Source organism: Oryza glaberrima, chromosome 6, assembly GCF_000147395.1.
Source record: "Oryza glaberrima chromosome 6, OglaRS2, whole genome shotgun sequence".
NCBI lineage: Eukaryota > Viridiplantae > Streptophyta > Magnoliopsida > Poales > Poaceae > Oryza > Oryza glaberrima.
The window spans coordinates 20,177,491-20,248,390 of NC_068331.1; the positions used below are offsets into that span (position 1 = coordinate 20,177,491).

At 45.3% G+C, this 70,900-nt stretch overlaps 5 protein-coding genes, 1 non-coding gene and 2 pseudogenes across 7 annotated transcripts in view; 4 read left to right on the forward strand and 4 right to left on the reverse strand.

Moving 5' to 3' along the window:
* Positions 1-10,095: 10,095 nt before the first annotated feature.
* Positions 10,096-15,447, reverse strand: LOC127776685 (ras-related protein RIC2). The gene is made up of 2 exons (XM_052303191.1): positions 15,036-15,447; positions 10,096-10,841 (listed from the first exon to the last, which is right to left on the reverse strand). Exons 1-2 carry the CDS (start codon positions 15,257-15,259, stop codon positions 10,412-10,414), a joined length of 654 nt encoding a protein of 217 aa, XP_052159151.1. The 5' UTR covers positions 15,260-15,447; the 3' UTR covers positions 10,096-10,411.
* A 3,942-nt stretch (positions 15,448-19,389) lies between these two features.
* LOC127777447 (uncharacterized) lies at positions 19,390-21,054 on the forward strand. Of its 2 annotated transcripts, XM_052304040.1 has the most exons (3): positions 19,390-19,809; positions 19,940-20,248; positions 20,507-21,054. In XM_052304040.1, the coding sequence occupies exons 2-3, from the start codon at positions 19,946-19,948 to the stop codon at positions 20,528-20,530; spliced, it is 327 nt and encodes a 108-aa protein (XP_052160000.1). In that variant the 5' UTR covers positions 19,390-19,809; positions 19,940-19,945; the 3' UTR covers positions 20,531-21,054. The 2 variants fall into 2 exon arrangements, with proteins under 2 accessions (XP_052160000.1, XP_052160001.1); XM_052304041.1 differs by lacking the exon at positions 19,390-19,809 and having other exon boundaries at positions 19,816-20,248.
* A 608-nt stretch (positions 21,055-21,662) lies between these two features.
* On the reverse strand, positions 21,663-21,734 carry TRNAQ-CUG (transfer RNA glutamine (anticodon CUG)). Its single transcript has one exon. It is a non-coding gene; the product is annotated as a tRNA-Gln (tRNA).
* Positions 21,735-29,723: 7,989 nt separating this feature from the next.
* Positions 29,724-32,735, forward strand: LOC127777296 (G-type lectin S-receptor-like serine/threonine-protein kinase SD2-5; annotated as a pseudogene).
* A 672-nt stretch (positions 32,736-33,407) lies between these two features.
* On the reverse strand, positions 33,408-39,166 carry LOC127777386 (uncharacterized). Its single transcript, XM_052303964.1, has 3 exons — positions 38,130-39,166; positions 37,522-37,594; positions 33,408-33,613 (listed from the first exon to the last, which is right to left on the reverse strand). The coding sequence occupies exons 1-3, from the start codon at positions 38,646-38,648 to the stop codon at positions 33,546-33,548; spliced, it is 660 nt and encodes a 219-aa protein (XP_052159924.1). The 5' UTR covers positions 38,649-39,166; the 3' UTR covers positions 33,408-33,545.
* Positions 39,167-53,680: 14,514 nt separating this feature from the next.
* Positions 53,681-54,785, forward strand: LOC127776984 (G-type lectin S-receptor-like serine/threonine-protein kinase SD2-5; annotated as a pseudogene).
* An 8,978-nt stretch (positions 54,786-63,763) lies between these two features.
* On the forward strand, positions 63,764-66,882 carry LOC127776280 (protein BZR1 homolog 3). The gene is made up of 2 exons (XM_052302641.1): positions 63,764-64,197; positions 65,619-66,882. The coding sequence occupies exons 1-2, from the start codon at positions 63,946-63,948 to the stop codon at positions 66,432-66,434; spliced, it is 1,068 nt and encodes a 355-aa protein (XP_052158601.1). The 5' UTR covers positions 63,764-63,945; the 3' UTR covers positions 66,435-66,882.
* Positions 66,883-68,780: 1,898 nt separating this feature from the next.
* LOC127776279 (uncharacterized) overlaps positions 68,781-70,900 on the reverse strand; it is a 6,685-nt gene continuing 4,565 nt past the window's right edge. The window contains exon 5 of the mRNA XM_052302639.1: positions 68,781-69,216. Within this exon, the coding sequence (XP_052158599.1) occupies positions 69,017-69,216 (200 nt within the window). The 3' untranslated portion in view covers positions 68,781-69,016. The remainder of the gene's footprint in view (positions 69,217-70,900) is intronic.

Sequence of the window (70,900 nt, forward strand, 5' to 3'; positions counted from 1 at the left end):
TCTTTGGCATATGAGTCTTAGGCATATGAGTGAAATTGGTTTGGCAGAATTGAGCAAGCGAGGATTGCTAGATGGACAAAGCATCGGGAAGCTCAAGTTTTGTGAGCATTGCATCTTTGGCAAGCATAAGAGGGTGAAGTTCAACACATCTACACATACTACTGAAGGTATTCTTGATTATGTGCATTCTGATTTATGGGGGCCTACTCGTAAGACATCTTTTGGAGGTGCTCGTTACATGATGACTATCGTTGATGATTAGTCGCGAAAAGTTTGGCCTTATTTCTTGAAGCACAAATATCAATCTTTTGATGTGTTTAGAGAGTGGAAAACTATGGTTGAAAGACAAACTGAAAGGAAGGTGAAAATCCTTCGTACTGACAATGGGATGGAGTTCTGTTCTAAGATATTTAAATCATATTGCAAGTCTGAAGGCATTGTGCGTCACTACACCGTTCCTTACACACCTCAACAAAACGGCGTAGCTGAGCGTATGAACGGGACAATTATATCAAAGGCCCGTTGTATGTTGTCTAATGCAGGTTTGCCTAAACAGTTTTTGGCGGAAGCCATTTCCACTGCTTGTTATCTTATCAATCGATCACCCAATTATGCCATTGATAAGAAGACTCCAATTGAGGTATGGTCTGTTTCTCCAGCAAATTATTCAGACTTAAAAGTATTTGATTGTACTGCTTATGCTCATGTTGATAATGGTAAATTGGAGCCTAGAGCTATTAAGTGCATTTTTCTTGGTTATCCGTCTGGTGTGAAAGGCTATAAGTTATGGTGTCCTGAAACAAAAAAGGTTGTGATTAGTAGAAATGTTGTCTTCCATGAATCAGTTATGTTACACGACAAACCTTCTACTAATGTTCCTGTTGAGAGTCAGGAGAAAGCAAGTGTGCAGGTGGAACACTTGATCAGTTCAGGGCAGGCACCAGAAAACGAAGTTGTTGTTATTGACCAAGATGCACCTGTTATTGAAGATACAAATTCTTCTACTGTTCAGCAGTCTCCAAAACGTTCTATTGCAAAAGATAAGCCTAAAAGAAATACTAAACCTCCTCAAAGATATATTGAAGAAGCGAACATAGTTGCTTATGCTTTGAGTGTGGCAGAAGAAATTGAAGGTAATGCCAAACCTTCTACATATTCTGAGGTTATTGTTTCTGATGATTGCAATAGATGGATAACTGCTATGCATGATGAGATGGAGTCACTTGAAAAGAATCATACTTGGGAATTGGTGAAGTTGCCAAAGGAGAAGAAACCTATTCGTTGCAAGTGGATCTTCAAAAGAAAGGAAGGTATGTCTCCAAATGATGAGGCAAGGTACAAAGCAAGGTTAGTTGCTAAAGGTTATAACCAGATTCCAGGTATTGATTTCAATGATGTCTTTTCCCCTGTTGTGAAGTATAGTTCAATTCATACTTTACTCAGTATTGTTGCAATGCATGATTATGAGCTAGAGCAAATAGATGTTAAGACTGCATTTTTACATGGGGAGTTAGAAGAGGACATTTATATGGAGCAACCTGAAGGTTTTGTTGTTCCTAGAAAAGAGAACCTAGTATGTAGGTTAAAGAAATCTCTTTATGGGTTGAAGCAGTCACCTAGACAGTGGTATAAGAGATTTGACTCTTTCATGCTTTCTCAGAAGTTTAGAAGATCCAATTATGATAGCTGTGTTTATCTCAAAGTTGTTTATGGTTCAGCTATATATTTGTTTTTTTATGTCGATGATATGTTGATTGCTGCAAAAGACAAATCAGAAATAGCAAAGTTGAAGGCACAATTGAGTAGTGAGTTTGAGATGAAGGATTTGGGTGCAGCGAAGAAAATTCTCGGTATGGAAATTACTAGAGAAAGACATTCTGACAAGTTATATCTTAGTCAGAAAGGTTATATTGAAAAAGTTCTTCGTCGTTTCAATATGCATGATGCAAAACCAGTGAGTACTCCTTTAACTGCAAATTTCAGATTATCTTCAGATTTATGTCCACGGTCAGATTATGATATTGAGTACATGTCTAGAATTCCTTATTCAAGTGCATTTGGTTCACTTATGTATGCCATGGTATGTTCTCGTCCTGACTTATCACATGCATTGAGTGTTGTCAGTAGATACATGGCTAATCCTGGCAAAGAGCATTGGAAAGCTGTTCAATGGATTTTCAGATACCTACGTAGTACATCTAGTGCTTGTTTGCAGTTTGGGAGATCTAGAGATGGACTTGTTGGTTATGTGGATTCAGATTTTTCTGGATATTTGGATAGGAGAAGATCGCTCACAGGTTATGTTTTCACTATTAGAGGATGTGCTATTAGTTGGAAGGCAAGTTTGCAAGCAACTGTTGCCTTATCTACTACTGAAGCAGAGTATATGGCTATTTCTGAAGCTTGTAAAGAAGCTATTTGGCTTAGAGGTTTGTACACTGAGCTTTGTGGAGTTACGTCTTGCATTAATATATTTTGTGATAGTCAAAGTGCAATATGCCTTACAAAGGATCAGATGTTCCATGAGAGAACAAAGCACATTGATGTGAGATATCACTTTATTCGAGGTGTGATTGCTGAAGGTAATGTCAAGGTATGCAAGATAAGTACTCATGATAACCCAGCTGATATGATAACAAAGCCAGTTTCTGCTACTAAGTTTGAGCTTTGCTCAAACTTGGTGGGTGTTACAGTATAGTCCTAGAGACTATTTGGCGCGCGGTGATTTTACCTACATGAGGTATTCTTTGGTGATTGATGTTTTTCATGCTACAAGAGGAAATTCGTCTTAAGGTGAAGATTGTTAAATATGTGATCCGAATTTTGGGCCCACAATATATTCGAAATAGTTTCCTAGTAGGAGTTCCTATTAGGTGTCTTTCTTTTATCCCCTATATATACTCTTGTAAGGCGTACGGGAAGGGTGACGTTCTCATTGTGATTCCCCTGCGTTTGTAATCAACTCCTCTATAGTGATCATTGCCGGTCGGCTCCCGTGGTTTTTTCCGCAAGGGTTTTCCACAAAATTCGTGTCTCCATTGTGCATCTATTTTCATAACAACATGGGCGAAATTAGCATGCAAAGAGTTTATCGTTTGAGTTAATAACATGCACATAGCTAACCTGATTTTGTACTTGATGGTGTGGAGCCCCCAACAATCTTATCCATTTTTGAAAATAAATGAGATGATAGATCAAAAATTATGAATTTGTGAAATAACCAACATAAACATGCAGTGCACATGTTTCATTGATGACGAGTATAGCGTCTTATTATGCATTTGTTTGATAGTTCAAAATAGAGATAAAATAGTGAACAAAAATGAATATTAAAATACTCCCCGGCGTACCTTTGAGCTGGATTTTTGGGGGAGATTGTCTCATATGAAGGCAGATCACGAGCTGTCAGCGAGCAGCAAGAAATAATCAGGAAATTCAGTCCACGGCAATTAAGAGCTTGAAATGACACACATTTTCCTCTCTGTATATATGTGAATAAAAATGTAAATCAAATTTGACATCTTAAAGGAAAAATACTATCACTGCAGAAATGAAACATTTTCGAAGGCAGGAATTATCACTGCGCAAATTAGAACTTTGTACTGGTGGTCATTTCATACTGCCTCTACTTGACATTATCATGATGGTCATATGAATATACCATATTAATCCACCCAAGATTCCTAGCCAAGGTGGCTCCCATGATATATAGAGAACCAAGAAAAAGTGGATAAATGTGTTTTCAGATTTGGGAGATCCAAGCACCAATCAGTTTTGATTCAAATCATTTCTCTATCACTACTCTCCATGCATGCAAAACATGTTCTTTCAATGCCAATTACGTACTATAGTGAAACATCAAAATCACCTCAGAAAGATCTGCATATTTTCCTATGTACAGCAGGATAATAATCGACAAGCAAAATATGTGTATATTTTGCTGATTTTAATGGAACACACATCATCCTGATCAGATATATTTACTGCATGAATAAATGGAAGAACCTAAGAAGATGTGTATTCAAGAGAGAGAGAGAGAGAGAGAGAGAGAGGGGGGGGTTGGAGAGGGGCAGGAGGGGATCTGTACATATAGAGGGGCAGTAGTGACCGGCGGAGGTGGCGGCGGCCTAGACGGTGGAGATCCAGATCGGTGTACGGGCGGCGTGGAGCCGGCAAAATGGCGTTGATGGGGAGGACCACGCGGGAGAGGGAGAAGGCAACGGCGTTCCCCTGCTCCCGCGGAAGCGGCGTCGTGGAGGCGGTGATGGAGGGACCATGCGGGAGGGAGAAGACCGCGGCGTCTCCGCAATCCGTCGCGCGGAGGCCTCCTTCTCCCGATGCGGCGACGCCGGTGTGGAGGTGGTGGAGTCGGGGAAAGTGGGGGGTAGCGACGACGGCATGGAGGCTGTGACGGTTGGACGACGTGGGGGAAAAGCGGGGAGGGAGAGCGACGGCGGCGACGCCGGCTTGGAGGCGGTGGAGTCGGGGAAAATAGGGGGCGGCGACGGTGGTGTGGAGGCGGTGGCGGTTTGAGGGCATTGGGAGAAAGGGGATGGGGGAGGTGGGAGGGGGGGGGAGCGGGTGGCGGAGGATCGATCTGGATCGCTGGATGTGTCTGCCAGGGTTGAAGTCACCGCCACCACTACGAAATTTTAAAGTAGTAGAGATTTGGAACGAAGCGTTCGAGATGCACATACATTTCGAGCCTGATTGAGATGTTCAAAGTCGACAAAATTCGCTTGAAATTACCCTTTCAGATCTAGCTGTCTGGAGCAAAGCGTGCAGTACTATTATATATTTTCATTCATGCATGTTTTGACATGATCAATTGTCAATATATTTCTTTTTTCTACTCCAAAGCCTTTTTATTAGCTCTATACCTATTGGGGAGGTCGAAGAGATATAAACCATTTTTATTATATAAATTAAAATAGTATCAATATATTGACATGCTGAAGATGTCAGCACCATAGGGTCGATGGCAGTATGGATGACCATGCTGAGCACATCAAATTATAAATGGATGATGACTTTTAATCAATGGTTGATTGGAGACAAGTCTGCTCTTTATTAATTACCAACTGCCTGCAGATCGAGGGCAGATAATTAAAGTTGCATGGAATCGGTCGGTTCTTGAAAACGAATATGGTGGTCGATCGACGTTGAAAAAGAAGATGATAAAAGGATTAGAGATAAACTGAAAGTGTCGTGTACTTGTCGTTGTCGTAGCTAAAATTAGTTCTAAATGAAAGTGCACGTGCGAATAAAAAAGTGCACCACACGTCCTTCAGCGGAATGCTAGCTGCTTTCTCGATTTGTATCTGCGAGAAACATGAGCTGATTTGAACTTGTTCTAATTTCATTCCTTCTCGGATAGGTTTGACTTGATATACGTTCGTGGAAGCCCGGAATCAAGTCTGAACTTTGAAGTCGGACACTTTCTCAACCCTTTATAACTTTCGAAGATTTTTTTTTAAAAAAGGAGCTAGATTAGATGATCAAATCATTTAATTTCTTGCAAAGAATATGGTTCAGTTTAATTTCAAATGTTAGCGTGTGCAGCATGCGTATATATATAGTCTTATAGCAGCCGGACTGATGTGCTTTATGAACCACTGCCTCCATAAACGTGCTTTAAACAAATTCTCAAACGAATCCTCGATGATATTGAAACAAAGTAGGAGTAATTAAGACATAATCACGTGATGAGGACTAGAAAAAGATACGATCACGTGAGTCATGCATGTGGTTCGCAAGGCCAAGGGGACTTGCATCCTCTGATTTTACTTGTTAAAAATGAAGCAAAAAGAAAAGTCAGACTTGCGCTGCTGAAGCAAACCTTTGAATTTAGCATCAACTCCACTGCTTTCAGCATAATCCAGATGAATCAACTCAACATTCGTGGGAAATATTTTGTGACACAGCCCCACCCAAGTACACTCACCTGCACCAAATTCCCCGTGCCTTGGCCTGGTGGGCCATATATGTATCCTGGCCTCTTGGCGCTTTGCAGCCTTGCAGGGTTAGTTTCAGGGCTCGGTTTTAGGAAGAGGTATACTTTGGCTCCCTTAACTATGATTTGACTGTATGATTCATGGCCTCCACCCATGAAACAAGGTACTTCATCCGTTTCATAATGTAAGTTATTATAGCATTTTTCACATTCATATTAATGTCCATGAATCTAGATAGATATATATGTCTAGATTTATTGACATCAATATGAATGTGGGAAATGCTAGAATGACTTACATTGTGAAACGGAGGGAGTATATGACTGATCTCAAACCCTCGGGGTTGGCTAACTGGCGCGTGCGCATCGCTAGCGCGCACTCCCCTTAAGGCCTTAACTACCTCTATTAGTTAGTAACACTTAACACTAATGATAGTAATTATGAAAAATTCTGAAGATTTTTTTACTAACAGATTGAAAATTTTTCAAGTTAGATTTGAAAATTTTCGATTTAAGATTTAGATTTTAAAGTCAAATTTTGAAACTTTTAACTAAGATTTAAAAACTTTCAACTCGAGATTTGACAACTTTCAACTTAGATTCGAAAACTTTCAAGTCAAGATTTGAAAATTTTCAGTTTGAGATTTGAAAACTTTCAGATACAAATTTGAAAAATTTTAAGTTAAGATTTAAAAATTACTAGTAAAAATAGGAAACTAATCACTAGTAAACTAATTATGATTTTTTCTCCTACCCGTGCGGCAGCAAACTGCGAAAAAAGAAAAAAGAAGAAACGGCGATAGCAAACTACGCTAAAGAAAAAGAAAAAAGAGAAAAGAAACGCGCGCGCGCGTGCGTGGGCCGGAAGTGCGCACTGGCAACGTGCGCGCGAATTAGCGTTTCTGCAAACCCTCTCTTCAAATCTTAATACAATTTGGGTGGCCGCCTTGGACCGTCCCGGGGAAAGAAAAAAAGAACTGATCTCCATCGTTAGTTTGCACATTCCAATTGGAACGTACTCCGTACTATAGAACTGCACATAGAAAGCGTACATGCATGCAACACCACAGGACCAATGTTTGTGTGAACTAGAAATCACCAGAATTGCAAATGTGGATTGCTGGGCAAATCTCCTTTGGCAGAGAGAACAAGCTAGAGCAAGAGGTTGAAGTGAAGTGTGCAATCTGATCACCTCTGCCCAAGGAGACATGGCCCGGTAATCCACCACTCGCAAGCATCCATATGCATGCGCACTCCTACACTTTTACACCTGGACTCTGTTTCCTCGGCTTGTTGAATATGCGAAGTTGTAACCATTGGGTATTTATATCAATTGCAGAATGGCAAATTGGCTGGTGTTGAAGCTGCAGGTGTTCGCATATCCGGTTATGCTTTCTCCTCGGAGCCGCTTGCTTTGGGCACTTGGATCCCAAGCATATTTTCCAAGGCACCCCTGGCATCTTCCTCGTGTTTCATGTATATATGCTTTTCTTGCAGCACAGGTAGAAATTAAGCTATGTATGTATTATTAACATGTTGTAGTAGTTATTATCAGGTCCTATGTGCTGTTTGGGCCTCTTGAATTCTCTGGCGTATGGCTTGCATGGTTGTATAAAACAAGTGTTTCCTGCCTCAATATATTTTTGATAAGAAGAGAACGTGTACTACTCTGAGGACACAATGGATAGTAGAGTTTTCACCATTCCTACATATTTTTTTATTATATTCGCACGACTTTGCTCTCAAAAAAATTGAGAATCTAGTAGAGTTTTGTTCATTCAATTGCATTTCGACCTGGAGCTCTACCAAACAATCCTATGGTGTTACTTGTTATACCTAATCGGAGACTCTGAATTTGTGAGAAGGGACCTCTACACTATGCTCTATGCATAAGTGGGTTTTGATTTTTAGCTCGATGTTTTCTATCATGCTTTGTTATACTTAGTCAATTTCGATGCTATAGCGCATTACAACATTTTGTTGAAACTTTGTAATAATGTAGGTTGTGTGCACTTCATGGTGTATGGTTGGGATGTTCTCCCATTGCCTCAAAAAAAATATATGCCTCTAAGATTTTCTTTTTTGCACTTGTCATTTCCTTGCCAATATCTGTTTCTCCTCTACTTGTAGTTACTATACTTCAAAAGGGACCGCAATTCTAAAAAATAACAAATGTCAACAACTAGCCGGATTCTTTGCTGTATTAAGAAAAGATAAAGGTCTAGGAATAGAATGTAAATTGATCATGTGTCAATCAGGACCCAAGATCAGATAATGTTACGCGGCCTTTCGACACCTGCAGCAGCACAAATGTAAAAGCCCAGTGCTCTGAAGAAGCACCAGATACCTGTTGGATTCTCCAAATGAAGGGGGCAGCTTACAATAGCATCTCAAAGGGGGAAGATCCATGGGGATGTTCCTGGACAAAGCATAATATCAGGGAGCCTACAGCATCACATCGAAAATCCAAAACAATCTGGTTGTTTGTTCATTGAGTACATGTATGTGTGATAATGTGATCAGGAAGTCGCCTGAATTGATAAAAGAAGATGTCAAATAAGTACATATATATATTACCCATAAAGTATGAAATTTGCAAGTATTTCCAAATAATGCATGACCAGGCCTTGGAAACCTCAAATCTGAGCTAGTAAATATCATGGTTAATAGAGATTACTAACACCTTTACTGTAAGTCTGTAACTAACTAGAACTAATGTTTCGCAACAAAAAAAAAAGAATAGAACTTATGTTCATTACATCAGTATGTTTTCAGTAATGAGTTTGTCAAGGTCCACTAGAATGACACAGAAGGTATTGTAGAACAAAATCCTAAATCTAATAGAGGTCTAGAACTAAAAAACCAGCTTTCATCAGATAAGAGAATTTAAGATTTAATTCTGTAACCAGATTTTTGGTTGGTCTCTAATGCAAAGTGTATCACATTAACTGCAGACACAGATCTCTTTTAGTAGTCAAACTTTTCTTACTAGCAGCAGTGACAGGGAATAACAAAAGCAAAAGAAATTTTATACCTTTAGGATGAGATGGCAATAGCACTAGGCTCATTCTGTTTCTATGGTTAATCTAAAAAGGGAGAGGAAATATGGGAAAGGCAGGCCTAGAGAGGAATACCTCCTGAAAGCATTGTCCTGATTTGGAAGCATATCCAACAGCATATCCAGATTGTGCTTGCCAATCTCTGCACTATATATGTTCCATGGCTGCATACTGCTCAATGCAAGAACAAGATCTTACATGAAAGAGAAGCATGAAGAGCAATCTAGGACAGATCAATGGCCTTTCTGAAAAAGAAAGAAACCAGTTAATTGTGGCTATGGTGTTTTCAGGGTGAGAATCACAGTGCAGTTCTCCTCTGGCATGGATGCCAACGTAGCAGGCGTTAGACTACGTACATTGCTATTGTCATCCCTGCCAAAGGAGAATTGCCCTGCCATTCAGCATAAACCCTGCTTTTTATCTGTTACTGCTGCACATTTGTGTTTGCAGGTTGAAGTGGGAGAGAGAGGATGTGATGATTGAAGTTTTGAATAAGATGACCTTTGCATTTTGGATTTGGATCTTATCATATTTCAGAACAGTGGAAAAGTCAAATAAGAAGAGTGTTAAGCTTTTTATCATTCTGGCATCGATCTATTTTACCATAAACTATGGATTTTTTTTTGACAAAACCTATTATCTATGGAAATCATTGTTGCCCTGAAAGGTGTTGTCCAACCACAAAGTAGTGGCTGCAAGAGCACACGTCTTGTTGAATGAGTTTTGCCTCCAGTAGAGTCTCCTGTAGGGTTTGCCTTGAAGTCTTTGCTTTGGGTCAACTGCAATAGAATGAGGGAATGGTTTGCTTTGAAGTTTTTGCCGTGGGTCAACTGTAATAGAATGAGGAAATGGTTTGACTTCAAATGGGATAATGTTTCTCCCTGTCTAAGGGTTCTCGTATGCATGATGACCATGCTGGGGCCTGGGGATACCATTGAGAAAATGAGAAGCAACCAAGATGACAAAATTCCAGTTAGTTACCATGACCATTGTCCTGACGTCCTCTTGTATTTTGCGGGTACCTACTAATACTAAAAATGTAAGTTATTTATTTGCTTGCGTGCCAAATTGCATCCCACCATGTAGTACAAGTGTACACTCTGCTTATCATTTCCCCTTTTACCAAATCAACAGCGTGCAAGCGTAAAACATATTTCTACTTGATTCAACAGTTCAAGCATGGCTGCAATGGATTCACATGAAAACCAACACCATGCCCCAGTTGCCGCGGAGACCATACAACAATAGGAAGATCTAAACTGATCTGGCCAAACCTTTCAGTTATAGCAATAAACTCTCTACGTAACATAGAAATTGCTAATACTACTAACAATTTCTCAGTCGCTGGAACGGCGATAACACAAGCTCACACAGGTCCCAAAAAAAATACAGCAAGAGCTCAGCCCGAGCAGCAGCCGCCCTTCTTCACCGCCGAAACATCATCCTTTATATTGATCTTCTCACCCTTGCCAGGACCAGAACCTGCATCATCACCTGCTTCGACTGACCTCTTGCTCACGATGCGGTAGATCTGGGTCAAGACCTCTGCAAATGCATTCTCAACGTTGGTGGACTCGAGCGCAGAGGTCTCCATGAAATAGAGCGATTCTCTCTCCGCGAATGCCTTCCCTTCATCGGTTTGAACTGCTACAAGATGGCGCAGATCAGACTTGTTGCCAACTAGCATGACAACTATGTTTGGGTCTGTATGGTCCCTCAATTCCTTCAACCAGCGCTCAACATTCTCAAAGGTCGAGTGCCGGGTGACATCATAGACAAGCAATGCTCCAACAGCACCTCGGTAATATGCACTAGTAATAGCACGGTATCTGCACCAAGAACAGATGCTTCATAAGTGGAGGCAGAAGTAAACTGAAAAGGCAGCATTCTGACTTGCAAGATAAATCAGTCAGTGCTGAAACTACTAATAAAACAGTCAGAAAGTAGTATAGCAAGAAAAGGACAAGATATATCTGCAAATTTAAGGTATTATGCCCATCCTACAGGACCTGCACTTAGTTTATGTTTAACTCCCTCTTGTCCTTAGCATAGATAATTCAACGTTATTAACCAAATCTATTCTACTCAATGGTAGAGTTGCTTATCTACAGGTCTGAGTAACACAACCCAGGCACACCCTGGTGGATCTCAATCCTATATTCCTTTGGGTGAACTAAGTATTCCAGTATTGATGAGCACAATTGAGAGAAGTTCGTAATACCATTTTCAATAATAAAGAAAGGAAGAAGTCTACTTTTGCCCCTCTAATTTTTGCTCAAGTGCATTTTTTCATCCTAACATTGCTGTGGCCAGGGAGCTTTGCCATTCTGCCTCCATGACACTTCTCCAGTAAATACAACCACGTACCCCATGCTCACAGAGCTACTTGTCCGATTCCTACAAACAACCAGAGCAGATTCTCCATCCAGAAAGAGATCAAGAATGTTTTTTAGGAGACATTGCTTCAGTGTCAAAATACACCATCATCAATGAGATTCCTTCAGGAAGATCACCTCCATCCAGTTTTCTCATTCCATATTCTATCCGGTGATGAGGATTTTTTTTCATCGGATAATTATCACAGAGCTGTTAGCCCTTTACCAAAGCCGCCCCGACATCTCTCACTGTTGCTGCTGTTGATTTTTGCCTTAGACATCAGCATCACTGGATAGAACATGCAGCGAGGAACTAGATGGAGTGAGCATGGTGAAGGTATTAATTGGTGATTGCCATACTTTGGCAGCAGCAAAGCATTGTCTGACGCTAAGACCCACCTGATTTCCTTGACTACAAGAGTCTGCTCCTCTGGCTATTTGTAGGAATTGGACTAGGAGCTTCAAGAACACGGTGTGACGTGGTTGAATTTGCCAGAGGCACAACCGCACAACAATGAGGCAGATCGATGGAGAGCGGCAGCAATGATGGTGAAAAATGGACTAATGGAGTTCAAGCATAAGTACAATGACCAGAAGTGGACCATTTCTGAATTTAGTCCAAAAGATGTACTTTGGGACAAAAAGTGTGGACTTCTTCCACATCAAAACCATGATCAAACATAACTGCTTTCAAAATCCATACTGCACAAACATACGTGTGCCGTTTCTTTAGATATTGAACAAACTGTATATGTGCCATGAATGGCTGCTATCAGGAATGCAATCTCCGAACTTTTGCTAGCATTGTTAAAAGCTAAAACTGCAAGATTTGTTTCAAATAGTACTATAGCATAGCAGTCTTACTGCCAATTGGAACTGAAACTTTTGACTTAGTCAACTTCTGTGGTTCAAGTTCCTATTTGATACAAACAGATTGTGGTAGTGGATAGCAACAAATATAATTCTGCATAGAAAACATCAGTACTTATTTGGTATGTTAAGTGATACTCCCTCTGCCCCAGTTTAGAGGTTGTGAAATATTTTTTTGCTAATACCAAGGAATAGATGCGTGGAAGAATTTGTTTCTGTTAAACTGGTAATTAATCGTATGCATGAGTATTTAATCACATCGTTTGAAACAAAATTGACTGTCCTACTTCCTAGCCAGCCAACGAAATTGCATCATACCCCGTTCCCCGTGCAGCCGCACATGCAGATGAAGCGATTTATGCATGCATGCAACAATTAGTTGGGTTGATTGGCCAAAATTGAAGACATCTGTGTTATGGGACACCCGTCAAAAAAATAAGCGCCCTCTAAACTGGGACTGAGGGAGTACATAATATAATACTATGGGTGATTTCAAAATTGCCATTCACCAACGGTGGCAATGAGGATTTCCCGCCCTATGTCTCACTGACATCTGGTTCATGGTAAAATCATCAGATACAACTATTGGGGAGTGGCAAATCATCAGCTATCCCTAGCTCCCTACTACATTTGCAACTTCAGGTCATGGTATGCAATCCAATATTATTCAGCTGAATATACCAAAGTATGCAAGAGAACAATAGGAATATACCCTAAAAAATTACTGACTGATGGCTTCTAGAAGAAAAGGAACAGCAAAACAAAATTTAGCTTTAACTGAACATTGCTCATGTCTTGATCAAGCAAAATGTATTTTCTGCTGCTGCCTGTAATCAAATTACTGTTGCAAGTCCAATATTACAGCACTATAGCCCTAATAACAGATACCATCAAAATAAATGCAACAAAACCATGCTTCTAGACAATCACTACTTTGAGTCCAATGAAAATTTCAATTCCAATGTCCAATATAAAACCCACTACCCTCCAAAGAGAACTGCCATGTGCCATCGTGGCTATTTTCAGTTCTTCACTGCAGTAGCAGAAGATAGTGCTTTCAAGGCACAGAGAAGCATATGCACCCTTTGAGAAACACTGTCAAAACTTCAGATACACTATTCTCCACCTTTTCTGCTTTAATGGAATGATCTTTCATCATTTTGAGTTTCATCAGTCATACCTTGGTTATTTTCCTTGTTCAGGTTTGTGTGAGTTTTGCAGTTACTAGGGAGTAGGGACATGCCTGTGTGTTGCAACAGGAGAGATGGACCAATGATTGTCTGTAGAGGGCCAGTTTTTTCCTTTGGGGGGTGGGGGGTAAGGATTGTACGAGGACAACGACTACGCTTTTATAGAAGTAGAGATATTTGAGTTTTAGTTGACTGAATACATGCTGCACTGAGATAGCTATGGTGAGAATATGCAATAGTCCTAATCTATTTGTTATTAATGTGGAACAAATTGTAGTAACAAGTAACTAGAGATGGGTAATAATGAAGAATATATTATTAACTGATTGCCATGCTTTATAGAAGTGGAAGCATTTAAACGCATAACTCTATGTATATGAGAACTGAAAATAAAGTAATGGGGATAACTTGAGAAAAATCATGTAGGATCATGGACTGTAAGTTTAGGCAGGTTCTCTATCTAAAACTAAAAAAGGGTAAAACAAGCTACCAGCTCACAGCAAACAAGAGCTTCTGTTATTCAATACAACTGCACAAAAAGGTGGAATGGATGGATACGAGCGATTCCGACCATCGGCAAGAATCATTTCTAAAATTAGGCAACCATACTCAGCAAACATGTTTGCAACGTTTTCTCCAGTAGTATGGGAAATGATTGATGTGCAGGACATGGGTTTTTAAGCATAAAAACTGTGATGATATAAGGAGCTGTAATAAAAATGGCAACAGAAGCTCTATAATCAAATGGATGTATCAAGTAGATAAGTAAATATTTTTAGCTTTACAATAATCATTCCCAGATTCAATAATATTAAGCAGCTGAGCAGACATATGCATTGAGTACCTATTTTTAGCATTATAACCGCTAGTGCCCAACTCAAAATTAAAACCGGATGGACACGATTTCCTCCAAATATTTGAAAATAGTCATCTCACTTTCTGGTCACAAGAAGTTATTTTAGTTGGGCAAAGACATCCATGTGTCTAAATAAATTCGCGCATGGATCACAAGTCCTATTACCCTTCTCTCCACACAATAACTATTGATGGTCAAGAGAAACAATGCAAAAAAACCCTACTGTGGAGTTTGGACAGTTTTCCACGATTGCGTAGGACGATCTAAACACACAGCGGGTTCAAGATGCCATCACCAAAACTAACAATTAAACAAGGATAACCTCTTTATCCAAACACTAGTAGATGAACTAGAGAATTGGCGGAGCTAACCCAACTCGACTTGACGAGCTCATTTCACACGAACAGCACCAGAAATCAATCAATCAATTAATCAAGCATGATAAGTCTAGTAAAGCGAAAAAAACACTGAAAAACCATTTACCACAACCGAAACGAGTCAAACCCTTTCCATTTCGGGGATCGAGCAAAAGATCTACCTACATCAAAAAAAAAAATTCCTGCACACTTAGCAAACCGCGTCGACACACGCAACGCAATTCGGCAGCGGCGAGATCCAAACCGCTCGGGCGTCCCACGTGAATGTAAGAACATGGATCTACTCTCGCAGCGGCGGGCGGAGAGGAGGAGAGGGGTGGGGGGATGGGGATGGAAGGAGGGAGGAGGGACGTACCGTTCCTGGCCGGCGGTGTCCCAAATCTGGGCCTTGACGACCTTGCCGTCGACCTGGAGGGAGCGGGTGGCGAACTCGACGCCGATGGTGGACTTGGACTCGAGGCTGAACTCGTTGCGGGTGAAGCGGGAGAGGAGGTTGGACTTGCCGACGCCGGAGTCGCCGATGAGGACCACCTTGAAGAGGTAGTCGTAGTCGTCCTCCGCCCGGTACCCCGCCGCCATTGCTCCTCTCCTCTCCTCGGGGTGCAGGTGCAGGTGCAGCTCGGCGATCGATCTGGGTCGCGTGGAGAGGGTGAGGGGGAAAGGTGACTAAAGGCGGAGGAGAGGGGGAGCACGAGACGAGCACGGCAGCGGGGCGAGGGGGGCGGTGGCGTGCGCGTGGAGTGCGGCGGATGGGGGATTTTGGTCGGGGTGCGGATGTGGGCCGGGCCGGGTGGGGTGGAGCTACGTTTTTTCAGGGGCTCGTGTCTTTTTAGAGCAAGTTTAATAGTATAGCCAATTAATAGCTTTAATTTATCTATAGCCAATCTAATAGTACATTCCTATAATAGTTACATATTACACTATTAATATCTGGTCCCACCTGTTATACATATACTGTGTCTTGAGTCCATGCTACAGGTAGCTATAAATATGTATCATGCTGCTCTTCTCTCATCATTAATCTCTTTAGGGCTTGTTTGGTACAACTCCAACTCCTAAATTTAGCTCTAGGAGTTGGGTCTGGAGTGGAGTTGTGGAGCTGACTAAACCCAACTCCACAACTCTAGTTCATTTTGTGAGAGAGCTCCATCCAGCTCCACTCCCAGTTTTGGAGGAGATGAAACTGTTTGGCTGAGCTCCAGCTCCAGGATGGGTGGAGCTGGAGCTGTGCCAAATATGCCCTTAAAATATGTTTTGGTGATGGTAGAGTAGGTAGGTGACGACGTTTTGATTGCGAGTGATTTCGTGCCTTCGTGGCAGACCACGCTGTACACTAGTCCGGCCCTTTCGTTGACACTCCGAATGAGTTCTTTTTTTCTTTTTTTAGCAACTTTAAATAATTTTTTTTGGTTTCAGTTAGCACGTTTATCAAACTGTGGAAAAAATATTATATAGAAGTTTTTTTAAGAAAAAAACAAAGAAATTTGTTGTTAAAATTTTTAACGGTTAATATTTAATTAATCGTGCACTAATGTTCTGTGCGGTTTTGTGTGTGGCCGGTAAGTTTTAGCGAGATGCTTAAACAAATGCACCCTTGTTGTTGAGTCCTATGGTCCACATAAATCAACAAAAATATTTGTTTGATAACATACATTAAAAATGTAGAAATTCGAGACTCAAGCAATAGAAACCATGATATCTTATCTCATGCTGGTTTTTTCACAAAATTCATTACAATGTCTCATTTCATAAGGGTTTCTTTGGAACCCATAACCGTTTAAAAAAAACACCCGAACATAGCGTCATGCCCATTAATTTCCTATAGAAATTAGAACACATGAAAGTTCTATCGGACAATAGACAGGAAAAAACACAGTAACTTTGTGCTATGGAATGGAAATGTGAGTGCTAGATTTTCTCCAAAATTCCTATGAAATAACTCATTCCAAAGGAATTCTAGAGGGATTTGAGAGAGCTATTCATTTGCTCTAAAGGACCACATAGGGATTATTTCTATAGGAATCAATTCTTCAAAATTCCTCTTACTTTCCGTTTGTTACAAAGATAGCCTTTTAAATTTAAGGTTTCCTTTAGAATGTAGGATTTTATAAATGAAAAAAAAACTTAGGATTCGAGTGTCATATCATCTCAAATCCTATGGATGAAAAAACACAATAAAAGTGCATGAATAACTATTTGAATGGAGCACATGAAAAACACAAGAAAAAAAAAAGAGAGATGGACGCAAAGGAATTTTCCAAGAGGTAGAACCTCATGTTAAAAATCCTCCACTATAATTTGAGGCAATCCTAAGGAATTTTAAAGGAATTTGGTGAAGCCTTTCCTTTGTTTCAAAGAGAATATAGGATCTCTTGCCATATAAATCGAATCATCTAAAATTCCTTTTGTTTCAAAGGATCCCTAAAGCCACATGCCACTCTTGTAAGGCTTCTCTAGATTGCGGGAATAAAAATACATAGGGATAGAACAAAAGAACAAACACAAGATTGATGTGCCGTGGCTTAATGAATATCACAAGAACTTAAAAACACAGGAATCACACATAATCTTGTTTCGATGTCTCATGGAAAAATACAGGAAATTTAATATTTGTAATTTGATTTATTAGATAGAGAAGGAAAAGGGATAGAGAGGAAGTGCATCGGAGTTCTCAAAGGGAAATGTAGGCTTAGCTCCGTGTCCCCCGATTTTTAAAACGATGAGGAAAAGCTTCAAGCTTAAAGTTTTCTTTTTGGTTGTTTGCCCTTTTTATATCTCGATATAAGATCTGGAGTATATGCACTCGTGTAAGTTTTGACTGTGGGTACACTTATGGGTATAGAGACCAGATTCTATCCATCATTTTAAAAAAATAACCTACTGATGCACAAGCGTCATTAGGGAAATCCTAACATAGAAAGTAGAAACTATCACGTACTACCTTTGTCCTAAATAAATTAATTTCCACCCATCCCACGCATACCAATACATAACGTAAAAAAATAGAATACCCTACTTTATCAAATCTCAATGTAACTTTTTCTCACTTTATCTACCCCTTAATATAATTATTTCTAACTTTCACAAACTTCAATGCAATAATTACTTTGAAATAAACTTATTTTGGGACAAATAGAAACAGCTAAAAATAAACTTAATATGAGACGAATGAAGTAGTTATCATACTTGCCATGTTATATAAACACCGTGTGTAGAAACAATATATTCAACGGGTGTTTTTTTTCAAAATAAATTCCCATTCAATCACCTCTATTCTCTCTTTTTTTATCCACCTAACCCCTTATTTCCGTTCTTCGTTTATGTGTAGAGCTAATTTCTTGTATTAGAAATGATTTATTTATCTTTTTTTCTCTTCTCATTAACTTTCTTTGCCACCTTAACTTTTGTTTATGTGACAACGTACTTAACGCTTTGAAAACTAAGGTGGAGGGTTGGGAGTGCCCTTACTTATCGGTGCTCCTTTTCTTGTCTGTAACCTGGCTGTCCCAATTGATTATATGACCGTGTCTGACGAGATAATCTGATAAATTGTACATGTACTGTGCGACGATCAACTGAAAGCACTGCTGATTACGCATAGGAACATTCCCAACTGGAAATCAATCAATGCAATTCGGAAGACAGATCAATCGATTTAATACTGCCCTTGTTTAACTTTTTATCACCGGAATCAGTCGAAAGCAAAATTTAAATTTTAAAATTTAATTTTACAGCTAATTTTAAAATATTTTTTTCGTGGTTTCTCTTTTAAGTCATTAAGAACATATATAGAAGAGTTTTTCTTATAATCAGCTCTCACCCAACCAATGGGATTAGTACACATCTAACATAAAAATTCTCACGCATCGTCAGATCCCACATGAGTAGCCATCACATCAACACCTCTCTACTGTCAAACAAATCGCATTTAGATGAATGGAATTACATCGGGGTTTAAATCCTGGTGTCCACAAATATATTGTGTGCAGGGATTGCAAATTATACCTATTTGTTTTTATTCCTCAAATACACATGAGAGGTGCATATCTTTAAGAAGGCAGTTACAACTGCTGAAAAATAGAAAAAAAAAACAAAGCGACAAACAAGGGCCTTACAATTTGTTTGTAAAAAAACAAAAACAAAAAGGGATAATTTCTTGCTTGATTGTCCACCAGAACCGATTGGATCTTGGATCTAATGAGTCGCATCAAATCCAATCTTTAAGGACCAACCTGCTCAGATCAAGCTGAAAAAGGTTGTGAGATCATCTTCAAATGGGCAGCCAGGTCGCTGTCATGCAGCTAGGTTGCTCACAGTCACACACTAATGTCCCAGCTTAATTTGCTTGGTCGTTATGCCCACAATCTACACCGAAAAGCTCTTGCTTGATTGCTTTGATTCTCGGTGATTCCAAGGTCTAGTAGGATCAAGATCTGCTCTAAAGTTGTGCATAATTGCAGAGAATTATTGCGGAGAAATGGCGATCTAGTAGTACTACTACCTCAAAATATACGATGTTTAGGACAGATTAACTACTCTTACTAAACATCATGTATAAAAAATTGAGGGAGGAGCAATTAAGTACAGAGAGCAACATCGCCACTAAGGACTGAATCTTTCATAGAAGTGGTACTGCTTTTAGCATATTTGATTTAATTTGTTGTGATTAACGTGGCATGCATGACACTAAAGTCATCATCTTAGTGCTCATAATTAATGTAAGTAGTATATATATATTGTACCCGATCTATCCCCATCACGGATATCCTACTTAAAAATCTTAAATGCGTTCGTTGCTAGATGCATCTTAAGGTTTCTCTCCTGATCAAGGCTTTGAGAGAACTTTTATAGACATCTGCAGACATGATGGAGAGATGCCTCGTGCTAGGTTTGATTGGTTGGTTGGTTGGTAGAAACTAGAAAGTGAGTGAGAGGTGGAGAGATGAAATGTACTTGTTGCAAGAGGTGGAGAAGAAGACACCAATCATAAAAGAAAGGAGGAGCTGACCTAGTTGTGGCCCCCCTCTAACACTGATCAATGAACAATCAATCATGGACATAGATAGATCACGGTTACCTTTGCAAATAGCTTTTAGCCAAGATCAGATGGTGGCGTCCAATCTTGCTAGGTCAGCTAATCTCACCCCCTTCTCTGAATTTTCTCATCATTCTTGTATCTTTCTTGATGCAACCATCGATCCAACCATCCTCTGAATCTCTGATACTACTATATTTTTCTTTGGTCGATCTGCGAGATAGGCCGCAATGGCGTCGTCGTCTTCGCTGCCGGAGATCGTGAGCTTCTCGCCTGAGTCCGACGGATCGTCGTCGTCGTCGGCACCTCTGATCGGCGGCGACGGCGAGCTCGTCGTGCAGCTGGTGCCGCGAGACGTCTCTGATGGGATCCTGGGCAAGTTCGCGGACACCAGCGAGTTCGACTTCGACTACGACCAGAGCGGCCTCTGGTCGCCGCTGGTGCTGAGGCCGGAGGTCCTCCTGCTCGCGCAGACGCCGGCCGGGCGCCGCCGCCGCCACCACCACCACCGCTGCCGGTGGAAGCGGAAGAAGGTAAGTAGTAAAAACCAAAGAAACCCTGCATTCTATCCACCCTCCTTGCTGCCAGTGAACCGGACAAAAATTCAGATTCCGGTAACCAGCCGAAATGATTTCAAATTCAAATTTGTGGCATAAATTTTCATTAAATTCATATACTTTGGGCCAATAGCTGCCTCCTAATCGACGGTTTTTGGAACCACATGCTCATGGATAATCGGCAATGAAACAGAGATCAGTCCATGATGCATCTTGATCTCTTCTCTGATGCAGATGCTCTGCTACTGCTTCTGGTGACATGAAATTGGTATTTTGGCATCATTGGCTTGGCTTCTTCTCGAGTGCAGAATTGCGTGCTTAATGATGGAGTAGGTATCTATGCGATGCAACAGAAGAAAAAAAAGGGGGTCAATACTCCAACACAAGAGGGTGTCCAATCCACGCATGTACTGCCAAAACATTGTGAAATACTTTTTTTTTTTGGTACCTGATGCTCTGTAATTACCATTGATTTCTTTAACAGCTTTACTGTTTTTCCATGTGAAATTTATTGATGCATCGTGCGTGTACTGATCTAAAGAAGACAAATGTTGTAGAATTACTTCGCATCATGCGTACCACGTGTTAATTTTCAGCCTTTTAGTTAGAGGAAATTAAGAACATGAATGGACTGTATATATCTGCATGATATCTAGATGGACAAAGAAGCGGAAAATAAGCTTCTTTGTAGAATTGTAATCTCTCCGTTTCACAATATAAATCATTATAGCATTTTTCACATTTATATAACATCAATATGAATATGAAAAATAGTAGAATGACTTTTTTTTGAAACGGAGGAAGTAGTTGTGCTTTCAGCTTAATGCTCCGAGTTACAGCGCCTGTATGATCAGCGTGTGGCAAGATACCTTCTTGCCGATGGAGTTTTGAGCGTTGAGATTGGTCCTCCTGATTCTGCGGCTTAGGTTTTTTGGTTGTGAGTTCATTGTAGCTGTGGTTTGTTTCAGTTTATTTTAATAAAAAAATTCTTTGCACAACCAGTTATTTCACACACATTATCTTCTAAACAAAACCTAGTCAAAAGCAAAAAAAAAGAAAATAAAAAACTAGAGTACCAAGGTGTCTACGTAGATTTTTCATTGGTTTCCGCTTGGAAGTTTGAAATGGTGTATTTCGTAAGAAAAAAAAGTTTAGAAAGCTGCTCCAAAATATCAAATAAATTATTTTTGAAGTTTAAAATAATTAAAACTTATAATAATTTCTCGTTTCACGTGCACCTTCCAAAGCACTCTTTTATCTCACTAGGATTGAAGACTTGTTTCTGTCAGAGAAAACCCTGCAATAAAAATGATTTTGCGTATCTGAATGGAAACATGATTCTTCGATGTAACAGAGTCCATATGAATAAAAGAAAAATAAAAAAAAATTAAGGTCCCACCGAGATTTGAACTCGGGTTACTAGATTCAGAGTCTAATGTCCTAACCGCTAGACCATGGGACCTTTCATGCCGTGTTCTCTTAAAGACTTAATTTATACAAAACTGGAGTAGTACGCCAGTAGAGTAGCAAACATCGCCGAGAGAGAGGGGTCTCCTCTCCTCGTCCTCGGCAGCGAGATGCGCGACGCGCTGGCAGGCAGCGAGGGAGTCCGGATCCGGGGCGTCCGTCTCTAGCACCGAGGCAACCGTACATACGAGGATGCACATGGGCGGCGGTTTGGGCCGCCTGCTCCTGGGCAGGACGCACGCAGGGGCCCTGCCTGGGGCCTGGGGGTTGTCCGGTGATGATGGTTGTCTTCGACAGGTCTGCCCATCACCTGTTCGACGAAATGCGTAGGTGAGAATCCTGCGGCTTTCTCGGTTGGTTTCTTAATGTTTTTGGGGGAAAACTGATAGGGAGTCACTACTCCACAAATATATATCGGGTTCAGTTTTTTGCTTCAAAAGAAACAAATTTGTGCAACTGAGCCTGGGTGCGTCTGCAGCAGCTCGCTTTCCTCTCTTCTCCGCCTCCCCCTTCCTCGCTCGTGCCCCTGTCTGCTGCGCTGGTGGAGGACCGAGGCAGCGACCCAGTAATGCCCGAGACGACGATCCAGCGAAGTTACCGACCCCATCCACGATCGTGACCGTGATGCGTCCCGTCCTGGAACACTGAAACGATGGCTCCAGGTTACAGCTTCCTTGGGGTAGCTGTGGATGACGCTCATGGACTTTTTTACTTACTCCGTTCCAAAATATAACCATGTTTAGTCCTCGGGATTTGTTCCAAAATATAACAACTTCTTCACTAACATTCTGTTATCATCCCATCACAAGTTCACAACACTTCACCATTCACTTTTCCCACTTACCTCCACTACTCATCCAATCACAACCCTCCACCATTCACTTCTACCTACTTTCTTAATAAGCGTGTCCAACTCTAAAACTTCTTATATTCTGGGAAGGAGGGAGTACATGTTGGAAATACAGTCATATATCGGCATATTTTAATCCAAAATATTAAGACAATAATCATGCATGAACAATGTGGGGTGATCTAGTGATAAAATGTAACATAACCAGGAGCATGCTTTAGGTATAATAAGCATCATGAACATACCAAGAACGCAATAGAATTGCGACTAACAGAGGTATCAAAGATTGAATTAACAGTAAGAGAATGTTATACCCTGTAAATGTCCCTACGCTGGATTGTGAGGCAGAACTGCCTCCGTTGACGTTGTCGTTCGCAGTGGCTCCGGCTCACCGGCGCGTCTCCAGGTGCTGCGGCGGCAGCGGCGGCGGCGGCTCCAGGTGCGGCAGACATGGTGGATGACGAAGAACAGAAGACGAGGAGTAGTCGTGCGGAAGCACTCCCCAAAAACCTGATCACCCGCCTACCCGGTGCAGATCTCAGGCGAAAGTGTGGTTCCGGAGGCCCTGCTCGTTCCGATCTCTCGTGCGCCCAAGCGATCAGAAGCGGGGAAGCAGAACATATGCAGCACAGGCGCGCGCGCGGAGGAAGAACACCAGAGATGAAAACCAAGCGAGAGAGATCTGATCGGATTAGCGGTTTCCTTATAGCGCAGGAGTGATACCGCCCGTTGCCGCACTAACGACGCGATCAATTGGAATTGAATCGCCTGGCCGTTACGGAGGCAATCGCAGGATTGGTCCGTTGCGAAAAGGATAGGCGCAGGCGCAGGCGCAACGCACGCCACGCCACGCCCACGGCCTCGGCCCTGCCGGCCGGCCGGCCAGCTCGGCTCGGCTCAGCGCGCACGCGCTTGTGGCTTTCTGATTCCCACCTCAACCCGTCAACAGGGAGCCTCCAATAACTCCCTATTTAAGTTGAGATACTCCTCGTTTAATTCCTGAGGTGCTATTATTATCCTTAACATTTATTATGGGCCTTTGAGATTTAATAGAATAAATCGGGCCTAGCCCAATTATTCTAACAATCCCTACCAAATTTCAAGGCTCATAAGAAATGTTCTCAAGGTTGTGCCTGTTTGATATACCAATGTTTTGGTGGAGACTGTTAAGTTGAACTTCCACCTAGGAAATGAGCTACATCAGACCACAACTGAACAATGGACTATGCCTTGAATTGTCAGTCTTGTGTGATCAGGTTTCACTCAAACCCTTGACTGGTACTGGGCCGCCGTTCGCATCCCCTCTGTTTGGAGCATATAAGTTAAACTCCAGGCCTTTTCATGAGTATCTAGAGATCGCCCAAATCTCATAGAATATGACTAGCAGTCGAACTCATATAGGTGTGTTTCTTCTGAGATGTTCTGCAGGTCAACATCTCTGCTTAGAAAAGCCACTCGGATCATATTGAGGCATAAGCCATTCTACCATGCAGAAAAGAAGAGAAGTACATCATGAAAATGAGCCCTTTTCAAGGGTCTCTTCTCTCTGTCACACAATAGTTTGTTTCGCCATCCAAATTCACGGGATCTCCGATCACAATGGACAGGTTTCCACTATTGTGCAACCTTAGGTGGGTATCAAGCCCATTTCCCTCGATGCACTGTCTATCACATTACGTGGTAGCCCCTTGGTAAACTGATCTGCTAGATTTTTAGCCGTTTGGACATAGTCCAATGCTATCACTCCGGAGTTTTTCTGCTTTCTGACAGATTTCAGTCTTCTCTTAATATGCCTAGATGACTTCATGTTGTCCTTTGAACTGTTCACTTTAATAATCACTGTTTGATTATCACAGTTCATTAGGATAGCTGGCACTGGTTTTTCAACCACCGGCAAATCCATCAGGAGTTCACAAAGCCACTCGGCCTCAACTGTCGCAGTATCCAGTGCTGTAAGTTCTGCTTCCATTGTTGACCTCGTTAAGATGGTCTGCTTGCTAGACTTCCAGGAAACAGCGCCACCTCCAAGTGTGAACACATATCCACTTGTGGCTTTTATCTCATCAGCATCAGATATCCAGTTTGAGTCACTATACCCTTCTAGTACTTTTGGGTACCCGGTATAGTGAATTCCATAGCTCATAGTGCCCTTTAGATAGCGCATTACTCTTTCCAGAGCCTGCCAATAATCATCTCCCGGATTTGAGACAAACCGGCTCAGCTTGCTTACAGCAAATGAGATGTCAGGCCTCGTTGCACTAGCCAAGTATATCAATGAACCAATGATTTGAGAATATCTCAGTTGATCCCTTGCTATTCTTTGGTTTTTCCTTAATAGCACGCTGGGATCATAAGGAGTAGGAGCTGGCTTGCAGTCACTATATCCAAAGCGACTCAAAACCTTGTCCACATAGTGGGATTGCACAAGTGGAATCCCACCCTCATCTCCTCTTAGTAGCTTAATGTTAAGAATAACATCAGCCTCTCCCAAATCCTTCATTTCAAAACTCTTGGACAGAAAGTCCTTGACCTCCTCAATCACATTGAGGCTGGTCCCAAAGATCAATATGTCATCGACATATAAGCACAAGATCACTCCTTCTCCCCCACCATAGCGATAGTACACACATTTGTCAGCTTCGTTTACAACAAAGCCAACAGATGTAAGTGTGTTGTCAAACTTCTCATGCCATTGCTTAGGTGCTTGCTTAAGGCCATACAAGGATTTCAACAGTTTACACACCATTCCCTCCTGACCTTCTAGTACATACCCGTCTAGTTGATCCATATAGATCTCCTCCTCCAGCTCTTCGTTTAGGAAAGCTGTCTTAACGTCCATCTGATGGACGAGAAGACCATGAGAAGCTGCCAGAGCAAGTAGTACTCGAATCGTGGTCAAGCGAGCAACTGGTGAGTATGTGTCGAAAAAAATCCTCGCCTTCCTTTTGGGTATAACCCTTGGCCACAAGTCTTGCCTTGTACTTTTCAATTGTACCATCAAGCCTAAGCTTTTTCTTGAAAACCCATTTGCATCCTACAGGCTTGCACCTATATGGACGCTCAACGACTTCCCAAGTACCATTAGACATAATCGAGTCCATCTCACTGTGTACTGCTTCCTTCCAGTAGTCAGCGTAAGGAGATGAATATGCCTCTTCTATGGTTCTTGGGGTGTTATCCACGAGGTATACAATGTAGTCATCTCCAAAGGATTTTGCAACCCTTTGTCGCTTACTCTTACGAGTATCTACAATTTTGTCCTCCTCAGGATTTCCCTAAGGCGTTTGATCATTGTGTTCTATCGTGCAAAGTGCTCATGGGGTATGACAGTTTCTTAACTAGAAGTGCTAGGTGTATGTTTCATGAGAAATTCATTATCAAAGAATGTAGCATCTCTGGACTCAATAATTGTACCAACACACATGTCGGGTACTACAGAGTTTACTATTAAGAATCTATAACCCACACTGTGAATAGCATAACCAAGGAACACACAATCAATAGTATTTGGTCCAAGTTTTCGCTTTTTGGCTATAGGTACATTTACCTTGGCCAAACAGCCCCATGTTCGTAGGTATGAGAGATTTAATTTCTTCCTTTCCCATTCCTCGAATAGTGTCACTTCCTTATGCTTCATTGGAATTTTATTCAGGACATGACACGCAGTCAAAACTGCCTCACCCCACCATTCCTTGGAAAGCCCCGCAGTGTCTAACATGGCATTCACCATCTCAGTTAGAGTACGGTTCTTTCTTTCGGCCACCCCATTTGATTGGGGTGAATAGGGAGGCGTCCTCTCATGAATAATTCCAAACTCTTCGCAAAAGGATGTAAACTCATTGGAAAAATACTCCCCACCTCTATCAGACCTCAACCGTTTGATTTTCCTTTCAAGTTGGTTTTCTACCTCAGTTTTATAGGTCTTAAAGTAATGCAATGCTTCATCCTTTGTTTTCAATAGATACACATAACAAAATCTAGTGCAATCATCTATCAGTGTCATGAAATATTTCTTTCCCCCTTTAGTCAACACGCCGTTCATTTCGCACAAATCGGAATGAACAAGTTCTAGAGGTGCCAAATTCCTCGCCTCAGATGCCTTGTGAGGCTTGCGAGGTTGTTTCGATTGAACACAAGTATGGCACTTAGAATCTTTGACCAAAGTGAATTTTGGAACTAAACTCATGTTAGCTAAGCGCGTCATACAATCGAAATTCACATGACAGAGTCGCGAATGCCACACATTAGAATCATCATTCTCGCTAATATGGTTCACAACATTATGATTATTACACATGTCATCCAAAGAAAAGCGGAACAAGCCTCCGCTGTCATAACCTTTTCCAACAAAAGTTTCATATTTAGATACGACACATTTATTGGATTCAAACACAAGTCTAAAACCTTCTCTACACAATAGAGAGCCGCTAACAAGATTCTTCTTTATTGAAGGGACATGCTGCATGTTCTTCAGCTGCACGGTCTTTCCCGAAGTAAACTTCAGATCGACCGTACCAACACCATGAACAAGGAGGAACCTCTCCCGACCTGATAAGAAGAAAACAGAGAAACGTCAACACATACATGAATATTAGCACCAGTATCAACCCACCAATCAGGTGAATGAAAAACAGAGAGAACTGTAGGTAATAATTTACCGTACCCCGATGTTCCTCCGCCCTCGCTAATGACCATGTTGGCAGACTTCCTGTCTTTGCGCTCAGGACAATCCTTGGCCTAGTGCCCAGACTTGCCACACACAAAGCAGTCTCCCTTTGCCTTTCCCTTGCCTTTCTTCTTAAAATTGGTTGTAGCCTTGGGTTTGACATCAGGCTTGACTTTCTTGTTGTTGTGGGATGCATGAGGTTCTTCTTCTGTACCATATTGGCACTAGAACTTCCCTCAACCTTTTTGCCCCGGTTGTCCTTTGCCCTCGCCTTCTCCTCAACACCCAAAGAGCCAATGAGATCAGAAACACTGAACTCTTGTCTCTTGTGCTTTAGAGAAGTGGCAAAGTCCGACCAAGAAGGTGGCAATTTGGCAATAATGCCACCCGCCACAAACTTGTCCAGCAACTCACAGTTGTTGTTCTCAAGTTCCTTAGCCAGCATCTGAATCTCATGAGCTTGTTCTACTACAGAACGGTCATCGACCATCTTGTAGTCATAGAACTGCTCCATGACATACAGCTCATTGCCGGCGTCGGAAACTCCGAACTTGGCCTCAAGTGTATCCCACATGTCCTTCCCGAAAGGCATGTGCATGTACACGTCCACTATGTTGTCAGCGAGTACACTGATCAATGCTCCACGGAACAGGCAATCCGAAACCTTGAACTTAACCTCTTCCTCAGGAGAGAGAGGTGGTTCACTTCGTTTACCCCGTGAAACATAGAAGCATTGCATCGCTGTCAACCACAATAGTGCACGTGCTTTCCATCTCTTATAGTTAGAACCATCAAATGCATGTGGTTTCAGTGCAGAAGCAAAGCCAACTACCGAAAATGACCTATCAGGTTTTTGGACTGTTGGAAATATAGTCATATATCGGCATATTTTAATCCAAAATATTAAGACAATAATCATGGCATGAACAATGTGGGGTGATCTAGTGATAAAATGTAACATAACCAGGAGCATGCTTAAGGTATAATAAGCATCATGAACATACCAAGAACGCAATAGAATTGCGACTAACAGAGGTATCAAAGATTGAATTAACAGTAAGAGAATGTTATACCCTGTAAATGTCCCTCCGTTGGATTGTGAGGCAGAACTGCCTCCGTTGACGTTGTCGTTCGCAGCGGCTCCAGCTCCCGGCGCGTCTCCAGGTGCGGCAGTAGCAGCGGCGGCGGCGGCTCTAGGTGCGGCAGACATGGTGGACAACGAAGAACAGAAGACTGCTTGGTGCGGCAGACATGGTGGACGACGAAGAACAGAAGACGAGGAGCAGTCGTGCGGAAGCATTCCCCAAAAACCTGATCACCCGCCTACCCGGTGCAGATCTCAGGCGAAGGTGTGGTTCCGGAGGCCCTGCTCGTTCTGATCTCTCGTGCGCGCAAGCGATCAGAAGCGGGGAAGCAGCGCGGAGGAAGAACACCAGAGATGAAAACCAAGCGAGAGAGATCTGATCGGATTAGCGGTTTCCTTATAGAACAGATGCAGCACAGGCGCGCGCGCGGAGGAAGAACACCAGAGATGAAAACCAAGTGAGAGAGATCTGATCGGATTAGCGGTTTCCTTATAGAACAGATGCAGCACTGGCGCGCGCGCGGAGGAAGAACACCAGAGATGAAAACCAAGCGTGGATTAGCGGTTTTCTTATAGTGCCCTTATAGGGCAGGAGTGATATCCGAGAGAGATCTGATCGCTGAAGAACACCAGAGATGGGATCTAGTATTAGCGGTTTCCTTATAGCGCCCTTATAGGGTAGGAGTGATCGCTGAAGAACACCAGAGATGGGATCTAGTATTAGCGGTTTCCTTATAGCGCCCTTATAGGGTAGGAGTGATTGCTGAAGAACACCAGAGATGGGATTAGCGGTTTCCTTATAGCGCCCTTATAGGGCAGGAGTGATATCTGATCGCTGAAGAACACCAGAGATGAAAACCAAGCGAGAGAGATCTGATCTGATCTGATCTGATCGGATCAACAGGAAGCCTCCAATAACTCCCTATTTAAGTTAAGATACTCATCGTTTAATTCCTGAGGTGGTATTATTATCCTTAACATTTATTATGGGCCTTTGAGATTTAATAGAATAAATCGGGCCTAGCCCAATTACTCTAACAGTACATGCTACGACGATCCAGTGAAGTGACCGACCCCGTCCACGATCGTGACCGTGATGCGTCCCGTCCCGTCCCGGGACACTGAAATGATGGCTCCAGGTTACAGCTTCCTTGGAGTAGCTGTGGATGACGCTCATGGACTTTTACATATTTATTCTATTTTTTTTATAAGAAAACGACTGTTTATGGTGCCAAACCACCAATTTATTTATGTCCAAATAGACCAATTGGTGGCTTGGTCAAAAATAAAGATAAGTCTTTAGAGGACTAGAGACAGTGTTTTCATTTCCTTATCATACGTCATTATCATCCCTTTTGCTGTTATAATGGCATCCGGTGTATTATATCTCATGTTAAGCTTTCTACAATAGCCACTGCATCCTTCTGTTCAGAGGAAGCCAGGATGAGAATCCCAGCATCACGAAATGGAAACACCCCTATTACCACGTTGTCCGGTATTTCCATCTTCGTTTCCTTCCTACCATAGCAAGCAATTTGTCTAAAACTACCTGTCCTTTCATCCTTGGATTCTCACCACCAATGGTTTGTGTTCAGTGAATGATCTAACCATGCGTCATTCACAGTTCTTCGTTCTTGTCTTTACTCTCATGATTTTCTCTTGTTCCAGACTTGCCAATCCAACCATGAGCATGTCGTTTGCTCTGAATGCTGAGCCAAACACTGTGTGGTATAATAACCGCTCCCTCCTCCAGAATACATTTCCAGATGACAATTTCTTGATGCGCATCTTCCTCCCTCATGACATTGCAGTTCCAAGTATAAATGATAGCATCGTTCCTTCATTTGCTTGCGGGTTCTTCTGTGCAGGATCTGCAACCAGCTGTGATGCCTACATTTTTTCCATCTTCTTTGTCTATGTTAGCACCGATTTCAGTCAGCGGCTGCGGTGGCCCGAGATAGTCTGGTTTGCCAACCGTGATCATCCAGTTGGAGAGAATGCTACTGTTCAATTTACTGAACTTGGGGATTTAGTGCTCTATGATGCAGATGGAACACTTGTTTGGTCCACCAATACAGCGAACAAGTCTGTTGTCAGCATGAACCTTACAGGGTCAGGAAATCTGGTATTGTTAGACCGCACAAATGTGGAGGTCTGGAGATCCTTCGATCACCCAACTGACACGCTTGTCATTTCTCAGACACTACAGATGGGTCAGAAGCTTGTGGCAAGAACTTCGTCGACAAACTGGACTGAGGGAAAATTGTACCTCACCGAGTCACCGTCCTCGCTGATGGCATGTATGCATTTGCAGGTATCGGTGCTCCTCTTGCATACTACCGGAGCCCCACCGGTGGAACTGTTGCAACAAACATGTCAGCTTACGTTGCACTCAAGAATGGTAGCCTTGAGGTGTTCACTTCTTTCCAGGAGACAAAGGCGCCTGATTACCACATCCAGCTGCCTGAGAATTCCTTTGGGCTGGAGTTTGCAAGGCTAGATTGGGATGGGCACATGAGACTATATCAGTGGATCAATTACAGTGCCTGGGTGCCTTCAGATATTTTTGACATAACTGACCCTTGTGCTTATCCTCTAGCTTGTGGAGCGTATGGTATTTGCTCGCATGGACAGTGCAGCTGCCCAGATGTAGCCATTGGGCAATCAGGATTGTTTGAGCTGGTCGATGCCAAGGGAGTTAACCATGGCTGCTTTCTGACGTCTTCATTGACTTGTGGGTCAGCCAGGAAGACTAGGTTTCTTGCTGTTCCCAATGTCACCCACTTCAATTTTGTCTACAATTGGACAACAAATGAAGATCATTGCAAACTATCATGCATGGATGATTGTTCTTGTCGGGCTTCATTTTTCCAGCATAAGGACATTTCTTCTGGTTTCTGTTTTCTTGCATTCAACATATTTTCGATGATAAATTTTAGTGCACAAAGTTATTCAAGTAACTTTAGTTCTTCTGCTTTTCTCAAAATTCAGGACTCTACCCACAAATCCTTATTATCTAAAGAGAAAAGAGCAATCGTTTTGGTTGCTGGTTCTTTGAGTTTTGTTACTTCAGTTATTGTTGCAGTGCTTATAGTTCTGAGAAGAAAGAGAGACGAACCATTAGAAGATGAATATTTTATTGATCAGCTTCCAGAGCTACCCACAAGATTTTCTTTTGTGGATTTGAAATCAGCAACAGGAGATTTCTCAAGAAAGATTGGGGCAGGGGGATTTGGTTCTGTTTTTGAAGGACAGATCGGTGATAAGCATGTTGCTGTCAAGAGATTGGATAACATAGGTCAGGGGAAAAGAGAATTCTTAGCAGAGGTTCAGACAATTGGAAGCATTAACCACATACACCTGGTGAGGCTAATCGGATTTTGTGTTGAAAAAACTCATAGGCTTCTTGTCTATGAGTACATGCCTAATGGATCTTTGGATAAATGGATTTTTCAGAATCACCAAGCTGATCCACTTGATTGGAAAACCAGATTGAAGATTATCTCTGATGTAGCCAAGGGATTAGCTTATCTTCATAGTGATTGCCGACAAACAATAGCTCATCTGGACATCAAGCCAGAAAATATACTTTTGGATGAGGTGTTCACTGCAAAGATATCTGACTTTGGACTTGCCAAACTGATTGACCGTGAGCAAAGCAGTGTCATGACTAGATTAAGAGGCAGACTGGGTTACTTAGCCCCTGAGTGGTTGACATCTGTGATCACTGAAAAGGTTGATGTGTATAGCTTTGGCGTTGTGATAATGGAAATTTTATGCAGCAGAAGGAATTTGGACTACTCGCAGCCTGAAGAAAGCTGCCATCTCATCAGCATGTTGCAGGAGAAGGCCAAAAATAACCAGTTGATGGACCTTATCGATCCATGTTTCTTTGATATGGAATTACATATGGATGATGTTTTACGAATGATGAATTTAGCAATGTGGTGCTTGCAAGTCGACAACAATAGAAGGCCTTCCATGTCCATGGTGGTCAAAATCCTGGAAGGTACCATGGATGTTGAAACTGAACTTGATTTTGACCTGGTAAACATAGACCCGATGGTAGTAGCACATCGAGCAGCTCAAAGGAACAGTATTACTTTGCAGGTAGACTCTGTCCTTTCAGGGCCAAGATGAAATACAAGGAGCTCAAATATATTCTTCAAAGATATCAAGCTCAAGACTGAAAACACGTACTCCTGTTTTCCTATACTATGGCATTTAGATAAACAAAGATGTAGACATGTAGTGATGTACTATAGTGATAATGATTTTTTTTCTGTTCTCCAATGCAGCAGCTTTATAGACTTGTGATGACAAACATTTGCAGTTGCAAACTGTATGGTATCTGTTGCTAGGAACTGGAAGATCCCAGAGTTCTCTCTTTAGATAATGTTCCCAGACATATATAGTCATAGATAACTTCCAATGTCTGATAATTTATATTAAGTGTGACTCTGGAACCATCTCTTTATACCTTCTTGCCTTCTTGGTTCACTGAGGTATTGGAGCTGATCTCCTCATAATTGTGAATACTGAAAAGTAACTTGTTGCGGCGCTGCAAGGATGCTATACAGCAAATTTCTTGAGTAATTCCACCTGTAGGAATTTACCAATATATCTATTTCTTGATTGTTTGTTTAAGTCATGAAACTCTTATAATCTACTGGTAAAAGCCATGAGTGGACTGGTTGTCGTCTTGCCAACTAGTCAGCATGCATATGCTCCAGCCTCCAGGAGTCCAGGTTGTCACATTATTGAATGAAATACAAGTCATTTTCAGCTGATTGAATAATATATATAGTGTTAAAATCGAGAGATCCCTAGAAAATGATCAATAGAAGTATACGTTATTATAGCTCTACATGCATTTGAAATGGCTAGTTCGACCTGTCTGAAATTCCTGTGCTACCGGTGCCCCCTGATATAGGGGATCGCTAATGGGCGGGCGATCGTTGTGGGCGATCACCCCCGTTCCCTCCCTGTCGGGTCCCGGAACTAACAACTTGGATCCGACATAAATTAATGTATCAATCCCTGGATCAGTAAATATCGATACATACAATATAACAGGTTCTTCATTGCATACGTTAAAGTTTTACAATACTAAGGGTTTTACAATAATATGTACTCATCTAATTGATCAGCTAAAATTAATATACAGCGGAAGTTTTTATACATTCTGACTAGGGAGGTATAACCTTTAGGGGTTCTCTAAATTATCGGGGTCATCGTAGTAATAGTCATAAGGGTCCTCCTCTTGACCCAGATCTGAAAAAGGGGTTATAAGAGTAAGGATGAGTATTCACAATACTCAGCAAGTTATCATGAAAATATATTATGCATTGGCATATAGTAGGGTTCTTTACAAAAAGCAGAAATAAACAATCTAGAAGAGTTATAGCAAGAATTTATAAACGTATAGACTTTATATTTCTAACCATGGTACCATATGAGTCCCGGTACTCAATTCCATGAGTACGGCTATTCGAATAGTTTCAAAGATATTCTACTGCAGCAGATGTATGCTTTACCCGCAGTCCACGACTTGCTGATAATCATCGGCTTTAGTCATGGCCTAGTATTAAGTCATTAACAATTGTGGCACCTGTTCCATGAACTTATATCCTCATATGCCCTGAACATATTGTTAACAGCAGCAAGAGGAGTTCTGGCGTTCCCGAGGTATTTAAGGGGAAATGATCGTATGACACCACGTCATCTCGATCAGGGCTTATAAATATACCATATAGTTTATACTCGAGTATCACAAACCATTTACCTGTACATGGTAATGGTTAAGGTTGTCCTTCGCGGCTATTGTTGCCTCCTGCGCGAGGACTTAAAAATAATAAGAACCACTATACAGAGGTGCCATATTGCTAATTAACATAATAACTAGGTCTGTCCCCATTCTAGAAACTGCGGTCGTACTCGTTCGTTCGACATAAGTACCTGGTAAAACTTATATCGATCGAGACAGTACTAGCCACCCGAAATCAACCAAATCTTACGTACTGTCCCAATCTAAGTATAAGGTATTTTAACCAGATTGTAGGCAAAGTAAGCAATACTAAATTATCTGGGTTTCTATGGTTGATTTATGCATATAAAATAGAATATTGAATAGAAGGCTATAAATGAATAATTTGTAAAATATAGGCTTAAATGACCAAAAGTTATATGGTAACTTGCCTTGCTCGATGTCCTGAGATTGATTGATATTATCTATTGAGTCAGATGAATCCTCAAGACCTAGGGTTAGACATATAAAATTCAATTTCAAAAGGAATTCAAATTAAATCCAAAAATAAGAAAAATAAAGAAATAAAATAAAATGTAAAAATAGCAAAAAGGGTTCAAAAGATAGAGAATGATTTTATAAGAATATTGGTCCAAGTTTCACTGGAATTGGATTTATATTTTACAAGATATGGGCTTCTAAAGTTTGAAAATCAATTAAATGTGAAATGTTACTGTGTGTGGGTCCCACCTGTCAGTCTCTCTCTCTCTTCTCTTCTTCAACCTCCGGCCAATCCTCAAATGCAGCCGGCGGCGCTAGGGTTTGGGATTGCGGTGGTGCTAGAGGGGGAAAGGGGTTGCGGCTGAGGAGGGGAGGGAGCTAGGATTCTCCGGCGACGACGAGTGGTGGCGGAGGGGTTAATTTGGTATATGGACGGCCTAGCGGCTAGGGCGGCGGTGACATGGTTAGGCCGTGAAGGCGATTGGGATGATGTGAGTTAGACATGGCTAGGGGAGGGGTTCTAGAGCATCTATGGAGTGCTTAGATGGATTCCAACAGCTTGCCGACCATTGGCAAGGCGCGGAGAATACTTGCTGACGAGCGCCTCCATTGGCGGCGGCCGTGCTCACGTCGGCAGCCCAGAGGGTGGCATGCTAGTGCAAACCGATTGCAAAAATGGACTCTAGGTAGTATGTCTATGGTTGAAACGGAAGAACTCACCGAGATCGATTGAAACGACGGATTACGGCCGGAAAAACTTCGCGGCGGCGAAGAACAGAGCAACGCGGGGACGGCGGTGCTCGGCTTGGTGCGGCGAGGTAAAACTCGGCGGTACTAGAACATGGTTGATATAAGGTGTTCGAAGGGATATTTAGGGCGGAGGATGGATGGAGGGGTGTGGTGTTGATCGCGCATAAGGTGTTCGATCGACGGGCGAAAGGGTGATTGATGAGATGGATTGGTGAAGCAAAGCTTCGGGGTTGTGGGGCTATGGTTGTTGATGATCGATGATGGACAAGGAAGGGATTGAGGTCCTATTTATAGGGCTAGAAGGAGTAGATGAGCTCGAGCACCGTCATCGCCATGGATGAGCTCAAGGATTGGATATGGCTGGGGCGACAGAGGTTGTGAGACAGCGGGCAAGATCAATTTGAGTGGTGGAAGGCCACGTTTGAATACTTACCGGCGAAGGATTGGCTTGACCGCGTGTGAAATCGGCTAGCGACGTGTTGGCGCCAATCCGGGCGCGACGCGCGGCGGCGGTGAGGGTGAAAACGGCCAACTCGGGGGTGGATGGTTTGAGTTGTGAGAGGGGAAACCACCGTCTAACTTTAATCTAACCGTGCGGCAAGAATTGGCGCGATTCACCATGGGTAGAAGCGAAATCGCACTCGGCGACGGCTTGGACGGGAGCGCACGGCGTCGAGCGGCGATTCCTTGCGGCGGAGGTCGTCCCGGCTTTGTCGTCGTCAAGATTGGTGCGGTGGCGGCGGTCTGAGGGCGTCGGACGGGCGACGGCGTGCCAAGGCGATCGGGCACGCGCAATGTCACGCCCAGAAATTTAGCCCAAATTTCCAGACTATTTTGTGTATTAAATCCCTGTCCAGGACCAGCCAGGGCACACAAAACGACAAGTAATAAATAGTTCCAAACGTAAACAAAGCGTAAAATACTTACAGAAGAGGCACTTAGTCCTCAAACCGAAACGAAAGCAGCAGCAGCGGAAAAAGGCGATCCTAGCGGGGCTTCAGCTCCACTCCACAAGCAAAACTCAACTGGGGTCTGAGTCTTGGTCCTCTAACTTCGTCTCCAGCTCAGAAGCACTACACTTCTGAAAAGGGGGAATAATAGCAAGACTGAGTACAACCACCATACTCAGCAAGCCACACCAACGATGCAGACGTGCAAGGGGATACAAGGATGGTTTGTGGCTATTTGCATAAAGGCGGTTGTAAAACATTTTATTGAGAAAAACAGTAAAACAGTTGAGTAATTAAGGTAGTATTAAATCTCCACTGATCAACGCTACACCACGTTGAACAGGCCCAACCAACCCACCTAAACTACAGTGCATTGGGTCGATTTATTAAGTGTGAGACTAATCACCGTGAATCTGGTCGATCGCCCATAACCGTGGGCACGGCTATTCAAATAGTTTTACTCTGGCCAGAGGTGCACAACTGTACCCACAAGACACAACCCACCGACATGTCACCGCGTCATCATGTGCCCATGATGCACACGTCACCATGTCGAGAGATTGTGACGAGACCCTTCGCATAACCCTCCCCTAACCATCCACACCACGCTAAGGTTTCACCCCTACCCCTCAAAAGGCAGTGGGCGGTCCCCTCTTGCGCCGCGGTGAATCCGGCAGCTGGACAACCGGACACCCCGGCCGACCCAACTCCATCACGTCCACCCTCGCCACCGGTGCCTAGAAAAGGGTCGAGCTATACTTTAGATCAAGCAGTTACCCACTCCCGCGTGTGGTAAGCACTGTAAGTCTTCCAGGGTTTCCCGTGAACCGGTCCTTAATTGCCATGGGTGTGACTGGCAAAACTATGCACCCACAGCCCACCATTCAGTCGCATTTTAGTTGGATAATTACGACCAATAGAACATGGCCAGATGTCTCGAGCACGCAGCTCATCAAGATACTAGAATGTCTAATACTGCAATTATCCCATCGACTTAGCTAGTGGTAATTAAGCATGGCTAAGCATATAGTTCTAGCTAGGTCACATAAGTAACATGAGCTAGTCGATTTATCACCCAAGGTTGACAAAGGACAGATATCAAGTAAACATGGCACAAGCAAGCAGATAGGTAAACCCCTTATCCCATGTAATTAGCAAAACATGCATATTTATTTGCAAACGGTAAAACATTTGTAAATTGGGATCAACATGCTCAAGGGGAATGTGTGACTTGCCTTGCTTCTTCACTTTGATCTTCTGAACTCCTATCCTCGTGACCGCGATCTTCCGAAATGACGGAACAACACGCTGGCACGCAAAACGAGGAAAAAACTCTAATAAAAACCAAGAAAACAGTACATAAAAAGTAAACAAACATGTAGAGCTCAATTTTAGATGAATTTTGCAAGTTGAACGGCCCAATTCGGAGTTCGAATGAATTAGATATGAATTTTAGAAGTTTTGAGCCATTTTAATGGATTTCTATAATTAAACTCGATTTATTGCGCAATTATCAATTATTTTTACAAAGGAAATTATTATGCTGACGTCAGCAAGGGGGGGTGAGGCGCCGACAGGCGGGCTCAATGCGTCAGCGGGCAAAAGGATCTAGCCCACCGTGGACCGAGTCCACGGTGGAGGTGCAAGGCAGAGGGGTGGGTTGGCTCGCCGGCCAACCTGACCGGGCGGAGGCAGCGGCGCGTGGCCGGACAGCCACCGGCGGCGGCGCGGCGCGGCGCGGCGCGGCGGCGAGCGGTGCCGAGGCACGGCGGCGACGCGCATGCCGCAGCCGGCGGGCAAAGAGAGAAAAAGAAAGGGAGGGGAGGAGGAGGGAGATGCTCACCGACGCGGGAAGGACGACGACAACAATGGCGATGGCAGCGCCGGCCCGGCGAGCAAGGGGGCGGCTGGGGAGCGGCGAAAACGAGCGGAGGAGGCGAAGAGGGAGGCGGCGGAGCTCACCGAGGGGCACAACGGCGAAGGAAGCGGCTGATGGGGCTCGAGCAGAGGGAGGCGGCGGCGCTCCACGGGGCGAAGACGTCGGCGGCGATTCAGCGGTCTCCAACGAAGGTGGAGGAGCGGCCGGGGTACGGGGGAGCGCGGCGAACACAGTAGAGGCGGTGGTGCGGCGCGAGGTGGCAAGGAACAACGGTAAGAGGCGGCCGAAGGCGGCAAACGCGGCGACGTCCTCGGCTTCGCGGTGGAGATGGTGTTGCTGCGGTGGAACGGGAAAACAAAGCAGAGGCCGGGGTGCTATGCGATGCGGCGAAGCCGACGGTGGCGGTGGCGTGGCTTGGCGGTGGCTAGGGCGGCGGTGGCACGCTGCCGGAGTCGGCAAAGTGGCGGTGGAGCTCGGGTTCATGGTGGAATCGGTGCCCGGGTGGTTTATTGCGGAAGCGGAGCGGTGGACGGGATGCGGCAAAGCGCGGTGAGGCCGGCGATGCAAGCGGCGCGGCACGGGGACGGCGGTAGCGGCAGCAGCGGCCGGCTGGAGTCCGCCGGCGAGCGGCGGAGCTCGGGTGCGCGTGAGGAGAGCGCGGGGGCACGCGGCGGGCTCGGGAAAGTTAGGGGAGCGCGCGAGGACGGCACGGGGATGGATTTTATAGCTCGAGGGAGCGACGGGGAGGCCGGGGAGTGGCGGATTTGGAGGGGAAGTGGGGTGCCGGCATGGGTTTGAATCGGCCCCAACCGGCGCCGATTTACGAGGGGAGAGAGGGGAAACGTGGGCGCGGGTTGGAAGAGGTGGATGGTGGTTGCGGGCGAGCGGGCGGAGTGGGGCGAAGGGGCCTCGGGCGCGCGGAAAAACCGGCGACGTGGAACGGCAATGGCGGTTGGGGTTGGCTGGCGAGAGGTAGGAGGAGGAGCTGACGGGTGGGACCGTCGGTCCCATCTGTCGGCGAAGGGAGAGAAGGAGGGACGCAAAACAGACTTTTACGAGCGGGCCAAGGGAGAAGGGAGCCGGCCCGAGAGAGGGAGGAGGCGCGCGGGCCGCTTGAGAGGAAGGAGGGGGAGGAATTTGGGCCGAGCCCGAAAGGGAGGAAGGGGAAGGAAGGAGAATTAAATTTGTTTTCTTTTTATTTAATTGGTTAAATGATCTTTGTGACTTTAAAATTATTTCTTGAGCTCCGAAAATTTGCGAAAAAATCCGGAGAGTATTTTAGGGCACAAAGAATATTAAAAAAATATTCTCGGCCAATGATTTTTAAAGGAAATTTTAATTTCCTCTATAAATTCACTTGATTAAATTGATTTAACTTTTATTTAATTTCTAGAAAATGCATTATTAAATGATTTTTAAATCCCGAACGAAAATCGGGGCGTTACACGCAAGCGGCCCCGAGGCTGATGCGCGGCGACTCGGTGCACGGCGAAGTCGGACGCCAGGGCGGCACGTGCAAGGGGAGGAGAAGGCCAACTAAACCACGGTTTTTGAGTGGGATGTGGTCCCCAAGGATCCAGCATAGACTTTGCAAAGGATTGGATAGGGATTGGGCTGAGTTAGTCGAGCTAGGCATTCTGCCGAATACCTTGAGGGCAATTAACAGTGTTTTCAGGAATTTTTGAATATGTCCCTAGGAAAGAATGAATTTAATATATGAATTTGGAAGGGTTTTACTAGGGTTTGGAGTGTAGCAAATCCTCACTAATATTAAGGTAAACTAAGGAAATAATCTAAAGTTTAAAATTTGAGAGAATTTGCTCAAATTCACTAAGGTTTGGAATAAAAGGAATAATTACGGTAAATTAGTATGGTTCTAAGGAAGTAATACTTGAACCAATTAAGAATCAAATAGATTTTTAAAACACACTAATTTAATCAAAAGCCAGCATGATGCAGTCAAATTTTAGTTTAAAATTTGAGGATGTTACACTCCCCTAAGGCCCTAACACGTTCCTCTTCCCTTCTTCTCTTCCTACTACACCATAAATAAAAAAAAAGTAAAAAAACACAAGTTAGAAAAAAAATAAAAATAGAAAAAAAAATCTAATACTCTTATTTATGTGCATAGACTCTATACTTATGTATAGACTTTGTTGTCGAGTGACAACCGCGTCACGTCGAAGAACGTGGGATTGGGTCTGGTGTTTTGAACAGTAAATGGTATTGACTTAATAAAATGTTTGGGATCCCCCTATCACATGGCACTAGGGGGCTATTCATAGCCCTAGTACAAGCTGTTACCCTCTAGGGTTTATTGTTTACAGGAGATTTTACATGAATACCCTCATGACGGTGACATCTACAGGGGTAACCAATGTCTATTGAGTTGTGGGCCTGCTAACAGCTTCCTCGGCCTGCCCCAAGCAAGTGGCGAACAACCTTCTCGGACCGATCCCGAGCGAAGCTGCATCCCGCTCTACCGAAAGGGGATGCCTTCATACTTCGCCATGAGCTTCGCCATGTACTTTGTCTTCATGCTTCGCCATGGGCTTCGCCTTCATCCAGACTTAGCTTCCGGTCATTTTATAGATCCCTGATGGTTTCAGCGGGTTCGGGCGAAGGCCCTCATGACAAGCCTCCAACAAACTTTATATCATAAACTTTGCACGTATAAACTTTATGTATAGAAATATATATATATATATATATATATATATATATATATATATATATATATATATATATATATATATATATATATATATAGTATTTGAATCGGGTATATAAACTTTTTGACTTATAAACTTTAGGTGTATAAATTTACTAAAATAGGAAAGTAATGCGGTGCCAAAAAAGTAAACCACGTGAGGAGGGGCCTGATCGCGTGGGGTGAACAATCGCCCATTAGGATTTTCGCCTGATATAGGGATAGGCAAACCACAAATTTCGAACCTTGCACTGCACCCGAATGCTGGCTGAAAAAGGAAAGAAGATGGAGAAGAAAGGGAGGCCGTGTGGGCCTGAGGGAGAAAAAGGAAGGGAGGTGGCCCGAGTGAAACAGTGTCTCTTTTTATTTTCCATGGATTTGTTTGAGGGGCATTTGGAAGATTTGATATTTGAACTCACAAAGTTCTCAGGATTTGAAACAGTAACTTCATAGGCTAGTATTTTGATGGTTTTGAATTGGATTTGAAAGGAATTTGAGATGGGTTTGGGGGGGGGGGGGGGGGGGGGGGGGGAGGAAATATGGGAAAGGACGATGCAAAACGGATTTGAATTAATTCACAAGGTAGGGATTCATAAAATGGATTTTGGGTTGACGAGATAGAACCCGAATGGTAGGGTGTCGATTTTGAATTCTTAGAAGAAGGGCTTCCGGGGAAGAGGTTGAATTCCAAAATTCAAATTTCAAGAGTTGATTTTGAATTGGGATTTTTGAAAAAAAAATTTATAATTAAGGTTTTTATTAAAATAGTTTTCAACGGTCCGAAAAATTGGGGCGTTGCATGCATGGAGCTAGACGCGTTTCCGATTGTTTCAAACGACCGCACCGGACGGTACATGATTTGGTTGGGTTCGCACATTGTAGATCATTTCAGATGACGCACTAGACTTTACAATGCAGCACCGGACTTAGTGCACGATGTACATAATTTGAAATCAGGGTGCACGCGCTCACTCTAATTTGGACGTAAAAACGGAAAACAAATGCACACAGTCCATGAAAACACTAAACACTGGACAAAATGTCTCCTCTTTTTATCGTGCTTACATGTAGGGGCAAGATAACTATGGCTGCGCCGGTGCATGCATGGCCTCCTTGAAGGCCCTGGAGCCGCGAATCCTGGCGTCCTACCCACTACGGGAGAGAGGACGAATGGTGAGCTACACGCCTTTGGCATGGTGCCCTTCTTCATCCCGGAACGTGAGCAGGAGATACATCTGTGCATGCTATTGGATGGGTGCTTCGTCCTCCGTCGGCTACTCAAGTATGCACGCATTTCCAGGAGGAATTAGAAGCTTCTACTTCTACTCGCAGCAACGATGACCATGACGAGGACTCGACTCAGGGTGTGTTTAGTTCCACACTAAAATTGGAAGTTTGAAGAAATTGAAACGATGTGACGGAAAAGTTGGAAGTTTTTGTGTATAGGAAAGTTCGATATAACAGAAAAATTGAAAGTTTGAAGAAAAAAGTTAGAATCTAAACAGTGCCTCAGATATTCGGGAGGTGTTGGGTCTGGGGATTTGTCACGACCGACCTGCTGCTGATGGAGAACCAGATCCCTTTCTTTGTCATCCAGAAGCTGTTCGAGTAGCTTCGGATGAACAGTGATAATAAGGCCATTCACAGTGCGTCCTAAAATTTTACCAGATTTCACATGCCACATGGACCAAGAACCATACTAGCTACATACTCCACAATGCATATTACTTATAGTGGGTCTTACCTATCTCTCTCCTCTCACTTTTCTCCCTCCCCCTCTCTCCTCTCACTTTTCCCACTACCACCAGTCCCTCATGGGCGGAGGAAGCGAAGTGGCGCCGACGGTGAGCGTCGCGGCGGCAGCGGCACCGGGCAGGGCTCCACGCCTCCAACTCTCCTCGTCGCACCGCACTCACCCCCGCCCCCGCAGTTCCAGCAGCCTGAGCAGCATCGGCGGTGGTCACCGCCACGGCCGCAACGGAGGCGGCAGGAGAGGAGAGGTGGCGGCGCTGCCCAAGTGGCAACGGCGCCGGGCGGGCGGAAGATATGAACAATGGCGGCGCCAAGCGGAGCCCGTAGACGACGGCGCCGCCACACGGAGCCGCGGATGATGGCGCCGCCGATCTGTGGAACTCGGGAGGCTCTTCTCCCTCTCCGTCGCCGATGGTCCGAGCAGCGACGACGACATTGGGCGGTCTTAGCGGCAACGGCGGCGGCTATGGATCGAGCTCGCCGGCTCCGAATCGATGTCGCTCGTCCCCTTCTCTTCTCCTCTGCCGCGTCTCCCCTCCTCCTCCTCCACTGGTGCAGGAGCGAGGGACGGTGGGGCAGCTGCGTGAAGCCGGGGCTGCGACTTGCCTCGGCGCCGCCACGCTCAAATCTCCCCGTCGGCGGCCTCCCCCTCTCCCCTCTATCTCCTCTCTCCCATCTTGATGGCACGGAGCGCGAGTGTGGGTTCCACTTGCGATGAGAAACCCATAGCTAAAGTTGGCTCCGCGGTCCTGATGAGGCTGTGCAAATTGATAATGTGGCAAGGAATATTCGTTTTTTGGTGGTGAGGCTGAACGTCACGGAGGTCCATTGTGAATGGCCTAAGAAGACCAATGACGACGACGTCCTTGTCACCGGAACACTGCGGCTTTTCCGCTCCCTCCGCCCGCAGAAGCTCTACTCCTCGCCAACGATCTCATGCATTCAAATGGATGTGCACCACCTCCTGCACCTCTACTACATCTCCATAGGCTTCCCACTTGCAGGCTGCAGCGGCGCCAAAGGCACCGGCACCCGACGACATCCGCCACCATCAGAGCTCTTGCAGTGGATCCCGTGTGCCAGGGAGCTGGAGGAGGCCGGCATTAGATTCCGCCCTTGGAAAGGCGCGACAAGCTTCCTCGACGTGAATTTCAGTGACGGTGGCATCCTGGAGATCCCCGAGCTGCCGGCCATTGGAAGACTACAGCGAGCCCCTGTTCCGCAACCTGATCGCCTTCGAGCAGACGTGCCCCTTCACGCAGGGCCACGTCACCGCCTACGCCATCTTCATGGACAGCCTCGTCACCTCGCCGGAGGACATGAGGCTGCTGCTCATCATCAGCGGCGTGCTGGTGAACCAGATGAACAGAGAGCGGGATGCCACGACAGGGTTCTTCGGCCGCCTGTGCGCCGAGGCACACCTAGCCGCTGACCGCAACTACCTCGCGGCGTCATCCACGAGGTGAATCGGTACCGCTGGTCCAGGTGGCCCAGGTGGCGTGCAGCCCTGGTGCGCAACTACTTCAGCAACCTGTGGGTGGCCACATCACTCGTCGCAGCGGTCATCATTCTCTCTTTGACCATGTTGCAGAGCTTCTTTGCAGCTTAAAACATCAGCAATGGATGCCCCTGGGGCGTATCCCTACTCACGGCGTTCACTTTTCCGATCGGAGCCGTCTCCTAGCAGAGAGCCGCGACCCCCCTGTGCAAGGGACGTGGCTCTACGAGCTCCTCTACTGGGGACCGGGCGAGGAGCCGCACTAGGTCGGCTGTGGCTAGGGAGGAGCCTGTGGACACGGCTCTCTCCCCCCGTTTTCCCCCTTCTACCCTCGCCGGCTGCCGGAGGGAGAGAGAGGCAACGACGAGAGAGAGAGAGAGAGTACCGCCTCCGGCCAGCGACGGTGCGAAGCGGAGGAGGTCGCGATGGCGACGACACGATGCGGGGAGATCGGTGATGGTGCGAGGCGGGGAGGACGGCAACGGCGTAGCGAGTGGCAGTGACGACGGATCCGTGCATCGTTCGCCGTTCACCGCTCGATGACGCGACGGCGACGAACAAATCCGCCGACAAAGCTCCGGCGGTGGCGGCAGCCCTCCTCATCGTCTTAACAGCCGCCGCCAACGGGAGAGAGGGAGGGAGGGAGAGTGAGGCTCGCGGTGGCGGCGGGAGAGAGAGGGAGAGGGAGTCAGGCGAGCGGCGGGAGAGTGGAGGACGGCGACGGCGCCGAGGCGAAGAAAAGGAGAGGCAATGAAGAAAAAGAGGAGAGAGAGAGGGGGGAGAAGAGAGGGGTAGTATAGGGAACATCCAGTGTGGACTTTTGGGTTGGGACACCCACTGTGAGCTTGAGCACCTTCATCCAATTGCTTCAGATTTTGAAGAGCCTAGCTAGGTGTAGCCTTCATTGTGAGATGGGTGTCCTTGAGAGTGTATTCAGTTAGTGAGGACACTCTATGGGTGTCTTTGATTGCTCATGTCCTTATGCCTACTTCAAGTCGCCCAAGCAACAGTAAGATAGCGCGTGGCGACCATATGTTTGTTCGATGTTGTATTGTCACTTGTGAGTGTTCCGTTCTCCTATGCGAGGGAGTAAGCACAATGTGCATGTTCTCGTTGTTTCGTCACAATATCATTTTACGTGTTGTGTGTGCTTTAATTATATATTAGGGCAATTTTATTATCCTTGGGAAAGTACGGGAAGATACTATATTTTCTAGCGTAAAAACTTGGTACCTTGAGGTACTAAAATAAATTTTTTAATATAAAATCGTGGTACTTTGAGATATATTTTCAAGAACGGTAAATTTTCTCTACATATCTTTACCTACTATCAAAATTGATAGTGATTCCCTAGTACTTCGTCTGTTGCCACTTTTCCCATCCCGTTTCAGATTTTGACGAGTCTGCTCGTCGCACAATCTGTTATGGTAGCGAAGCTAGGAAGCCAGCGTTTTTACACCGGCGCGGCCTCTCTGTAATTGACGTTCGTCCCCGCCCGGCTCCATGCGCCAAGATCGCCGCATCCGTCTCCCGCTGCATGCACCAGATCATGCACAACACCAAGTCGAATAAGGAATCGCATCCCCACACAGTCCAATTAATCAAGCTAGGGTTATTAGTAGATCAGTTTAAATGCATGAAACCTATTAATTACCTCTAGTATGAACTTTTGGTTTGTCGATCCGTATGTTGAAGCAATCAAGCTTCAACTGATGGAGAAGAGGAAAATGCCAAATTCGCTCCATAGAGCATGATGGAGTAATAATTTCTGACCAGGAGGAACTGAGTTCCCATATAGTTGAGTTCTATAAAAACACCTTTTAGAGCTAACTCTCCCAACACAATACACCTTTCAGCTAATTCCGGAGAAATTGATTACATGCGCTCCTCCCTAATTTAGCATATTACATTGTATCCAGATATCACAACTCTCGGCTGGCTATGTCGTTGGCTAGACGTGGCCACACCTATACTATTGTCACTATGCGACTATAATTGGTAGTGTCTCGTTATTATAACTTTAAGTTTTAATTTATAATCGACTTTGTATATATATTCGACGTAAATTGTACCAAATCATATAAACTTGGCTTCATCTTCGCCATACGGAACCGAAGAAAACCATGAGCGGGACACAAACAGTGCGTTCGTAGTTCGCTGAAGCAGTTGCATTGGTAAACGTCAACGAAACATCGAAGTGTCAACTGGTCAGTGACAGTATTATAAATGGTAGGAGTGAGTGACCCTGGGTTATTACCTGGTAAAAAGTTCAGACTTCTGAATCTATGGTTCGCCGCCCCAGCGAAATATTATGTGTTATTGCTAAGGCCTGTTTAGTTCCTAATTTATTTTTCTAAAAACATCACATTAAATTTTTAGACACATGCATGGAACATTAAATATAGATAAAAACAAAAACTAATTATACAGTCTGTATGGAAAGCGCGAGACGAATCTTTTGAGCCTAATTAGTCCATAATTAGCTATAAGTGCTACAGTAATTCACATGTGCTAATGATGGTTTAATTAGGTCAAAAGATTTATCTCGCGGTTTCCAGGCGAGTTATAAAATTAGTTTTTTTATTCGTGTCCGAAAATGCTTTCCGGCATCCGGTCAAACATCCGATGTGACTCCCGTAAAAAAAAAACATCCGATGTGACACTTAAAAATTTTCTTTTCACGAACTAACCGCACCCTAAGTCACAACTTAATTTCAAAAACGGACTCTTCGATCTTGTTAGCCTTGCTCACTAAAAAGAAAAAAAATTGCAGCACCCCCACGCGATGATGCTGTTGTCTGCCGTCCCTGGAGCCATCATCCTCCTCGTCGGCGGCTCACTACTAGCACAGTGTCTCGATCCCACGTTGCCGGCAGCGAACACCTCGTCGTCCTGGACGAACTCGGCCGACGACCAAATCCGCTACGGCGATGGCTCCATCGTCCGCGTAGTGCTCCTCTTGTCGCATTCGCATGGCGCCTCCAGTGACGACGCCGCCTTCGCCTGCGGCTTCTTTTGCGGCGCGCCGTGCGACCGCAAGAGCTTCCTGTTCGGCGTATTCCTCGTCAGCACGAACAGCACCGGCGGTGTCGCGGCTGCAGCCGCTGCGCCGCCGCCTGTGGTGGTGTGGTCCGCCAACCGCGACAGGCCGGTCCGCGACAACGCCACGCTCCAGCTCAGCGACGCCGGCGACCTGGTCCTCCGCGACGCGGTCGGCGCGTTCGTCTGGTCGACCAACACCTCGGCCGGCCATGCCGTCACCGGCGTGCGCCTCTCCGACTCCGGCAACCTAGTGCTCTTTGTCAGCAAAATCACTCACTCACACAATCTGTGGAAGAAAACAGCTTAGTCCGATGGTTGTCGAAACAGCAACAGTTCACTGACGAAACTGAAAATCAGAGAAACTGAAAACATAGTGTTTTTGTGCTGCTTGAAACTTGCGTAGCTTTTCTGGGGTTTTCTCTTCTATTTATTCTTCTCTCTGAGAGTTTGTTACATGCATCTAAAGACCGAGTTTTCAGGATCATAACGAACGCGCCATCCCACGATCTAGCTCCTGATCCAGTCAGCAACAGAAAAGAAAATAACGATGAATGCTCAACTGAATTCCGGTACACCGGACTATTTTCAGTCTTGCCTACATGCACGGCTAACACAAAATTACATGCAAACTAACATGCATCAGATACAAAATGGATCAATGCTCAAGATTATATCAGCTTCGTCAACAATTCTCCCCCTAATCTTGAAGCATCTTAAGTCTGAACTAAGCCCAGCTTGTTCTTTAGTTCTTGAAACCGAATCCTCCCAAGTGGCTTAGTCAGGATGTCTGCAAGTTGCTCTTCAGAACAGATGTGCTCCACCTCCATCTTCTTTTGTTTAACACACTCTCGGATGAAATGGAACCTTGTATCAATATGTTTGCTCCTATCATGAAGAACTGGATTCTTGCATAGATTGATAGCAGATTTGTTGTCAACTTTCAGAATTGCACAACTTGGTTCCTTATCTTGCAGCTCACCAATCAACCGTGCCAACCAGATACCTTGACAAGCTGCAGTTGTGGCAGCTATATACTCAGCTTCACATGAAGAAAGAGCCACAACCTTTTGTTTCTAGGACTGCCAACTTATCAAATTTTCTCCAAACTTGAATAAAACCCCAGTTGTGCTTTTTCTGTCATCAACATCCCCTGCCATGTCACTATCACTATAGCCCACTAGCAGAGATCCTAGACCCTGCCCTCTTCTGAATTTTACTCCCACATTCAGAGTTCCTTCAATATAGCGCAATATGTGCTTTACTGTTGCCCAGTGTTCAGTAGTTGGTTTCTCCATAAACCTACTCACATACCCCACTGAATAGGACAGGTTAGGTCTAGTGTTAACTAGATATCTCAAACTCCCCACAATACTCCTGAACTGTGTGGCATCAATGCCTTCCCCTTTACTCTCCTTGCTCAATTTCAGTCTATTCTCCATAGGAACCTGAGAAGAATTGCAACCTTGCATCCCGGCCTTCTCAAGTATTTTTGTTGCATAAGCTGACTGAGACATAGTAACTCCTTCACTATTCTGATTCACCTCCATACCAAGATAGTAAGACAAGAGTCCCAAATCACTCATGCTGAATAATGATCTCATATGCTCCTTAAACTTAGATATCTCACCAACCTTGGCTCCTGTGATTATCAGATCGTCAACATACACACCTACAATAAGTCTGGCATCTCCTCTTCCACGAGTGTAAACTGCTCCCTCTGTTACACTTCTCTTGAAACCCAAACTTACAAGACTTTCATCGAGCTTAGCATTCCATGCCCTTGGAGCTTGTTTTATCCCATAAAGGGCTTTCTGCAGTTGGAGCACTTTGTCAGGGTGTTCCTCATCGACAAAACCTGGTGGCTGAACAACATAAACATCTTCCTCCAGATCACCATTCAGAAAGGCTGATTTAACATCCATATGATGAATTTCCCAGCCTTCTTGTGTAGCCATTGCAACCAGCAATCTCACTGTCTCCATCCTTGCCACCGATGCAAACACCTCATCATAGTCCACACCATGTTGCTGCACGTATCCCTTTGCCACCAACCTTGCCTTATGCTTTAGTATTTTTCCAGATGCATCACGCTTGACAATGAACACCCATTTCAGGCCAATTGGTTTGTGTCTTGGTGGCAGATCAGTGAGACACCAGGTGGAGTTATTCTCGATTGACTTCATTTCCTCGAGCATTGCCTTCCTCCAACAACTCTGTTTCTCTGCCTCAAGAAAACTTGTTGGTTCTTCTTCAGATAGCAAACACTCTTCACTGTAATCAAAATCAAGAATAGGCTGCGTCGTGGCGAGCGTGTTCGCCACCGTTCGGTAGCGTCGTGGAGCTTCATCAGTGCCGCTGCTGGCATCAGTTGGGGGAGAACAGAATTCAATTCCAACGGCTGAGCTTGATGCAGGTGAACCGAGCACAGTTGTCAGGTCAGGCGTGGCCGGCGAGCTTGGCGCAGTCTCTGCTTATCGTGTGCTCCCCTCATTCACCACGCCAGGAACGCGCTCCCCAGCCGTCGGAGCAACAAAATACTCCACAGTGAACTCCTCTTCTTCTCCAGCTTGAGCAATCTCCGGATCGCGCCACGCCCATGTCGCCGCCTCATCAAAGACGACACCCCGCGACACACAGACACGACGTGCCACAGGGTCATACATGCGATACGCCTTTGATCCCTGTTCATAACCAATGAATACCATGCACGTACCTCGATCATCAAGCTTTCTTAGGTTTGGTTTCACCGTCTTCACATATCCGACGCAGCCAAACACCCGCAGGTGTTCGACCGCAGACCTTCGACCGTGCCAGGCTTCATATGGCGTGACGCCGTCCACGCTCTTGGTGGGCGAACGATTCAGCAGATATACGGCCGCCACGACCGCCTCGCCCCAGAAGTGTGCAGGCATTCCCGCTGCCTTGAGCATGGAGCGCGCTGCAGCAACCACGGTCTGGTTCCGACGCTCCATGACCCCGTTTTGTTGCGGCGAATAGGGGGCCGTGAGATCACGCCGAACACCACAATCGGCGCAATATTCCGTGAACTCCACGGATGTGAACTCTCCCCCGCGATCAGTGCGTAGTGCCCGGAGTTTCCTCCCGGACTCCACCTCCACACCAACCTGAAATTTCTTGATTGCTGCTGCCGCTTCATGTTTGCTGGAGAGGAGACGAATCCACATGTAGCGGCTCATGTCGTCGACGAGCAGCAGAAAATACTTCCTGCCGCCCGGTGTCGCTGGCATGATCGGGCCACACAAATCTCCATGCACCAACTCGAGTGGCACCTGTGCTCTGTACTTGGCCTCCTCCGGAAATGGCGCTCGCCGTTGTTTGCCCGCGAGACACCCATCGCAAAGCTCATCAACATGATCAATGGACGGGAGTCCACAGACCATTTCACCTTGTGCTAGCCTCCGAAGGGACTAGAAATTGAGATGACCGAAACGGGCGTGCCAGCGCCATGCCGCGTCGGTGTTCCTTGTCGCCAGACAAACTGGGCTAGCCAAGTTCAAATTCAGAATATACAGGTAGCTAGGGGACCTCTTTACCTTGGCCAGTAGAAGAGCAGTAGGATCCCGCAGCGTTAGGACGCTATGGTGGATGTGTGCGTCGTAGCAGCGCGCGTCGAGCCGCCCCACACTGATGATGTTCTTACGTAGTTTAGGAATGTAGTAGACAGCTTCCAGTGAACGGTGATCCCCATTCTTGCACTGAAACATCACTATCCCACGCCCCTGAATCTCGATCACCGATCCATCCCCAAACTTCACCGTGCCGACGACGCCTGTGTCAAGCTCGGCAAATGCTGAACAAACGTCGGTCATATGGTTTGTCGCTCCCGTGTCTAGGAACCACTCGCCGGCTTGCTCCCCTTCACCATCTTGGTCCAAAACCACCTTCTTCTCGGTGAGGTGCACTTGTTGCACATCAGGTGTTCGATCCAGTGTCGCCTCCCCGGCGAGCGACACACCCATGACTTGGGCCATCAACAGAGTTGGCTCCTCCTCTTCTTGCGTCAGGTTCGCCTCCCCCCGACGTTGACGCCGCGGCTTCCGGCATTGCCTGGCGTAATGCCCATATTCATCACAATTAAAACATTTTACCTTCGAAATGTCCCGGCCACCATTCCCGTTGGCCGCCGTCTCCTTCCCTTTTGGCGAGCCGCCAGACTTGCCTCGACGGTTTTGCACGCCAGAGCCGCCCTGACCCTTGTTGGTGGAGGCAGAGGTTTCTTGCTCCTTTTGTTTCATGCGTGCTTGCCACTGCTCTTCGGTAAGGTATAACTTGCCGCCACCACTCTCCTCCTCGTCATCACTATAGGAGTCGACCGTCGACAACCGGCCGACGAGCTCCTCGAGGGCCATGGTCTTCACGTCGAGGAGCTGCTCGAGGGAAATCGCAACCGGCTTGTACTTCTTGGGCACAACGCGCAGCAGTTTCTTGTTGATGTGTTCGTCTTCCATGACTCCACCCATGTCGTGAATGTCCGCGACGACGGCAGTGAGCCGCATCACGAACTCCTCCGGTGTCTCTCCATCCTTGAAGCGCATCGCCTCGAATTGGCGACGGAAGCCCTGCTCCTTCGCCTCACGCACACGGTCGACGCCGACCCGCATGGTCTTGATGGCGTCCCACGCCGCCTTCACCGTGTCATGCTTCGCCAGCCCACGCAACATCTCGCGCGGCACCGCCTAAAGGATTGCCGAGAGAGCCGCCCGATCGTCGCGGTACTCCGCGTATCCGGGTTCAATCGCCGTCCACAACCCCTGCGCCTGTAGGTTTACACGCATCAACAATGCCCAATCCGGATAATTGGTCCTCGATAGCACCGGGAGGCGAGCAATGTGCCCGGCATCTCTCCCCTGTGGCACGAGTGGGAGGTTTGCGCCGTCTGCTCCACTCCCCGCGCTGCCGCAGCCGCTGCCGCCCGCGCCTCCGCGCCCGCTGCCGCTTCCACCGCCGCCGCCGCCGCCACCGCGGCGTCCGGGCGGTGTGTATCGCCCGCTGTCATCGGACATCGTCACAGGATCACTATGGTGCCGCTCTGATACCAATTGTCAGCAAAATCACTCACTCACACAATCTGTGGAAGAAAACAGCTCAGTCCGATGGTTGTCGAAACAGCAACAGTTCACTGACGAAACTGAAAATCAGAGAAACCGAAAACATAGTGTTTTTGTGCTGCTTGAAACTTGCGCAGCTTTTCTGGGGTTTTCTCTTCTATTTATTCTTCTCTCTGAGAGTTTGTTACATGCATCTAAAGACCGAGTTTTCAGGATCATAACGAACGCGCCATCCCACGATCTAGCTCCTGATCCGGTCAGCAACAGAAAAGAAAATAACGATGAATGCTCAACTGAATTCCGGTACACCGGACTATTTTCAGTCTTGCCTACATGCACGGCTAACACAAAATTACATGCAAACTAACATGCATCAGATACAAAATGGATCAATGCTCAAGATTATATCAGCTTCGTCAACACTCTTCGACGATAGTGGCTCCCCCGTCTGGCAATCGTTCGACCACCCGGCTGATGTGCTTCTCCCAGGGCAGTACCTCCGCCCGGGGATGAGGCTGACAGTGAACGCCTTGGCGGCCGACTTCTCCGAGGGCTCGCTCTACGTCTCCGTCGGGAACAACGCCATGTCCGGCTTCGTTGGACACAATCCTCCCCAGCTCTACTTCACAGCTCCGGTCAGTGACACCATGGACACGCTTGCAAACACCATGGACGCTCCGGTCAGCATCTCTGCGTTTGGACGGTCGCCTTCTTCCTCGTCGGAAATCCTGATCTCGCTGCCCGTGGCGCATTCAGTTCAGTATATCCGTGCTGTGTCTGATGGACACATGAGGCTCTACGGGTGGAATTCATCGTCGTGGGTGATCATGTACGAGGTGCTACAGAAGTACACGCCGGCGGTGACTGCGAGTACCCGATGGCTTGTGGCAGCTATGGCATCTGCTCTGGTGCCGGGAATTGCAGTTGCCCATCAGAGATTCATTCCTCTCCAATCTACAGAGATCGGCCTGGTCTCGGATGTAAGCTGGCGACGCCGATTTCTTGCTGGGATGTACGAGGTATTGAAATGGTGGAGCTTCCAAATGTGACGTACTTCAATTACAACGGCTCTGAAGCAATCATGCGTGACAAGGTGACGCGATCAGATTGTCTTTCAGGCTGCGTAGCGAATTGTTCTTGCAAGGCTGCTTATTTCAAGCTCAGGATGAACGACACAAACGGCACATGTTTCCTTCAGTCACAACTATTCTCGTTGCACAAACTCCAGACTACAGCACCAAGCCTCTACAACTCCAGGGCATTTATCAAGTTGAACAATATCACTTTTGCAGAAAGAGTTCGTCCTATGAAAAAGACGTTCGGGACTGGAATTCTAGTGGGTATAATAATTGGAACTGTTTCTTTGCTTTTCTCCATTGCTCTGCTCATCAGGATGAGAACCCGCAGAGAACGAGTGGATGGAGAACATATTGAACATCTGCCTGGAATGCCAAGAAAGTTTAGTTTTTAGGAGTTGAAAGTAGTCACTGGGGATTTCTCCAGCAAGATTGGTGAAGGCGCATCTGGGACAGTATTTGAAGGGAAGATAGAAGATGAAAACATCGTAGTGAAACGTTTGGACAGTGTTGGTCGGCGTAAAGAGGAGTTTCTTATAGAGGTTCAGACTATCGGCAGCATTCATCACGTCAACCTGGTTCGAATGATCGGATTCTGCGCTGAGAAGAACCACAGGCTTCTGGTTTATGAGTACATGCCAAATGGATCGCTGGACAGATGGATCTTTGATGAAAAAGATGGTCGCCCCTTAGATTGGTCGACAAGACATAAGATTGTCTCTGACATTGCCAGAGGTTTGTGTTATTTGCACGAAGGATGCAGGCAAAGGATTGTTCATCTGGACATCAAACCCCAAAACATCCTTCTTGATGACCAAGAAAAATGCAAAGATCTCTGATTTTGGAGTCGCTAAGTTAGTTGACAAAGACAGGAGCAGAGTGATGACCAGAATGAGAGGAACGCCAGGGTATATGGCTCCAGAATGGCTAACCTCCACTATAACTGAAAAGGCAAATGTCTACAGTTTTGGTGTTGTGGTGCTAGAAATTATATGTGGTAGGAGAAACTTGGATCACTCGCAGCCAGAGGAAGCCCTTCACCTGATGAGCTTGTTGCAAGATAGCGCCAGAAATGACAAGCTTTTAGATATGATTGACCACCGGATGGATGACATGCAGCTTCATTTTGAAGATGTAATGCACATGATGCATCTTGCAATGTGGTGCCTTCAGCTTCATAGCAACAGAAGGCCTTCGATGTCAACTGTTCTGAAGGTTCTGGAGGATGAAGCCAGTCAAGCCACTGTGCACGAAGATCTCGATTTCAATTTTGTTGTTACCAGTTCATCAATCTTCAACGAAGGAATCATGGGTGAATCAAATCTCCCTTTCAACATCATTACTGTCTGGACCACGCTGAACCATAGCAGTGTGTCTATGTATGCTGATGTATTTGACTGGGTAGATACTGCTTTCCTTATCATGGTCTTCCGTCCGTATCAGTGCCTGACAAAACTTACCTATCTACTGTAAAATCAAAGGTGTTTTTGATTATTATTCTGTGATGAACAATTGGGCATTGGAGATTATTGGTTTTGTTATTTGGAATTTATTCACGAAGTGGTTTTGGAGATGATTGGATTTACAGGTGAATTACAGGTGCTGTCATTTTATGTGACTGGTCAGACCGGGCTCTGGTAGCCGGTCAGACCCAGAGCCCGGTCTGACCGGCGTGTAATGCGCGGTCTGACCGGCGTAGCCCGCGGTCTAACCGGCCGACGCTGTGTCGGTTTCGGTTTCGGATTGTTTGTTTGGATATCCGTGATTATTTCATGATTATGACTTCTAGATGGATACTATACATATGTAATACTGTTGTTTGCTACTAATGAGTCAAGTTGGAGATAACTTGGTCTCGGAATATGGTTTCTTTATTTATTTCATGTGTAGGTGACTCGATGCCTCGGGAGATTATTTGCGGTGATGGACCGGGAGTCGGCTTGGGGATAAGACGACGTCTGTGGTGGTCAGAGATCATGCGGGATACTTAGGCTAGAGTTGATGCACGTGGTTGATGGAGATTCCATATGGCATACGATGGAGGTATTGTGTGCGTATCGATGTGGAGTCGAATTTGGAAGGAATCCAAATTTGATACGATTGGTTATGTAAAGTTTTTTTCTTGTACTAGAGGGTTTCCTAAGGTGTTTAGGACTTCTAGTATGAGTTTGGTTCGTGGCTTTAGGCTGCCTACCTCATGTATAAATAGAGGGGGAGCGTGAAGCTTCCCGGTATCGCTTTTGAGAGCAATTGAGTTGAGTTTTGAGTTAGGGTTTCGAGTTTAGTCGAGATTTTTATAAGGAGTGCTGTTGGTGCACTTTGTAAACAGAGAGAGAATCAATAAAGTCGTCATCTACTTTAAGAGTTCTTCGATTTGTGTTTCACCGGGTTTTAGCGATCTAATCGGCGACACACCGGCAATCAGACCGGCGGCATCGTGGCGGTCAAACCGGCGGGTGACCTGCGGTCAGACCGGCGGCGACAATAGGCGCGACAGGGATTCCAGGGCGGTCTAACCGGAAGATCAACACCGGTCAGACCGGCGGCATCCACACGGTCAGACCGGCAGATCAATCTCGGTCAAACCGACTTCCGTCGATTTCGAGGGTAACTTTTATTTCCGCTAAAAGTTTTCAGTTTTTGGGTATACCAACCATTCACCCTCCTCTGGTTGGCTTAGTTTTTGTGATTCGATCCTACATCTACCTATGTTTTCATAAGATACGATCCATATTTGAGCACGTCTATGTAGAAAATACTACTGTACTATCTGTGTACTTCCTTTTTCACAAGGATTAGTTTGTGATTAATTATGTAGGCTTCTTTTGGTTGAGCTAAAGTCAAACTGTAGCAGTCATATGCAAAGCCAGTAGGATCCATCTGTGTGCTTTCGCTTTCATTTCACTTTTTTTTAGTGTTGTATCTATTTCTTGTCGCTGGATGGTTGACAATCCTGAGAGTCCATATCCTGAATGTCCATGTCATCTGCAAAGCTTTACAAATCAATGGAAGCTTCAAGAAAACTTTAAAGCAGAAGAACGGAGTCATCAAGAAATGCAGACGGCATGGCAGAGCAGTTTTTACCTGGCCAACGCTAGGATTGAGGGTTTGAGGCCCAGTATGTGAGCTGCCGTTTGGGCCCACAGGCCCACACCAACTTGGACTCTCCTTTTGCAGCACCTGGCCAGCAAAAGAAAATTGTTCACTTTCAGTCCCTTAATTTGAGGAACTTGAAGTGGACTTTCTGCCCAGTAAAACGGAAACGGAGGTCACTGGCTGCCCACAAAGCCCATAGTGACTCTTCACATGGAAATCTTTCTAGCCCATCTTATAAATCTCTGATAGGGGGACTACTAGTACCTGCTTACTAGCACCAAAACAGAGACATTAGATGTGAGATGTCTCCTGATCAGCTTTACTGTTCCTGCTTTGCAGCGCAGTAATTCAAAAGGCGAACCCACCACCCCCACCACTGTAACAATCACGGGGGAGGGAGTCGCGTCGCGTGCAGTGCCGTTGGGTCGGCGGTCCAAACAGTACAGACATTCTACGTGCAGTGAGTGGGTGACCGCATGCATGAAAAGACGTTCACCCCAACATGCGCGACGGCAACATCTCGCTGCCGCAGCCAGCCAGTGACAGTCACAGGGCGAATCGAGGAAAGAAGAAAAGAAAAAAAGGAAGTTAGCAGTCGTGCAAAGCGAATAGACAGGACAGGCAGTAAACGCCGAGTCGTACATGGCCTGTGCTCTCCCCTCCGAGAAAGATCCCCCACCCCCAATCCCGAGGCGTCCAGACTCCAGACTCCAGACCATCCATCCATCTCATGCGGTCACGCAGGTCGTCTCGTCTCGTTGCTTTTTTTTCCTCGGTGGCCCGGTGCGATCATGGATCGGTGGCGGTAGTCCGTGAATTTGCGCGTGTGTGGCCGTGGGCTGCTTTTTCCCTTCCCGTGCCGTTGCGTTGGCCGTGCCGTGTGCCCGCCTCCTCTCGCGTCACCCCGCGGTCTCGGTCTCGCGCGCGGGCGGTTGCTAGCAGCAGCAGCAGCGCGGCAACGACCGCACCGCGTGCGGGCACGGGGCCGGGGCGGCGCGATCGAATCCGAGGTGAAAAAGTTGGGACGACGTACGTACGCCTCGCTCCATGCTCTCCGCGCGGGCCGCAGCGGACGGCGTGCGAGCGCCGGCTTCCTGCAAGTCTGCGACTGCATGTGATGTGATGCGCGCGTACGTACGTGAACGTAGGCTAGCTAGGACCGCTGCGTACGTGTGTAGGAGTAGTCGGTTACGCGATGACGTACGTGCTACGCGAGTGCGACTGCTATGCATGCACTGCGTGGCCCGTGATCCACCAATTTCTTCCCTGATGCTCTGCGTGGTGGCGCAGGAAAATATGCAGGCCCTTTTTTCACGTCAGAATATGCCAATGCATGTATGCCAATATATACGCCTGTGCAGCTGTGCTGCCAACCTTCCATCCAAACGATATTGCAAAGTATTGTCGTCTTCAAAATAAAAAAAAAAATCGTCGTGCTATGTGATTTCGCGCGAGCTGAGCTGAGCACTCTGAATACTACGTAGGTGCACGCCTGTATATGACCATGCACGGTTGCACGCAAGTACATGCTTGGGTCCCCAAGCTAATTATCCCATTTAACCGATCGATCCTTACCCGACACCTCTTCGACGCCCAAGCTAGAAAGACCGGTTTATTAAAGAGATGAGAGAAGAATATGTAACAAAGCAACATTCTTATATCACCATGCATGTTTATGTATTACCTCTCGCCACCAACACTCACATGGGCGTGCCGCCTTTTTATACACCCCAACACAGACAGCAGGTAGGTCGTTGGTGCCACTTTTAACAAGTTAAAATTCCTCCATTAGCTACACCATCTTTTCATACCCTGTTTCATAGAAGCATCCATCGGCCGATCATAGCCGGGTGATAGGGAACAGTTGCCCTTTAAAGTAAACCGTCCAGCTGGTTCAACCAATTAACCACCCATTCTTTAGCCCAAAATGAACTAACACACTCCCTGTCCAGTCGCGATTAATTAATCCGGTCGCGGCCTCTCCAAACACGCCGAGACAGGAGATCGATCGATCGAGCGCCGCATAGATGCCAGCCACGAAGTCTTGCCCTGGCCAGAAACGCAGCAGCAACGCGAGGCTAGTTGCGAGTTGGGCACCGCTGCCCCTGGCCGACCGGGCAGCACTGCATGTACAGATGTACTTTCATCTATCGGCAACTCAGCGTGCAGCTAGCTCACTGTCGTGTCCGATTGAAATGCCACTAGCTACTTTGCTCAGTTTTATATTACAAGTCATTTTGTCTTTAGTCAAAGTCAAATTGCACGCTCTAAATTTGACTAAGTTTATAGATAAATATAGTAATATTCACAACAACAAAATAATTTCATTAAATCTATAATTAAATATATTTTTATAATATATTTATATTGGGTTGAAAATGTTACTATTTTTTTTTACAAACTTATAATCTAAAATGGAGTAGTATATATATACTGATCCTTTTGCAACGGCGTTTGCGTGCATTGGCAAAATGGCAATTAAGAAGGATCTTGCATTTGCATGCATATAACTATTATATGTGCATTTGACCTCGAATAATATCGTTTCGTCGTTGTGCTGCCTGCCTGTCTGCTTGTGTGTCGTGCATGTGCGCGCTTCTAGCTAGCTAGGTCGCCTAACATGTGGGGGAGATAGAAATCATCATCATGTGCTCCTCATCATATATATTGCCTAGCTTAGGTTGTTTATATATACCCTCTCCATTTTAAAATATTTGACGCCGTTGACTTTTTAGCACATGTTTGACTATTTGTCTTATTCAAAAAATTTAAGTAATTATTTATTCTTTTCATATTATTTGATTTATTGTTAAATATACTTTCATGTACACATATAGTTTTGCATATTTCACATTTTTTTAATAAGACGAATGGTCAAACATGTACTAAAAAGTCAACGGTGTCAAACATTTTTAAAACGGAGGGAGTATATCATTGGGGTCTTCATAAACCCAAAAAATGCACTAGTAGTATTTGTGGAACGGAAGAACACAATCGATGCCTGGAATCTCTTCTTTTGGTAATTGGTCAATGGTATTTTCGTACGGTGTAGTGTAGCGTGCTTGACTTTCTTTTTAAGGCCAAACATGTATTGTTCAGGCTGGCATATATAAAAAGTGATGAGAAATTCTAGCTTCTCTTTCTTCCGGTCAAAGTGTAACGATGGAATAATTTCGGCATGCATGTTAAGATGGTTAGAACTCAAAATGGACAAAAACAAAATGAGCTCTACAATTATATATTCAGATAACTTCAAATTCATCTCAAGTTTGGCTCAGACAATATATAATCGTTCTCTTCCCAAACAAAACGGGGCCTTTAAACGACACGAGTTGAGTTCGAAGAAGCTGGAGGCCGGAGATACGTACGATTCCGTCTGTCTCGTGGCTAGCTCATGGCATGCAGGCATGCAAGCATACAGTGGACGCATCACTGCTCTCTCTTTTGCGCCACCTCCCTCGTGATCTGTTCCCCCTATCTGTTCATATGTCTCTCACTCTCTCTGCTGTTGCCAGATGAAGCTGATGGCAATGCAAATGCAACTTGATCAGAGAAAAAAAGAAGAGGAGCTATGCATGAAAGACAAGCTAGCCCCCAGGATGGACCTTGAGAGAGATAGTGCAATGATGGAAAAGGAAAGAGCATCGGGATGTTGTCCAACCGGGCATGGGGGTTGGGTTGGATGGGATCCGAAGGAGCACACTAGCGGGCCATGGACCATCGTGGTCGGACCGTGAAAGTGATCGATGGCCCGGTTAATTCACTCACTCTGCAATTAAGCCGTGCTCGTACCATTTGTACTACGTACCTAGCTGCAAGCTCGTTGTTCATATGAACAGGTTCCATGAACTTGCTTTAACTTACCAAGCAGTACTGTAAACCGTCTAGTGGTCGAAGGCCTGCCTTTTTTTGCTTTGGCTCCCATGATGATGGATGGTTGATTTGTATATATAGCCATGCTTGAGGTACATGGAATGTGGATCGACTTGCACGTATTGAATTACTAATCACTCCGGTAGTCCGGTCTAAAACACAATTCATTTTATATATCGATCTATAACACGAGTTAATAACTTTCACAATAAATTAAAAATCATTTAAAATATAGGTTTTATAGGTATATCAAAATGATATATTCAAATATGTGCTGGTACAAGAGTTTTCATAATATCACACTTATATATAGCATAACTTAAATTTATAAGAACCAGCTGGTAGTCAAAGTTGGCTACCCACACAAAATATATTTCTCACTCCGGTTGCTTCCTTGGTGAACCAGAACCTTGAATGGCCATGAAGGTAACTTGCATCTGGGTGTGATTCTATGAAGGGTCTCCATATAATGAAGATTAAATATAGTCCAGCAATCAATTAATTGGAGTAGGGAGTAAAAAAATATGTATATATACATGACAAGTCAAACTTTTGAAACCTAATTTTGAGAACCAAAATCTTTTAAATATTTGATATAAAAATCACAAGTCTACATTTTTGTATAAAAAAGTAATGTATATCACAATATTTTATATTTCTTTTGAGCTTTAGTAGGAGTATATTATAAGAAAAAAGTATGTAGTTGTTCGAAGTTGCATGTTGAAAATTAATTTGGTGTGTCTGAGGCAGTATGTTTCATAAAGCAGGGAATTAGCGGCCGCCAAGTCCATTAATTAAAAATAATGTATATCAGTAGTCGTTGGATCATGAAAACTCGGAAGAATTTAGAAGGCACCTATATATGCTCACTAGCTAGCTTGTCATGTTTTGTCTGTCAGCATGCACCCTTGAAACTTGACAAATGGACATTAATCTCTAGGCTGGCTACACACGTAGCCTTTGGCTAAATCAACTTTATCTTGTGCAATAGTATAACAGACTATGGTATAGTAGATGGCTTCAGGTTAATCCTTCGTTGACTTGTTTTCTTAATTTTTGGGGATAATTGCTTCAGCTTGTCTGAAATCTCTGAATGGGCAAGTTAGTCGTACGTGCACGTACGACCGATGCTTTTCAATCGTGTTTGATCACGGAGACAGTATAGCTTGTGGCACAGAGTTTAAAATGTACACTAAAATATATTTTTGGTTGAGCTCCCAAATCTACACTAAACTAGTACTCCTAGCTAAACCTATCTCCGTATAGCTCACCGTTGCCAAACAAAAAAGCTTCAGCATAAACATACCACCACACTACAACCTTCAGGCCACTTCCCTTTTCTTACCTTTTCCCCCTTAACTGATATAAAAAAAATCATAGCATAATAAAACTCACAAGAGAAATTAACCTCACTGCAAGAAAGAGATATCCCCCAGGAAAAAAGATAGAGAGGCCTTGCTTAGATCCCAAAAAATTTTAGCCAAAAACATCGTATCAAATGTTTGGACACATGCATCAAACATTAAATGTGGGAAAAAACCAATTGCACAGTTTGCATATAAATTACGAGACGAATCTTTTGAGCCTAATTACGCCATAATTTGACAATGTGATGCTACAGTAAATATTTGTTAATGACAGATTAATTAAACTTAACAAATTCGGCTCGCAGTTTATAGATGGAATATGTAACTTGTTTTGTTATTAGCCCATCACCAATGCAGTGTTTCAGCCCGTGCCCCTAGCGATGGCCGTCCGCTTTTCCGTCGGCATCATCCCTCTGCGAGAGAGCGCGTCCCTCAGCTGGGACACGCGCCCCCAGCTCCTTTTCGCCCAGGCGCCGATGGAAGAAACCCGTTGCGTGGGTACGGGTGCTTGAGGCGATGCCCCCCGAGCGAGGATTTCCTCTTCCACCCCTCTCCCCTCTCCTCGAGCTCCTCGGCGACGACCTGGGGACGAAGGGAGAGAGAGGCGTGGCACGGTGGCGGCCCTCCTCCGGTGACGGGAGAGATACGCGGCGGCGAGAGGGCGAAAGGCACCGGTCACCTGCACCTCGGCTTCCTCTGCCGGCGCCGCCACCATCTCCTCCCCGATCTGGCCGGGGGGGGAGGGGGGGCCAGATTCGCCCACGAAGGCGGGGTCGGTGACGGCGGCGGGGCAGGGAGGTCGTCGACGGCGGCACGGCGGGGAGATCGGCGACGGCGGCGGGAAGGAGTCGGCGGCTGCGAGGAGCCGGCGCAAGAACGGGGCGAGGTGCACCAGGCTCGCTCGCCAAGTCCTGGCGCGAGGCGGAGAGGAGAGCTCACGTGGAGTCCTGCGACGGCGACGGCGAGGAGAGGAGAGACGAGAAGCGGAGGGGAGGAGGCGAGTACGATGGAGACGAGAGAAGCGAAGCCGGTTTGGTAGATACTAGAGTAAATGAGAGGGAGAGAGAGGGAGGAGGAGGAGGATAAAAGAGGGTTAGTATAGTAAAATACCTTCGTGGGCTTTTAAGGTTAGGTACACTTGTTGGGCCGCTAGAGGTATCCTTCATTGTAGGGGTAGTTATCCGGCATAGAGTGTCTCTGATTATAGATACCCTTAGTCTACACTTAATACTTCAAATGTACAGTATATCCGTATAAGAAACTTTACATAAAAAAAACTAAACACACCCTGAATCATACAAGCGTCAGCATGCATGCAGTGCCTTGCAGAATCACCGTCACGTAAGCGTACGCCACCCTAAAAAGTCAATGCTACGAGCCGCGCGCGTTCGCGCGACGCGAGCACCCACGCCACGGCACGCCACGCACCGCTCGGATTTCCGGTCCAAGTCCCAGCCCGAAACCCATGCACACCACCACGGCACCACGCTACTAGCAGCAGCCTAGCAGTAGTACTAGTACTACACCCCTACACGCATCGAGCTACTGTGCAGCTGCGCGACGCGGCCCGAAATTACGCACAAAACGCCCGGAAAACGGACGCGCGCGCCCCCCAGGAAAGCGGAGAAAAAGGCGGCCCAAACCCAACGCAGCAGCAGCGGCGTCACGGCTGCGGCGCCACCGCTACACACCTACGCTAGCTTCCGACGCCGTAGCCCTCTCTCTTCCCCGCCGCGGATCCCGAGCCAACCGCCGCGGTCCCCCCACCCATCTCGGAAAAAAAAAAAATGGGAAAGATCCCGCCGCGATCCAACGGCTACCGCCTCCCCATCCACCCCCCCGCTCGCGCGATCGCATCACATCCATCGACCACGTGATCGAGCCGATGGAGCTCCCTCCCGGCTCGGCTCGGCTCGCCGGCCACGCCGCATGATTGCGCGATGGGGGCCACGTGGGCCCCACCGCTCCGCCCCTCTTCCGTTTGACCACGGATCCCGGGATGACACCAGGGCCCCACCGCGTCAGTGGCAGCGGCTTACCGTATCCGAAATGACAGAACTACCCCCCCTGGCGTTTCTTTGCCACTCGAGCGCCGTTTACAATAAGCAGCAGCAGCAGCAGAAGCAAGCAGAGTGGCCGCTGCTGCGTTCAGACTGCTCCTTCCTCCTCCTCGCGAGCGAGAAATTATTAATAAACAATCGAGCTGAGCTGAGGCGAGGCGGCGGCGGAGGAATCGATCCCCGGCGAGCGAGCGCGCGCGAGCAGATCCGCCGGCGGCGTGGGGGAGGCGAGGGTGGATGACGAACGGGGCGGGGGGAGGAGGAGGAGGAGGGGGATTGGGGGGCACGAGGGTGCCGACGTGGAGGGAGCGGGAGAACAACCGGCGGAGGGAGCGGCGGCGGCGGGCGATCGCGGCCAAGATCTACGCCGGGCTGCGCGCCTACGGCAACTACAACCTCCCCAAGCACTGCGACAACAACGAGGTGCTCAAGGCTCTCTGCAACGAGGCCGGCTGGACCGTCGAGCCCGACGGCACCACCTACCGCAAGGTTAAAAATCATCCCCCCATTCTTCCTCAATCCTGCTGTAGCTTAGCTCCCCCGCACCGCCATGGGAGGTTGGCGGTGGCGGGAGTTGTTGTTGTTCTTCTTGTTGTCATTCGGGCTTGTTCCTTCCACCACCTCAGCCGGAGCAATCCTGGACGCTACTGCGATCTGCGTCTCTGCAGCTTCCTCCGTTTCTCTCTGCTTTGGCTTTCTTTTGAGATGTGCACTCTCTATTTTTGCTTCGATTCGAGCTGGTTTGATGTCGAATCAGCTAAAGATGGCGTGTGCGGCTTAGTGTTCAGCAATGGGGGAATGCAATGCGGTTATATATTGTCTCTTTTTGGCTTCAAATTAAGGATTGATCCTAGATGCGCTAAATTTGATCTATTTGCTTTGAGCTTTCTTGTCTCTTGCGAGATGTTTGATTTGTGTTGCCGAGTCAGGGTAGGGAGTTGATTTAGTAATGGCGAATGCATATTTTGGCTACCTGGATTAGCAAACTCCATAATTATGTATATCTAAGAAAAAAAAAGATGTGAATACGGAAGATTGAAACGATTGTGGGCATTTCAGCTGAAGGGGAAGACTGTTTTTTTGAGGATGACCGGCATTGTGTGCCATAGAATCTTTTCACCAAAATTTGCAGTACAGTTTTAATGGTTTCTTGCATGAAAACTATACCCTTATGTACTGTAGTAGTACATTTGTATGGGAAATCACCAAGTTGCCTTGCTTGCTGGGAGTGGCAAGAAGGTATTTAAAGCTGCTGGGTTCAGTTGATGATGCATGTTTTAATGGTGAGGTCATAGACAAATATGAACATAACAGAGTGCCACTTGCCTGCATTCAGGTAAAAAGATATAATAGAGGGATTCACGATTCACATAATAAAACACAAAGAAGGTTTCTCAACACACACAGAGAGGAGTGCTAAATGGCGCTCTTGCGATGATCTTCGCGTTGTGCACATGATGCCATTGCTTTCAGTGATCAAAAACAGAATTTTTAACTGCGCTTTTGCGCTTGCTGCAGAATAGATTAGTAGTACAGGACAAGTGTTTTGTCTATAGGCACACCCACAGAGGGCACAACAACCATACTTTTCTGTGGATTGATTTGTATTTAGTCTAAAAAGAGTAGCAGTTTCTTTTACAAGATTGCTAATAACGCACCACTTGAGATTTTGAGTAATTGCCTATTTGGAAATATAATTCATTAAATCTGAGGTATATTTTCACTTTGAAGTCTGCAGATAAATTGGCATGTTTCTTTTCAAATTTTTTTTTTGGGGATAGACATGCTTAAATTCTGGACAATTTCCTTCCCCATACAACTGTTGTCCAGTGCATTTCAATTTTCTTTACATGAATGAAATTATGTAGATATGTACTAACAATTATGTGTTCTATTTGTTTATATTTCAGGGATTTAAACCTCCTCAAGCAGAGCGTCCTGATCCAATTGGAAGATCGGCTTCGCCAAGCCCTTGCTCTTCATATCAACCAAGTCCGCGGGCTTCATACAACCCAAGTCCTGCATCGTCCTCCTTTCCAAGCTCTGGATCCTCCTCGCATATCACTATTGGTGGAAACAGCTTGATTGGTGGTGTCGAGGGAAGCTCCCTCATCCCATGGCTGAAGACACTTCCGTTGAGTTCATCATATGCCTCCTCCTCCAAGTTCCCACAGCTTCACCATTTATATTTCAATGGAGGTTCCATTAGTGCACCAGTGACACCTCCATCCAGCTCCCCTACTCGCACACCTCGCTTAAGGACTGATTGGGAGAACGCAAGTGTTCAGCCACCATGGGCTAGTGCAAATTATACATCTCTTCCCAACTCTACACCACCGAGCCCAGGCCACAAGATTGCACCAGACCCAGCATGGCTCGCAGGATTTCAAATATCATCTGCTGGTCCCTCATCGCCAACATACAATCTTGTTTCGCCGAATCCATTTGGGATTTTCAAAGAAGCTATTGCCAGCACTTCCAGGGTGTGCACCCCTGGTCAGAGCGGAACATGTTCCCCGGTAATGGGTGGCATGCCGGCTCATCATGATGTTCAGATGGTTGATGGTGCGCCGGATGATTTTGCCTTTGGGAGCAGCAGCAATGGCAACAATGAATCACCTGGACTGGTGAAGGCATGGGAGGGGGAGCGGATACATGAAGAATGCGCCTCCGATGAGCTGGAGCTCACTCTTGGGAGCTCAAAGACTCGTGCGGATCCCTCCTGATCGTGCTACTAGAGCGTCACTTCTTCGGTTGGGTTTATTTCATATTTATTTGTATGCTACTCATCTGTTTTTTAAGTTCAGTGTTTGTAGAAAGAGAGAAGGGAATTCAGAGATCCTACCATGGTCCTCTGTAGATGATATATCCATCCTCTTTCAGGGATCTGAACTTGTGTTAGCTTATGCAACTTATTAACTTTTTTCTTTTATTTACTTTGGTTTTATTCTTTCTTTTTATATTTTTTCTTTAGAATTGATAAGAAAATATGGGAAGGGAAAGGAGTGCTTGCAGGAAAGGAGTTCTTTAAATTTTTTTATTTTTATTTTCCATGTGCTCCCGTAACAAGTTTTAGCTGTCCTTGCTATGACTGTTGTCTCTGTACTTCTGTCGGAGGTGTGTACATTGTACGTGGATCATTGATTGGATTCTGTTATGTCTTTTATGATTGAAGTCGCTAGTATTACAAAGTTCATGCTCCCTTTTTAGGATACCTTTGTCCAAGTTGATGTTTACGTTGTCTTGCTGAGTTGCTGTCATTGTCCTACACATGTTGTGTATCGTTCCCTAATTATAGAAGCTCATTGTCAGCACTTGGTTTCTTTCCTACCACATCGCAACACCACTGATATCAGAGTGTCTGGGTTGCTTTTGATTTGTTATCCAATTAGTACTTTATTATCTTTACAGCAAGATTTGTAGCACTCAACAGTAACTGGTTGAAAACCGAGAAATTCGAAGGTTTCGATATGGGGCGAAAGCATATGCCGAATGAAATTTCGAATGGTTTTCGAGAAATTTATATTTCAAACGGTAAATTCGAGCGGAATTTGACGCACCGGGGGTGGGGATCGGAAAGGTAAAACCTGGCACACACTCATGCATCGTTCTTTGTAAATAACTGAACAGTTCATGACCTATGAGACGCCTGTTTGTGCAGGGAGCGAGGCTGGTAATTATTGAGTTACGGCCGATTCGTTCTGTTTCTGAACAGTATTTTCATGTTTCTTGTCTCACAGAAGTTAGTCCAGTAGTACGAGAAGATTTCTGGCAGCACTGTTACTCAGCTAGATGACGGCCTCACAGTTTCACATAACAGTGTTTACCGTGCATGTCTCTGCTAGAAATGTGCAGACGATCGACACCCCGACCAAAAGATATGGACTGCACTGTTAGAAAAAGGCTACCCTATACGGAATTATCCTTAGATAATAGCTCTTGTCCAGGAAATAACTCGGCTGGCAACAATTATTTTTCGCCGATTAACAAATGATCATAACCCCAGGACCAGCATTGGTCTTAACTATAAAAAAACACTGTTGGGTGTACCATTGCCATCCATTATACTCTCTCCATTCAAAAAAAAAAACCAATCCTAACTATAAACCTTATTATGTCCAGATAGAAGATCCCTCCATTTTTTAATAGATGACGCCGTTGACTTTTTCTTATATGTTTGATCATTCGTCTTATTCAAAAAATTTACGTAATTATAATTTATTTTGTTATGAGTTCTTTTATCACTCATAGTACTTTAAGTGTGATTTATATCTTATACATTTGCATAAAATTTTTGAATAAGACGAATGGTCAAACATGTGAGAAAAAGTCAACGGCGTCATCTATTAAAAAAGGAGGTAGTACAACGTTAGAATTTGACTTTTTTTTAACAGATGGTGTATATGGTTCGTGGCAGGATCAACTAAAATCCAATAATCACGAACTGAATGGCAAAATCTAATCAGTGTATGTCATACAAATCCTGTTTGGAGGAGCTTCACTAGCTACAACTTTTAAAATCATCAGCTCCCCCAAACAGTTTATATTCTCATCCGTATATATCTATAGAATCTAGAAAATAAACTAAAAGTTATAAACAGAGAGAAACTCAGTTTTTCAAACTCCAGATACGTAGCACAGGTGACAGGTGCATGCAGACCGGCCATCATGATGCAGCAGATATTTGTACTACAAAACTAGGACTCGTGACTCTGTAGTAGTGTACCCAAGAAAAGCTGACTGCAGCCAGTATAATGGGTCTCTGTAGTCACAGGGTATGGTTGCCAGCATCATGCAACTCCAGTGCATGGTCTCTTGTACGGTAATGCCGGAACGAACCAAATACATAAGTAACATAACAGTGCATCTCCATAGGATTCACATCTCAGTTCCCGTGCTGCAAGAAAGAAACTTTCCAGTAAGGCTATGCCTTCAGGCTTCAGGACCTTTGGCTATGGCTGCACACTTCTTGTGATTTCTATTGAATGGTCCCCTGTGGGCTATGGCCCTATCCTTCTCAGGAAGGCAGGGGCTTGAACAGCACAAAGATATAGGTTCAAAGATCACCATTCAGAACAAATGATTCTTTTCTTTTCTTTTCATTTATCATGATTCACGCAAACGTAACAATTATATATACAACATTTACAGAGTGGTTTTTCTGTTTGTGGCACTGGAGAGATGATCTATTTGATGGCAACGAATGGCAAACTGTACAGTTGATAAATCACCCACCCAGGAGTAAGCAGAGAGCACAAAGCAATACCTAGAGTTACCACTGGGTAATCACCAGGGGACACAATGTGTGTCAGAAATCTAGAGAGGAGTAATTTTCGACCTTCTCAAACAATTTGGACAGAGCTCTGTAGAGGGTAGCGGCAGCAGCTGGCCTGCTCACTGAACCAAGAAGGATTTCTGATGCCTTTATTGGACCACCATAAAATTGGGCATTCGCCGAATGTCGAGTTGATACAACACTTCCATTGAGTGCACAGCCCACAAATGCCCCTGCCAGAGAAGAAGAATAGAAAATGGTGAAGGGAAATAATGGAACAGAGATTACAGATAGAAATTGAGTTGAGCATACATGTGCATATCTATAGCTAGGACATAGAATACCGTCGGGGGAAGCTCCCAGCAGGATATAAAATTTCAGCATGCATTTCATAACATTCCAGTTTTCATTTTCAAAATAAAACTGAATTATATTATTTATATATGCTGAAACATTGAAGATGATCCTCAGCTGTTCTAGCAATCACTGTTTGCAGAAGAATTCGCATGAATTTAATGCTATTAATTTGATTCAAAACCATTACATTTCTTTTAGTCAGATTTGATTATAAAGCAACACAGTCAGAAAGCTGCAAAGCCATTTCTCTCACTTCTCTCCGTACAAAAATATTCAAATAAACAAATTAAATTTATGTTATATCTAATAATTTACTCCCCAGGCACCTGAGTATGATGTATTGATTTATTAAAGGGATAAGTCCATTTGACCCCCCCCCCCCCCCTCAACTCTTCACTTCGTCTAAAATACACCCTTAAAGTTTAAAACCGGGTATTTTACATCCCCGAACTTTCAATACCACGCAGTTTACACCCCCCCCCCCCCCCCCCCCGCGAGTGGTTTCTATCCTAGTTTCTGCAATTAATCAATGGGAATCTCCGGATCTGCAAATCACGTAGCCGGCGAGCAGCTCGTTGCCGCCAGTGATGATCGCGTCATTTAATTGATCGATCGAAATTGCATGCTCCCATTTAATTTTCGATGCGTTTTGCTGTGCAATCGCATACCGCTGGAGTTGATTGATCGATCGAACAGCAAGATGACGAAGCGCGCCGCGAGCAGCTTGTCTCCGCCGGTGATGCACGCTTGACGGTGGAACGGTTTCACTATGGACGGTTTGCATGGATTGGTGATGCTCCGGGCGGCCGCCGCCGCCGGTACACCATGCAAGGACAGAAACTCCATCGCCGCTGGTGCGTCAATAAGGTCCAGCAAGAGCAATCGATGCATTTGCATTCCACATTTCGCGGCGGCGCGTCAAGAACCTCCGGCCGTGGTTGTTCACATTCGCCGGCGGCGGGCGGGGCGGCAAAGATGACGACCACCACGGGCCACGGTGGCGGGGCCGCGGGGGCGGCGTCCGCGACCGCGACCGCATCATCATCGCCAAGTGCGCACGCTCCCAGCGGTGCGGGCTCCTCTAGTGCAGCCGGCACAGGGACTCGTACACACGGTCGGCATTCGACACCATCGTCCTCGCCGGCTACGTGACGGTCTTCTTCCACCCGGACTCGGGCTACACCCAGCACCAGTGGCAGTAGCGCAACCACACCGCATGCATGGCGAGCTCGCCATCGCTCGATCTGCTTCCATGGTGGAGCTCGATGAGGCTTCAAGGTCAGCGTCGGGGAGCTCCAGGCGGCGTGGCTCTCCTCTTTGCGCTGTCTGCTGCGTTCATCGGCATCAGCGCTCGAGCTGACCAACCCGGTGGCTGCTGGCTTGGGAAGAGAGAGAGAGGGGAAGATGAAGAATCAGTCTGACATGTGGGACATTAATTATTTTCTAATATATTTTGCTGACATAGATTGACACGTCAGCGCCACACATTGGCGAAACCACCATATTTCAGGACAGGAGGGGGGGTGATTTCAATGGTTTTAAGAATTGAGGGGTGTATTA

Excerpts from the sequence above, each read along its gene's own strand:
- LOC127777447 (XM_052304040.1), top strand. The coding sequence starts at position 19,946 with ATGGCGTCGTCGTCTTCGCTGCCGGAGATCGTGAGCTTCTCGCCTGAG. Across the intron at positions 20,249-20,506 it reads GCCGGTGGAAGCGGAAGAAG|ATGCTCTGCTACTGCTTCTG; the intron begins GTAAGTAGTAAA and ends TCTCTGATGCAG.
- LOC127777386 (XM_052303964.1), bottom strand. The coding sequence starts at position 38,648 with ATGAACCCGAGCTCCACCGCCACTTTGCCGACTCCGGCAGCGTGCCAC. Across the intron at positions 37,595-38,129 it reads TCGTCGTCCTTCCCGCGTCG|CGTGTTGTTCCGTCATTTCG; the intron begins GTGAGCATCTCC and ends TTTGCGTGCCAG. Across the intron at positions 33,614-37,521 it reads GATCAAAGTGAAGAAGCAAG|ATCTGGGTCAAGAGGAGGAC; the intron begins GCAAGTCACACA and ends CCCCTTTTTCAG.
- LOC127776685 (XM_052303191.1), bottom strand. The coding sequence starts at position 15,259 with ATGGCGGCGGGGTACCGGGCGGAGGACGACTACGACTACCTCTTCAAG. Across the intron at positions 10,842-15,035 it reads GACACCGCCGGCCAGGAACG|ATACCGTGCTATTACTAGTG; the intron begins GTACGTCCCTCC and ends TTCTTGGTGCAG.
- LOC127776280 (XM_052302641.1), top strand. The coding sequence starts at position 63,946 with ATGACGAACGGGGCGGGGGGAGGAGGAGGAGGAGGGGGATTGGGGGGC. Across the intron at positions 64,198-65,618 it reads ACGGCACCACCTACCGCAAG|GGATTTAAACCTCCTCAAGC; the intron begins GTTAAAAATCAT and ends TTTATATTTCAG.